The sequence below is a fragment of the Pinus tabuliformis genome, chromosome 4_1, assembly GCF_031772625.1.
Source record: "Pinus tabuliformis cultivar Carrire ecotype Pingquan chromosome 4_1, CPIR1, whole genome shotgun sequence".
NCBI classification, from domain to species: Eukaryota; Viridiplantae; Streptophyta; class Pinopsida; order Pinales; family Pinaceae; genus Pinus; species Pinus tabuliformis.
Window position 1 is genome coordinate 810,882,168 of NC_142303.1, and position 72,089 is coordinate 810,954,256.

Below are 72,089 nucleotides of genomic sequence, written 5' to 3' on the forward strand. Positions count from 1 at the left end.
GGCCGTAGATGACTCTACAGCGTGAATGTCGGCGGTAAGTTCAGGAGGAGAAGACTCTCCTGTCGGAGAATCAGGCAAAGTGATAATTGGAGTATTGGAGGTCTTGGAAGACTTCTTCTTACTCTTCGTAGTCACGATACCGATCATACCATCAGCGGCATGAGATCCCGAAGGAGCAGCAGCGATTTGGTTTGACTTTGGAAGATCCGGAATTTTCTCGTGTAACGTACCCGACTGAGTGTAAACTAAGTCAAGGTATTGTGCCTGAGCAATGACTTGCTCCTCAGTAACTACGCCGGCCTTAGCTACATCTTCAGTAATTCTTGGTAATAATGATTTTACAAACCATTCAGCTAAAATTTGGTCCGGGATAAAAACTTTCACTAATCTTCTTCGACGTCTCCACTCATGGATGTGATCAGAAATGTACGTGGATGTCGATTGTTTTAGCGAAGTTAATAATTCTGTACCATTATCGTATCTGACTGGTAACTGAAAATGAGTTAAGAATGAAGTAGCTAACTGGCTAAAGTTGTAAAAAGAAGCCCGTGGCAACTCAATGTACCACTTGGCTGCGAGACCAATGAGTGTACGCTGGAAAAGACGTAAGCGGATAGAATCATCTGAGATGGAATTTGATGCACACCAGAGGTGGTAAGTCATCACGTGATTAGACGGATCCTCTCCAGACTTACCTTCGAACTTGGGTATATCGCTGGGCAACTTATTTGGCATTGGCGGCCAGAACGGAAGATATTGAATTGGATCGTTCGTTAGGCGCGTCAAGTCGGGTAAATCTAAAGTCGCAATAAACGGTAACTGCCGGTTAGGATCTCTGAAACTCTGAGTCACAATACCAGCCCCAGGAGGAGGATATCCAGGATAACTAGGAACAGGATTCGCATTGGGATATTATATCCTCCTGGAAAACCAGGATTAACCGGACCGTACTGGGGTTGCTGAGGTGGTTGATAAGTGTACCCAGGATACGGTTGATACTGGTAAACCGGTTGTTGGGCAGCTTGCCCAGGTTGATACTGTCCCTGGTACGGAGGTTGAACAAATTGAGGTTGAGTAGTAACAACCGTACTTGTACCAGGTTGACCTGCAGGCATCTGGACTGTGGTTTGAACCGTGGGTCCAGACAACGGTACAGATGTCTGAGGAGCGGTTACAGGGACAGTAGAAACCGGAGCTGCCGATACTCCAGATGTAAGCATGGTAGATGAAGCGGTAGTTGCTGCAGCCGTGTGAGGTGGAGTACTAGGTGCAATTGGCGGCTGAGTAACTACAGAAGTTACAGGGGTCTGAACACTTGACTGGACAGGTTGCGGTTGCTGGGGTGGACCAGGAACTGCAGGTTGTCCTGCTTGAGGTACCGACTGTATACTTGGTTGCGACATCTGTTGACCCTGTGACGGATCCCATGTTAACATTCCAGGGTATTGACTCGTAACAGGTTGAGGATACTGAGATCCATAGCCGTATTGAGGATAGGGTTGATAACTGTAAGGTGTAGTCCCATATGATTGCCCTTGAGGTGGTTGATAACCTTGACCAGGGTATTGACCCGTAGGTTGATAACCTTGAGGTAAATACGAATACTGGGGTTGACCTTGACCTTGAGGTTGGTATCCTTGAGGTTGATACCCTTGGGGTTGATACCCTTGGGGTTGCCATCCTTGAGGTTGCCATCCTTGAGGTTGATACTGATACTGAGGTTGACTTTGGGGTACATATTGAGGCTGGGGTTGATACCCTTGAGGTTGCCCCCCAGTCACAAATGAAGTACCTTGAGGTTGCCCCCCAGGCATTAACGAAGGTTGCCCCCCAGGCGGTAATTGGCCACCTTGAGGTTGGTTAATGGGAGTTGAACCTGACATCATATAAACTTCACCTATACTCAATGGTACATTACCACTGTTTCCAACTAATAACCCATGATCAACAGGTTGAGGAGATGCTCCCGCAAAGGTACCAGAAAGTGATTGATACCCAGTAGGAACAGAAGGACCGCCATGTAAAAATGATTCAGGACTTTGTGAAAACACAGATGACTGACCAGACATATTTACAGGAGAATGAATTCCTCTAGGTGGAACCGGAGTACGAGGTGTAGAAAAACCTACTGAGTTGTCTAAAAAATTGGTTAATGCAAGGTACCAAGATTCACTTCTAGGAGGACTGTAAAAGATGGATTCACGCTCCCTTAGATCAAGGGTAATTAGATCTTCAGAATCAGAAACGCCTATTTCTTCCTCTGGAACAAGTTCTTCTATAGCAATTAATCCAACAGGAAGATTTTCGGTGATAATTCTTTCTATTCTTGGTGAATCAGGAACACTAGGAGTTGGAGTAACAGGTTCTGAAATTTCAGGTTCTTCGCCTGTTTCACTGGCAGATGAAAAACTACCAGCAAGCTCGGAAACTGTAACAGCTTCGGGATTGTAACCTGTTTCTAATCTTTGGTAATCTGGATGGACTACCAAAGAAGATTCTCCTTCTTCAGGTGAACCTACTCTACTGCCACTAGGAGGAGTTACAAGGACCTTTAAACCCTCTAAATAACTGGGGTCGTCTCGAGGAGGTGAACCCCTAAGTTCACGGGATCTTCTCAACAATTCGGCCACAGAAACAACTTCAGGAGACTGGCCCGCAATGCGACGGGACCTTCTCGGTAATTCCGCCACAATTAAAGATTTTAACTACAACACACGAAATCAAAGTAAAAAATTTCAAATCAAACCACCTAAAGTCTTCTAAAGAACCAATCAAATTTGAAGCACACGCCTAAATAATCTAGAGCGTCAAACCACACACAAACAGTAGTCTTCCGGACCAAAAGCGCTAGTTGGTGATTAGGCCCAACCTCGCAGGATTCAGTACAGAAATAGTGGGTGGAACAGTTACCCCGGCAACCTGCTTAATGAATAGACTGGACCAAGTTCCTCCACTTTAACCGTCTCGAAGTGAAGCGAACCCCCCAGAAAATCCAAGTGAGTATAACCGACGTCTGCTCCAGGTACAGTGGGACCTTCCCTCCACCGTCACCTTGGGTAGAATCCTAGATATTATGGCCACTAAGGTTACCAATCACAACAATTACACCTGGGGGAACAGTCTAAACTCCGACAGCACGCAAGGGCAGAGTAGCAAGCTCCAATCCCCTTACCGGCTCCTTGACAACAATCCAAGGTTTACCGATAAGTGACCCCTGGCTCCTCGACAATGGTTAATCCGAGGTTTACCGTTTGTAATACGTACTGCCTGGCGTCGTTCCCAACGAGGGAGGAATGATCCCCTCACTGGTTCGGACACGAGCTCGTGTTTCTCCTTTAAGAGGAGCTTTCCCAGAATGTAACTGAAACAATTGGATTTGTTCTACTCAAGATAGACTATCTGTTTGGTTTTGTAGTCTTGGAGAGTTAAGTACTCACCTACTCCAAGACCCTAGCCTAAGCTATGTTGGTGCTTCAGAGCCCTAGAAAAATAAAGATTACTAGATTGATTTTAATTTAAGCGTTACTTTTAAGGTTGTTTCTTAAGTCAAAAGGTGATGGAAGTGAAACTAGTGGTGTGTTGACTCGACTCGAAACCACTACAAAATGCACCTAAAATGATTTATCCACTACTTTACTTTTTCGATGAATTGCTTAACTAAAAAGTTGAGAGAATGCAATCTTTATAAAAGCAACTTCTTAATTGAAGACAATCAAAGAAACAATTCGTTTTTCTTTTCCAAGCATAAAAACATAACTTCTCTTTACATGCACGAAAAAAACTCTTTTCTTCTTTTGAAAACAAAAAGCTACTTGAAACAAGACTTTTTAAGAAGATGTTTTTGTATTTTTCTTTTAATAAAGCAAATAAATCTAATATAACCAAAAATCAATCTTAACAACTCTTAAAATCTATGAAAATGCACTCATAAGCAAACTAAAGGCAAATTTACTCTAAGCAATCTTAACGAGGCCAAAACTAACAATGATTATTTCTAAGGTGTTTTACTTGATCACAATCAAATCAAGGACTAGCTTATTGCAGAATCAAAAACTAGCCAAAACAAAACTCTAATCTTTTTGTTCTTTTTGTAAAATGGAAATCAATACTTTAAAAACAAGCAATTCGAAATTTGACCCAAAACAACTCAAATGACAAGTTGCTCAAACAAGGAGACTTTACGACAGGCTCAACTTCTAAGAAGGTTGACTAACCAGAGATATCTAAGGCTGGACAACTTTCTACTATCAAAGTCACTACAAAGCCTTTCCAAAAATCAAACCCTAGGTCTAAACTTCGTTGAAAACCACTAAAACACTCAAAGCTCACAAAACTAGTTCAGGTGAGAATTCTTGACAGGGTACTAAAGGATCTGGGCAGAAAACACTAAGAAAAAACAAAATCTAAAAGTAATTTAAGGCAAAAATGGAATTTTCTTAACTTTTACAGGAAGACGCAGGCCACCCGTTGTCACAGGTGCGGCCCCGCACTGTGCAGTCGACAACAGCGCGTCCAAGGACGCACTGTGCAGCACACAGAGACTGCGTCCTTCTGGAAAAAGGAAGAAAAACTAAAGCCAACTAAATCTAAAGCTAAGCCACCCAAATACTAATTCTCACAGTCAAAAACCAGAAAATAAAAATGATTTTCTCAAAGCAAAGTTCATATAAAGGAAAAGACTCTCTCATTAATGGATTCCCCAGTGGAGTCGCCAATTTGTCACACGGAATCTGTCAAGGGTGCGGACACGACTGACCTTCCTAGAAGTCTAAGACATTCTAATGACAAACAAGACAAAATGGAGTGATCTTTCTCTAAATACACCTTTTACAACATGAAAACTACAAGTGTTTAGGCTTACCTTATTCCAAAACGCTGTTGTTGAAGTCCGTTCTTGACGATCCGGATGAGCTCCTCCTTCAAGTCAATTCCTGCAACCACAAACAATCAAACAATTACCAAGCACTTGCATTTCATATAATAAAACATATATTCAACATGCAGACCAAGGAACACATGAAATAACTCATTAACACAAGCTATTGAGAAAAATAAACCAGTTTGTATTAATAACGAAACAAAGAAACTCTTACAACCTGGCCTTGGTGTTGTGCAAGTTCCTCCCAGGGTCCATCAAGGGTTTTCCTCTACTTTGACAAAGCTCACCCTCTCCCAAGTAGAATCAAGTGAAGACAATCTCTCCTCACAAAGGCTCTAATGGAAGACCTAAATCCTGCAGCATTTACCCAAAGAAAATGTATAGCTCCAACCTCTTCTCCTTCTGGCTCAATGCCTTTATTTATAGTGCTGTAAAGAGGTTATTCAGGTCCACTATCAATGGGATCATCCCCCTCTATGGGTGGGATAGCTCCCTTATTGATGGGATAAGTTCCCCCTTAATAGAGATACATGAACCAACTGGAGGCGCATCCATTTCATCAAACCGACCTCTAGAATGTTCTAGAAGTAACCACAAGTAACTTTTTCAAGATAAAACTCGCGCATTTTGCCTTTTACAGAGGGACGCACCTGTCCCTTAACATACAGAGCGTCCATGGACGCAGATTTTGTGAACATGGTCAGCGTCCCCGCAGGTAAGGCTAGAGAGAACCTGCGACCCCAGAGATAAACATGATTTTTACAAGACTTTCTCTCTTCTTTGAGTTTGAGATGGATAACAGAGGCATGAGACTTGCCTAAGAGGGTAGCATGACTGTTGATTTGAGCCATACTAACTGTAAGTAGTCAAGGTGACATTTTTTAGTGTAACAGTCTGCCATGTGAAATCTACTCAACGCATCCACAACATACTACCCCTGCCCCAGAAAGATATGCCCCTCCTCCTACCATGCCTTAAGCCCCAAAAAGTAATGCACCAGCCCAATTTCCTTCATCTCGAACTCCATATCAAGATCCTCCTTGCAACCACTAATCAGTCTCTTTGCCCCAGTAATGAACAAGTCATCAGCATACAACACAAGAATGAGTGGATCATCCCCTACAACAATGTAGTATAGGTTCAGATCTGCATCACTCTTCATGAAGCCCATCTGCTGCAAGTAAGTATCAATTCTCGAATTCCAAGCTCTCGGAGATTGCTTAAGTTTGTAGAGTGCTCGCCTCAACCGGCATACATGGGTCTCCTGCCCAAGTGCCTTAAATCCCTATGGTTGCTCAACATACACGACCTCCTCTATAACTTCTTTCAAAAAAGTGGTCTTCACATCCATTTGATGGATCTGCCAACCCATTTCTGCAGCAATAGAAATAAGGGACCGAATAGAAGTGTACCAAGCTACGGGATCAAAGGTCTCATCATAGTCAACTCCCTCTATATGTGAGAACCCTCTAGCCACAAACCTCGCCTTGAACTTCTCAATTTTTCCATCCGCAACATGCTTGATCTTGTAGAGCCACCTGGAAGTCACAACTAACTTTCCCTCAGGCCTAGGCACCACTTCCCAGACATTGTTCTTCATGATAGAAACATACTCTTCCACCATAGCCTCTCTCCATACCTCTTGGTTGCCAACATCCTCATAGCTAGTAGGCTCAGAGTCCACAATGTTGGTAGCCTTGGCTACATAACTGCAAAACCGCTCAGGTGGCACACTCTCCCTGTTCACCCTCTTCAGAGGACCAACCGACTCTGCTTCCTTCAAGGTGTCTTGAAGCCAATTGGGCGTCCTCTTCCCTGAAGAATATTCCCCATAGGGAACCTCATCCTCTGCCCCCCAGTATAGTGAACTTGAAGGTCTGCCAACTGACCTTGGTGTGCCTGTACTAGCACCTGTTCTCGAAGAACATGTACTGACACTTGTGCCTATGTCAGCTAAAGTGCCATGTGAACTCTGTGTCAGTGGACTCCCTAAAGGAATTCTCGGTGAACTCGCCATTAGTGCCCCAAATGTCACTAATACTGAAGTACCTCCTATACCAGTCGATCCAGAACCTTGAGGTCCTTCTCCCTATACCTGACCTCCCTGTTGAGGAGAAGTTTGTGACTCTCTCTCATCATACTCCCATGATCTATGATAGGCCCTCTCCTCCTCAAACTTCACATCCCGCCTAATCACCACTCTCCATTTAGAATCAATGAAGATTTGATAGGCCTTCGAAGTCTCGTTGTATCCCATAAATATACCCTTCTCTGTCGTGGGTTCCAGCTTCGTCTTCTACTCCTTGGGGATATAAGAATATGTGAGACATCCAAAGATACGAAGATGTCACACATGAGGCTTCTCTCCACTGAAAGCCTCCTCTGAAGTCATATTCCCCAATACTCTATGAGGACTCATGTTTTGAAGATAAATAACAGTATTGCAGGCTCAACCCACAAAAACAAAGAAAACCCTTGATCATGAATCATCGCTCTAATAGCCCCAACAATAGCTCTGTTCTTCCTTTTAGACACCCCATTCTTCTGGGGGTTGTAAGGAACCATGAACTCTCTCCTAATGTCGTCATGTGCACAGAAGTCAAAAAACCCACCATCGGTGTACTCACCACCATTGTCTGACCTCAAGACCTGAATATTCCTACCTGTCTACTTTTCCACAAGAGCTTTGAACTCTTTAAAGTGACTGAATACCTCACCCTTGGTCTTCATGAAATATATTCAAGTCCTCCTAGAGTAGTCATCAATGAATATAACATAATACTCATAACCACTCAAAGACACATGAGACATATGACCACTAACATCAATATGAATCAAGTCTAGTATACCTGTAGATTTGTTGTCGCTCGTTGGGAATGGTAATTTGGTGTACTTTCCCAAAGCACACCCTCCACAGACCTCATAATGCTCGACACTAAAATCAGGAACTCTAGTAGTGATCTCCCTCAGTGCTCTCAAATCTCCATGATGCATATGTGCCATCCTCCGATGCCATAACTCGCACAAGTCTCTACTGCTGGTGGTACTAGTGTGAGTGCTACTAGATGTGCTACTCACCAATGCTCCTGCCGACTGAAAATTGAACCTGTATAGTTTCCCAAAGTAGAGTCCAATCACTTTGGCCGAAATGATGGAAGTTCCCCTGGGATGCATCAATACCTGCCCTCCTGAGAAAGTAACTCCAAACCCCTTCTCCTCCATAGCAGAGACTAAAATCAAGTTATTCTTCATCCCCGAAACATACAAAACATCCATGACCTTTAAAGGAGGCAAAGACTCCCTCTAAAAAGTCACAGTCCCCACACCAACAACTCTCACAGTGCGGTGATCTCCTAGTACAATCTCAATATCAAGTGCCCTCTCTACAAGCTCTAAAAATAACTCCCATGCACCTGTCATATGGCAGGAAGCCCCGTTGTCTATGTAACACACATCGGATGATGTACTCCTACTAGATGTAGAAGTAATAAATGCAAAGTCTTGGTCAAACTGTGAAGCAAACTTCTCCACCTCTACTAAAGGTGTAATACCCTTCTTCCCCTTATTCTTCCTCTTAGGACACGTAGCAGCATAGTGTCCCATCTTCTAACATGCCCAACATTTGACTTTGAACATATCCGTATATTTCTTCTTCTTCTTCTCCTTTCCCTTAGCCCCATTTGATGAGGCCCATTTCTTGGCCTTCCCTTTGTTCTTCCCCCTGGATGTAAAGGCTACATCCTTCTCATCTACTATCTTCACCCCACCACTGCCAGTCTTTTGTACCTCATGCTGCACACAATCATCCCAGAATCTGTCCCAATTGGGAAGATTCTCCCTAGAGGTAATAGCATCTCCAAAGACCTCCCAAGACTTAGGAAGTCCCGCTACATCTATACTGACTAACTCTGTGGGTGCAACTGCCTCACCAATAGAAGTCAAATCATCACTTAGTTGTTTGACCCTGCCAAGATAATGAACTACACTTTCAGCCTTTGTCATCCTGATGTTCTCAATTGTTCTTTGAGTACCATCTTCCTGCTCTCAATGGTACTATGATAGAGAGTGGTTAGAGTTATCCGCATTTGATATGCATATGTGTTTCCTCTCACCTAAGGAACCACATGATCCTTCAGACTATCCATCAAAATCCTTTTTGTCTTTGCATTATTTTTTGTGAATTCAGCAAGTTCATTTGCAACAGTAGGAGGTACAACCACTTTCCGCACTATGTCCCAAATTGCTGCCTCCTCAAACACAGTGTGAATTTTGTCCTTCCAAATGGCATAGTTGGATATCACATCTAGTTTGTCATCTATCCTTAAGAACATGGCCATGACTGCTGTCCAAAATTTACAAAACCAAGAAAATGGAGAAATGAACTTTCCAGCACACCTTGTTGTCCCAAAAGTTAAGTCTGTGTGAAATTTCATTTTGTTGTCCCAAAATATCAATTTGTTGTCCAAACTGAGTTTTCTGTCCAAAAATTTAGTTTGTTGTCCAAACCACTGTTTGTTGTTTGAACTGCAATTTTTAGCCTGTAGCTCCAATACCATGTTGAAATTTGACGACTAACAAAAAAAATTCCTACAATCCCAACCTAGGTTTAGTTTCACCTTACCATTCCCATTTAACTAAATGCCCTTTCCCATAAACATACATTCAACATATACAATTCTGGAAATGAAATTTTCAAATTAAAACACATAGGATTGTTAACACATGCTGAAAATAAATATGGACATAAACAGACCAGCAACACACATAAAAACACACACAGATTTTTGGTCAACTTAGACCCAGGAAAAAACCCTTCAATCTTCTTTGGGGAAAACCTGTTAGAGAGCTCTTCAAATTCATTTATCTTTCAAGTTCAGGAAAAATACATTTGCAAATAAACAAAACAACCAAATACAACTTATCTCTTCAGCCCAAAACTCCTTGAAAACCGTGCCCACTTTGCCTCGATTTCCATGCCCACTTGAAGCTAAAAATATGTATTGTATGGATATGACTATACAGACTGCATTGTACAGATTCCGTATGGACTATATGGAATTTAAAAAAATAAATAAATCTCTCGAATAATGTGTAGCTCACAACATTAAATGTTGTTCATATTGTACCTTATTTTGTCTTCTATGCCTTGATTTTCGTGCCCAACTTTGCCCAAAAATCACTCCTTCAGATTGCTGCAACAAATTTCTCCTTTAAAACTTTTCTCCAACTCTCAGCGTCCTCTCTCCAATCTGCTCATGAAGAATGAATGCAGTCTCTCTTTTCTTTTCCCCCTTTTGTTTCGCTAAATGACTTTTAGGCAACCCAAAGATCTAATGGCTCAGATTCATTTAGATCAAGAGATGAGAATAAATGTGCATTTAGTTCTCAATTTCTATTTTTTAACTCACCATTAAATAAAGTACCCACATTGTACTTTATGTCTAAAGTCATTTTTCACTTTATAATTTAACATTGACTTTACCACTTATAAAGTCACTTTCACTTTATAAAGTCACACTTAGGAAAATAATTATTTTGGACACTTTTCCCTAGGTAGAGACTAACCCATGGGAAAGCACTTGTCCAACGTACATTAAAAATCAACAGACAGAGACACAAAGAGTCGAAGAAAATATCTACACTTTTGTCAGAATTTGTGTGGAATTAAATCTTAGCAAAGGATTGTCGGATCGCATCCTCTTGAATCATAACAACCAGTGTTCGACACAGTTTCTTGATTTTGAGAACATGACATTCAGATGTCGAATATGTTAATAGACAGGTCATCTTCAATCTACATGCCCTAATGCCAAGAAAGAGCCACGAAGGAAGAAGAAATCGGGAAAGAAACCCAAAGGATGGCAATTTCCTCAACATTTTCCTGATGATGAAGAGGATGAAGAAGAAATGGAACCCTTTACCAATGAATAATTCCAACATCCACATGAAAGTACAGGAAAGGAGGAATCAAATCATGAAGTATTAGAACTCCCAAAACCATCAGTGCAGACGAAGAGGATTCCAGAAGTAAAGGAGCTAGGGGGTAACACATGCCATCATGCATCTGAAAGCTCGGACTCAGATAAGGAAAATCCAAGAAAATATGTTGAGAATCAGCTAGCACTTGTAGCAACCACTCCATCTCAAGGAGAATGGAAGAAAGTAGAAAAGAAGAAATGGAGAAAAGGGTAACCTGTTTCTCTTCATGTTAAAGTATTTTATTTATTGGCTATGTGATCACCAGTCTTGACTGGCTTGATGGAATGTTTTGTAAGCATCTATAACATGTAATTTTGTTTTCATTAATAAAATTACGATTTTTCCAAAGGAAAAAAAATTGCATACACAAGATATCGGTTTAAATTTTAGAAATCGAAATCAAAAAGAAATTCTAAAAGGTAACTTTTTGAAGAGCAATTTTGTTTTCTAGAAGGGAGGTCAATTCATGATGCAAAGGTTTAGTGCAAGAGGATTTGCACACTATTAAGTACAAAAAACTCTCAATGATGGTTAGGATATTAGGATTTATCAAAGGCTTATATCAAGAAAGTTGATTTTGCATCAAACTATTGCTTTAATATTAATTTAGTGTTCCTATTGTAAGATAGTTAATGGATTTTTGACATTAGTATCTTTTGCAATTCTTATCAATGGATCAATTTTCAAGTTCTTCACCCACTCAAGGGGTTGGACACAAAAGTGCCCCTTCCCTCCTTTATTGTTTCCTTATAATAGCAGAATATTCAATGAGTTGTGAAATTTTGGAAGCAAAGAGAGTAGGGGCAATATTTGGAGTGCAAGTGAGAAAATATAAGTCTAACCCATATTTTGTTTGTTAATGATGTTTAATTGTTTCTTACTAGACTACGAGGAAAGCTAAAATGCTAAAAGAGACCTTAGATATCCACTACTAAACTACATGTACGGAGCTAATTGTTTCTAAATCTATAATATCCTTTAATGGTATAGAAATTAGTTAACAAAGGCAGATGTTACAATGTTTCCTTTCAAACATTGAGTTTCACTCAAGATTTATATTTGGCCTTTCGCCTTAAGCCAAAACGTTATGGTAAAAGGGATTGGGAGTCATAAGGATTAATACTAGTGTAATAGATGGTTATCCATGGGAGATACGGTGACACTGGTAAAACTATCTCTAGAGAACATTCTTGTGTTTTGGCATATCTTAGCATAATAATATTCCAAAAGAGATTTTGGAGAATATTAGGAAGTTGTTTAAATTCTTATGGGAAGGTTTTTAAATTATTATGGATGGGGAAGGAGGAAAGAAATGGGATTCATTTAGTGAAGTGGAAAGAATTAGCTAAATTGGGGGAGGAGGGAGGATGGGGAATTGGGGACATTCAATTTTTTGGAAAATCTTTAGAAACAAACAACATATAAAGGATGATTTCCTTGACAACTTCTGGGAAAAAGATATTGTACGGAATTTATCTAAAACCAAATATTATTATAGGATAGAAGAAAGAAACTAACAATGTGTTTACCCATAAATTTTTAGTACAATCCTTTCCATCAATAAAATTGGTTTGAAAAGTTGGGAGGGGGGGCACAAGTAAAGATGCAGTAATCAACACAAGTTACTAGAAACAATGTTGGAAGACATACAAGAAAGAGGCATTTTTACTCTTAAAACAAATGGTGGATGAGGGGACTGCATTCATATGGAAATCTAAAAGGAGAAGGATGGACATATGTTGGTACCATCCCATGACCTCCTTTTTCCTCCTAAAACATATCATTTGCCTTTCCATCATACATCTCTTAGATCCCTTGAAATTGATTAGTTAATAGTACTATAGTTATTAAAATGCATTAAAATTGATTTAGGAGTTTTATGTTAAAGAATTAGGAATTTTTGGTAAAATGACTACAGGAAGTTCCAACATCCTGTAATTGGTTTATTGTTTGACATGTGGCATGACAGCTAGGCTAGAGCGAAGGGTAGGGATGAAAAGTAGAATTTCCAAGCATGGACGAATACCTATCCTACAGCAGAACCGACCCTCCTACATGCGCAGTCAACAATGGTCAAATTATAGCATGTTGACGACAAAGGCAGCAACAGCATAGCATTCTAAATTGATTTAGTTTTGTTCCTTTTTGAAATCAGTTCAGGATAGAAACATTTTAAAAATCACGACATGATAAAAGCGGCAACAGCCGCATCATGAATGTACATTCGTTTTCGAAATGTAAGGGTTGTAAAAACATATGTAAACACAGTTCTGTGTAGTTAGTGTTGGTTATCATTGTATCGTTTTGAAAACAGAGTTTTAAACTTAATACCAAGAACACGGTTGCAGTCACGATTTTCCTTGTTGCGTTGATTCTATAATCGGTTGATCACAGTCCAGTATACCTCTGAAACGCGGACGGGCCCTGCGTTAAACTGGTATACTGTCATTTCTTTTTATTCGCAACTTAGGGTATTAAATGATATGCACAGCAATTAGAATTGGTTTTCGATTTCAATAGAATGCGTATGGGTAATGTTTATGATAGTGCTTGAATAGTTCATCACTGAGATCGTGAATCGTATCCTGTAAGGGATTCGATCCTTTGTTGTCTTTTAAAGCAATGTCATGAACTCTGTTATCATTTCAAAGTATGCTTATAATTTCCGTATGTCTTTATCTTTCATGAATATTAGTGAATGCTGAGTATTTGCTGAACAGGGGTTTTATGCATAGTGTCTCCGTAAGGAGATTGAAATCTTGGTTTGAAGTGATACACAGTGTTTTAATTTGGTAAATGAATTGAATGACAGTGTTGTAATTAGGTAGATTAACTGAGTGACCTAAGTGTTTGGGTGATAGGTAACACACCTCAATCTTCCGTAAAGAAGTCCTGTAACCTACCGTCATAACCACTTAGCTAATAATCCTTTATGTCTATATACTGTAGACGCATGCCTCTAAGTCTACGCATCCTGGTCGATAATAAATATAGCCTAGTCTAGCACCCTAGATAGGACACTACAACATACTAGTGATTATAGGAGAGGACACAAATTTGGAATGCATGTGGATTTTATACTAAAAACACATTAAAATACAAGGGTGGCAAGGGTGAAAGAAATGCAGAAATCAATATTCCTTGGGGTTTAGGTGTTGCCGTAGACAATGAAAAGGAAACATTCATAGTGTATCAAGGGCTACAAAGTTTGAAGGCATGAAAAATCAATCAAGAAAAAACCATCAAATATTCCTCAAACATTATTAAAATTCCTCCTCAATCTTTCCATTCCCTAATCTATTGGGTTAAAGCAATCGGTTTGGAGAACTATGGATTTAGCTCACTAGTTTGAGTCCATTTCCTTCTTCTAGGTGTTTTGGGCTCACAATGGAGATGTAAATCATCTTTTCAATCTTGACGTACAATTAGATGAAGGATTACTTAAAATAAAAGGTCGGGGGGAAAAACACCAATTCTCGCGCCCTTCTCATGATTTTACTTATCATTAAATTGTTAATGGTAGCAGGGTACATGTGGTTTCATTTGCAAAGTTGAAAGGATAGGGTATTAAGGCCACCTCATTTGCCCTCTGTTGACCACTACATGTCAACGACCCATAGTAGTACACCCCCTTTGTTTTGCAAAAGGGATAGCGCATGATCGATGTGTTCATGCCATACAACGATCATCATCAGCTTCACTTCCAAGATGTTATGTAAACCCTTTTTGCATGTGTATAATGTAAATTATCTCAGCAGATCTGTGTCATGTATGTAATGGCATAGGTAAACCTACTTTTCTGGTGATGATTTACATTCTGGGAAGTTTTTTGTCCCACCGATCCATTCTCGAATGGTCAGCAGAATTTTCCTTCAGTTTTACCCCAAAGCCAGAATGGATTTTGTCACTGAAATCTTGGTGAGTCCTATTGTTCTAGATCGAGTCTATGTAAAAGTGATTTGGGAATAATCCTAACTATTTGGTTAGGTTATTTTATTACAAATTGCTTGGTCTGCTAGATTATATTTGTGTCGCAAAAATTGGTAGTCTGTGAGGGTCTATTACAAATGGGCTTTAACCCTTGTGATGTAAAATATCTTGAGGGTTGGAAAAATAATTTATCCCCTCATAGGTTAATTAATTAAATTTTCTAGCTAAAAATTAATTAAAATCTTAAGCCATAAATTTAATTAATTCTAGGTCTTAGTTAAATTTAAATTCTCCAAAGGAAAAATTCGTCGGTCCTTAAAAAATAAATTTTAAGAGGTCCAGGGACTAAGGTAAATTAATTATTTTGATAAATTTTAAACCTTTGATCCTTGTTTTTAAGTCAAAGTCAAAATTTTGGGGAAATTAACCCAAAATTAAATTTTTGAGTTAATTAAAATGCATTTAATTGAAAATTTTGAATTTCCACAAATATTTAAATATTTCGATGAATGAGATTAAAAGGAATTTTAATCCTCATCAATGGTCGAAATTGCTTTGCCGAGAATCACTCGAACTAGACGTTGGAGGATTTATCTTTAAATAGGAACTCATTTGCCAATTGAATGATCGGACCTTTGAGTCGTTTGCGTAACAAGAAGCTCTTATGTAATATTTTTTCGAATAATAAAGAAAGACTTTGGGCTTAAGTTTTGTTGGTGTTACTCTTCCATGGGAATACTGTAAGATGTGTTGTTTTCATGCATATTTTTTTCTAAATCCATTGATAATAGCTTCTAAATAGTGATTTGAGTACAGGTATCTTGCTCAATCGTTGGGGTTTGAATAATAATCTAAATTATGAACGTAATAGCTGGTATCTCTATTTGTATGAGTTTTATTATTGTTTTCTCTCTCTATTTTTAATGTTTGGATAGAGTTTTGCAGGGAAATCTTGATGTTAAATCCTCGGGCATTAAGGAGAGTTTTCAGTTGGACCAGTCAACTCTCGATCTGTGTTTTTTGAAGAGTCCAGTAAAATTAATCCCGGGCTTATCATAAGATTTTTTGTTGGTGACGCACGAAGGGTTTCAAGTTAGCACCTCCATAAAATTTAAAAATTTAATTTTTGTGTACGGTATAATCACAGATCAGCTCATTAGAACCTGCAGTTTGTAAATTTTGTAATTATTTTTCTGACTTGGGTTATTTTGTGTTTTAGTTTTATCATTGTATATATCGTTTAGGTGTATTATGTTTGTTGTGCAACTACAGATCTGAGGAGAAAATTTGTGCAGAATCAAAATTTAGGTCCTGGAAGGTAAGATCTGGATCTCTGGGATTTATCAATATAATTTTCCAAGGATATTATTCAGATTTTTTGTGCAGTCCAAGGGTTTAAAAAATTTTAGATCTGGAAACTTTCATGAGGGTTTCAAGGCTAAATCTTAAGCATAAAAAATATATTGACGTGGAATTCAATTTGTTGGGTTTATTTTGGGTTTCTTGAGGCTACCATTGGTTGCCTGAAAATGCCCCCTAGGTTCTTCTTTTTACTGCAAAAATTTCAAATATTTTTTTTACAAGGCTCACAGCCTTTTGTTTCTGCCTACATTCTCCACGAATCTGCAAACCCCTTCTGCTACCTGCTTTTCTCTGTTGCATCCTCCTCTTTTCTATTGTTCCATTCCCTGTGTTGTCCCTCATACTGTTGTTGTTGCCTTCAAAACTTGGATCTCTCTCCCTCATCTGCCATCAAGCCTCACAGCTTGTCTCTCTCCACACATACCTTTCGTCTAGCCCGCAGCCCTCAAATCTGAGTCCAGTCCCTCGCTACTGCCATCCTATAAACTCGTGCTTCCTCATCGCTCCTCCCGCAGCCATCCTTTCCCTCTCACCCTACCATTCGTGGCTCTCGTCATCGCTTTCCTCTGCTCCTTCGTTCCACCTGCACAACAAACAAACAAGAGTCTCTCCTTCTGCCGTCATCGAGCTTCTTCGACCTGCACACAATAGCAAACTAAACGCATTCGACTTTTATTTCGTTGTTATGTATGCTTTATGTTAGGTCTTATTTTTATTTAGTTTAGTTAGTTCATTTTTCATTTTACTTTTAGGTTTGTATATGCATCAAAGGTTAGAGGTTAGGATTAGAATGTATTTTAGTCTTTCATTTTTGAAATTCGATTTTGCCTTGATTTTTTTTTATTTGGATTTGTTTTAATTTGATTTCTTGATTTTTATTTTTATTTTTGATTTCCTTTTTCCTTTTATTTTTGATTTGATTTTTGTTTTATCTTTTTTTTTACTTATGATTTTTATTTTTATTTTTTTTTTAAGAAACACATAAAAATATTACAAAATTTAAAAAAATATAAAATATTTAAATTATCTAAAAAATAAATAAATTTTGGTAACTAAGGAATTTAATTCCTTAAATTAAAAGAGGATTTGCGCTTTCACATTAAAAAAAAAAAAAAAAAATAGTGTAACCTAGGGCCCATTAAAATTTCAATTTATTAACCCTTTTGATTTACTTTTTCATATTAAAGATTTAATTTCTTCATTTACCACATTAAAGTAATTTCCTAAGAAAAAATTGAATTGTTAACATAAATTTCTTTGGTGTCATTTTGTGGTAATATTTCTCTATTGTCAAATGCGATTATTTTAAAAATTATATTGGCGATAGGAGAAAGTTAATTAATTCTAGATCTAGGTAATCATTTAAATCTCGACTCTCTTGCATGATAGAGTTTTGGGCGTTTACATTTAATTGTTCATGATTGTCACTATTCTTTACATTTGTAAATTGTTTTGGATAACTTGTTTTACTTAATCTATGATTAATCGATACGAAGGCACTAGTTTATAATCATTTCTATCATGTGGATGTGTCTTGTGTTTAATCTATTAATCTCAATTAACCAATATTTGTCCTAAATTCATCAAGTTTTCCATCTTCAAGTCTCCTAGAGATTGTGCTCCATAAGCTATTCTCATTCATTCACCTTAGGGACTACCCCCTTTGACTTGTCTAGGGGAGAGTCTAAATGGAGTGAATAAGGATTAGAGTGACAACCCTTACTCTGAATGTTGTCGCGATGCCTAGACACTTTGTGCGACAACATTTTTTGGCGTCGTTGTAGGAGATAGAGTTTTTTATGTCCTTGGTTTCCTCGACATCATTTAATCATCTAATATTTTCCGCCATTCATTAGCCCGTCAAGCAGCACAATGTTTCTTGGCGTCATTTAATCTTTTCATCGCTTTATCTCTCGTCATCTCTTATCTGATCCTTTCATCTTCGCTTTCTGCACCTAGACATTTCGGTTGGTTTCCTGTTTGGGTAGTGAGTCCACTTATTCATTCATTTAATCCTAGACAAGGAGCACTCCCTAGATATCCATCTACCTCCATCCACTAAACTTTTTCGGTTTCACCTTTGGAAACTTTGTGAGATATTCATGCTCAAGCGGCGACTCCACTTCTATCATTTCTTACAAGAATTTTTGTTGGAAGCTCGCTTCTTGTAGATGTTCTTCTTGAGCAGGGATCTCTCTCTCTGATATCCATTTGGCCCATCTTTTTCCCATCACCATGGAATATGACTTGTTTTCTCCTTGTGATTTTACTAATATTCAGGGAGCTCCGCATGGGTGTCCTTCCATTTTTGGTGAAGTCATCGATGAATTTCCTTCTTTTCAAGGTAACAATGTTTTTATTGTTGAAGCTCACCTTCAGAAAGTCAACCTCTATATAAACAAGTGTCTCTCATACTCTAAATATGAAGATGTGAAGATGAAGATTTTAATTCTTACCTTATCTGGAGATTCTTTTGATTGGTACGTTAATTTCCCTAATAAAACTTTTGATTCTCTACAATCAATCATTGATGCCTTTGAAGATAAACATGGAGATAAAGACAAAGTCAAAGAGAAAGCTAAAGTAAAGAAAACTATAGAAGTTGAAAATGATTTCAAGGAGTTAATTCAAATGGTTAAAAACATACAGTTAAATCAGAGTCAAGTAAGCAAGAATGTAGAAGTTAATCAGGCTCAACTTATTAAAGATATGGAACTTAATCAAGCAAAATTAACAGTTGATCACGCCAGAGAAATTAATTCTATGCAAAGCAAGTTATTAGCCCTAGACGAAACGATGACGATCATGGAATTCAATCATTCAAATCAAGTAATTGCCATGAAAGAAGGTTATCAAGAAGAAATAAGTTCAATTCAAAGCAAATTGAAAAATATGGATGAAGAAACGAGCATCATGAGATTCGATTGTAATAATCAGTTAGTTACCATGCAACAAATCATAAGAAAGAGATAAACTATATGCAAAACTACTTCATGGGCATGAAAGCAAAGAATGATAAAATTATAAAGGACTTGAAAGCTGGTCAAATATGTCTTCAGAATAGGTTATTGACCATGGAGAGAAAACATGCCAAGAAAATCAGTGCTATGAAGGTTGAATATTATAACCAAATGGATGCCATAAAAATACAGGTACAGATGTTTCAGCATCAGTGAGAGGATGAAAGAAACAAGGAAACGTCAAGAGATCATAAGCCTCCCTGTCTGCTGCATCAAGCTCCATCTTATTATGAGGAGGTCATTTGTCCCATTGAAAAGTGGCTAATTGAAGGTGACCTGGATAAAATGGAAATTGATAAGAATCAGGTTGACGCTTATATTTTTTATCCACTAGTCATAACAGATCAGGTTCATAAAGAAGTGCAGGTCACGGAAATCTTGAACATTCCAAATTTTCCGTACGAGCATTTTTTGGATCAAGAAGGAAGTTGTACGCTAACTGCATCATCATCAACATCAGAACCTACCACAAAGAAAAAACGCAAGAGAAAGAAAATGAGAAAGCGGTTTGATCCATCTGATGATCGCGAGCAGCTTGGATAGGAAAAATTCCTATCGTATGCAAGATTGGACATGGCACATCTGATAAACAACCAACAAATTTGCGTGAAAGCAGGTAAATTATCAGCGTGCACTACATTGAACGCATCTGATGCCATGGAACATCCTTTGTATTGTATTCCTAACTCTACACCCTTTTATTTCATTGTTTTATTTTGTAGGTAGATGTTTTTCATGTTATTAGAATAGTTAATAAATGAAGAGTTTATATATTTCCTATGCTTAACGTTATATGATGATTTTTGGATGGACGCTACTTATGTTATGTTGTGTGTTGCGTGGATGGAGTTTTGGATTCTCACATTCCTCTGGTGTAGCAACGTGTCCCCAAGTAGAGTCAGATGTTGACCACTACGTGTCAATGACCCATAGCAATACACCCCTTTTTTTCCGCAGAAGGGATAGCGCATGATCGATGTGTTTGTGCCATACAACTAGCATCATCAGCGTCACTTCCAAGATGTGATGTAAACCCTTTCTGCATGTGTATAATGTAAATAATCTCAACAGATCTGTGTCATGTATGTAACGACCTAGGTAAACTTACTTCTCTGGTGACGATCTACATTCTTGGAGGTTTTTTGTCTCACTGGTCCATTTTCGAATGGTCGGCAGATTTTTCCTTCAGTCTTATCCCAAAGCCAGAATGGAATTTGTCACTGGGATCTTAGACGAGTCCTAGTGTTCTAGATCGAATCTATGTAAAAGTGATTTGGGAATAATCCTAACTATTTGGTTAGGTTATTTTATTATAAATTGTTTGGTCTACTGAATTATATTTGTGTCGCAAAAATGGGTAGTCTGTGAAGATCTATTACAAATGGGTTTTCCCCCTTATGATGTAAAAAATATGAAAATCATGATATAAAGTGTCCTGAGGGTTGGAAAAATAATTTATCCCCTCAAGTTAATTAATTAAGTTTTCAAGCCAAAAATTAATTAAAATCCTAAACCAGAAATTTAATTAATTCTAGGTCCTAGGTAAATTTAAACTCTCCAAAGGCAAAATTCATCGGTCCTTAAAAATTAAATTTTAAGAGATCCAGAGACTAAAGTAAATTAATTATTTTGATAAATTTTAAACCTTAGATCTCTGAGGTTAAGTCAAAGTCAAAATTTTGAGGAAATTAACTCAAAAATTTAATTTTTGAGTTAATTAAAATGCATTTAATTGAAAATTTCAAATTTCCCCAAATATTTAAATATTTCGACGGATGAGATTAAAAATAATTTTAATCTTTATCAACAGTCGAAATTGCTTTGACGAGGATCACTCAAACTAGCCGTTGGAGGATTTATATTTAAATAGAAAATCATGTGTCAGTCGAATGATCGGACTTTTGAGTCATGTACTTAGCAAGAAGCTCATGTAATCTTTCTTTGGATAATAAAAAAAGACTTTGGAGTTAAGTTTTGTTGGTGTTACTCTTCACAGGAACACTGTAAGATGTGTTGTTTTCATACATAATTTTTTCTAAAGCCATTGATAATAGCTTCTAAAAAGTGATTTGAATACAGATATCTCGCTCAGTGGTTGGGGTTAGAATAATAATCTATATTCTGAACCTAATAGCATCTCTATTTCTCTGAGCTTTATTATTGTTTTCTCGCTTTATTTTAATGGTTGGATCGAATTTTGCAGGGAAATCTTGATGTTAAATCCTCGGGCATTAGGAGAAGTTTTCAGTTGGACCAGCCAACTCCCGATCTATGTTTTCTGAACAGCCCAGTAAAATTAATCTGGGTTTATCATAATATTTTTTGTTGGTGATGCACAAAGGGTTTCGAGTTAGCAACTCTATAAAATGTAAAAATTTAATTTTTTTGTATGATATAATGACAGATCTCGCTGAATAGAGCCTACAGTTTGTAGCTTTGGAATTATTTTTCTGAGTTGGGTTTTTCTGGGTTTTAGTTTTATCATTGTATATATCGTTTGGTGTTTTCTTGTTGTTGTGCAGCGACAGATCTGAAGAGAAAATTTGTGCAAAATCCAAATCTAGGCCCTTAAGGGTAAGATCTGGATCTCTAGGGTTTATCAATATAATTTTCCAGAGATATTATTTAGATTTTTTGTGCAATCCAAGGGTTTAAAAAATTTTATATTTGAAAACTTTCATGAGTTTCAAGGCTAAACCTTAAGCATAAAAAATATATTAACGTGGAATTCGATTTTCTGGGTTTATTTTGGGTTTCTTGAGGCTACTATTTGCTCCCTGGAAAGACCCCCTGGGTTCTTCTTTTTACTGCGAAAATTCAAAAAAAAAAAAATTACAAGGCTCACAACCTTTTGTTGTTGCTTGCATTCTCCACGAATCTGCAAACCCCTTCTGCTCCCTGCTTTTCTTTGTTGCGTCCTCTTTTCTGTTGTTCCATTCCCTACGTTGTCCCTCATACTCTCGTTGATGCCTTCAAAACCTCGGATCCCTCTCCCTCACCTGCCATCAAGCCTCATAGCCTATCTCCCTCCATGCATACCCTTCGTCCAGCCCGCAGACCTCAAATCTGCATCCATTCCCTTGCTACCGCCATCCTGCAAACTCGTGTTTCCTCATCGCTCCTCCTGCAGCCATCCTTTCCCTCTCGACCAGCGATCTGTGGCTCCCTTCATCGTTTTCCTCTGCTCCTTCGCTCCACCTGAATAGCAAACAAACAAGAGTCTATCCTTCTACCGTCAACGAGCCTCTTCGACCTACACACAACAACGAACTCAACGCATTCGACTTTTATTTCATTGTTATGTATGCTTTAAGTTAGGTCTTATTTTTATTTAGTTTAGTTAGTTCATTTTTCATTTTACTTTTATGTTTGTATATGCATCAAAGGTTAGAGGTTAGGATTAGAATGTATTTTAGTCTTTCATTTTTGAAATTCGATTTTGTCTTGATTTTTTTATTTGGATTTGTTTAATTTGATTTCTTGATTTTTTTTTATTTTTTATTTCCTTTTTCTTTTTATTTTTGATTTGATTTTTGTTTTACTTTTCTTTTTTTTTAACTTATGATTTTGATTTTTTTTCATTAAAAAAAAAAATTAAAATCTAAAACATTTAAAAGATTTGCACTTTCACATTAAAAATTTTAATGTAGCTTATGGCCCATTAAAATTTCAATTTATTAACCTTTTTGATTTACGTTGTCATATTAAAAATTTAATTTCTTCATTTACCACATTAAATTAATTTCCTGAGGAACAATTGAATTGTTAACGTAAATTTCCTTGGTGTCATTTTGTAGTACTATTTATTTATTGTAAAGTGCGATTGATGTTTTAAAAATTATATTGGCAATAGGAAAAAGTTAATTAATTCTAGATCTAAATCAAAAATATGAAAATCATTTTAAATCTAGACTCTCTTGAATGATAGAGTTTTGGACGTTTACATTTAATCGTTCATGATTATCACTATTTGTCACATTTGTAAAATGCTTTGGATAACTTGTTTTTACTTAATCTATGGTTAATCGATACGAAAGCACTTGTCTATAATCATTTTATCTTGTGGATGTGTATTGTGTTTAATCTATTCATCTCAGTTAACCAAAATTTGTCCTAAATTCATCAAGTTTTTCATCTTCAAGTCTCCTAAACCCTGTGTTCCATAGGGTATTCTCATTCATTCATCTTAGAAACTACCCCCTTGACTTGTCTAGGAGAGAGTCTAAACGGAGTAAGAATTAGAGTGATGTCCCTTACTCTAAGCGTTGTCGCGGTGCCTAAACACTTTGTGTGACAACACCCCATTCCCATGCGCCAAGGCACCAATGAAGAGAAATATGTACAAGATGGTAAGAGGGTTTGCAACTTCTTGCTTTTGTTTGGGCTTAATTGACCTTTATGATTTCTCTTCTTTGTGCTTCATGGTTCAATTCTCTTTCGTCTCTAGAGGTTCTCTTATTTTTGTTTGACATTGCAATTCTCTATCCATTAGGTGTGTGAAAGGCTGGGGTTGGGCAGGATGCATCTAATTAGTGGAGTGGATCATCGATTAAAGGGCATTTTGTATGTGACCTTGGGCATCATCCAAGTTGAGCACTCCAATGTCACAATGTAGAAATTGCATGTGCGGTGTGAATTGGTAGAACTTAGAAGATAAATGAGACAACGTGAGTAGGGAATTACAAAGCCTCAGAAAGAGGTGACAAAATCGATATTGGCGAAACATGTGGAAGAAAAATATGCTCATGAAGGCATAGAAGTGAGAGGTGACAAAATCGATATTGGCAAAACATGTGGAAGAAAAATATGCTAATGGAGGCATAGAAGTGAGACAGACGTGGTTGAGATTGCCATCCAAATTTGTGTTCAAAGGGTATTGGAGAAAAGCATGAGAGATTACATGCAAGCATATGAGACTCATATCTGACACTAGAAATGCATATGGGTTTGATAACTTATATAGCATGTTTTCTGCATATCTCTTGTAAGGGCCTTCACTGCACTCCCCGCCTAGGACTTTCGTTGTCAATGAGGAGAGGACCTTGGAGGCCCTAGAATCACATCTTGCAGACCACCCCGGCATGGAGAGGATCAAGATCAATCCGGCTGAAGAAATCCAAGTGCAAGAGGGGTTCCTCCATGCACCAGCTTATTGACATTTTCTTTCAATTTAGCATGTACTGTTTTTTTTGGTTTAAACTTGGAATTTTGGTTGGTTGCATGCTATGGCATTCTTTTTATATGTTTGTATTATAACGACAACCAGTGAAGCCAAGTCCCCTTCTAATGCAAAATTCCTGTTGTTATTAAAAGAAATGAAACCCTATTAAGATAAGTGAAGAGGACTCACTTGTTTGGTCAAAGAAGGATGTTTTTACTCGGCAAAATTAGGACATAAAGCAAGCTCCTACTAGGAGCCAAAACAACCTGCTTGGTGGTCGAACACTCTGGAAATTATATGCACCACTTAAAACACGTAGCTTCCCGAGGATGGCAATTGAGAATAAGGTTCTAGCTTAAGAAGTAATGCAAAAGAAGGCAAGACAAAGGTTGGGAATGTGCATACTTTGCGTAAAGGATAAAGAAAGTATTGTTGGAAAGGGGACTCTATGGAGGAATGTTTAAGAACTTGGATGGGCAACATAGAATTAAAAAAGTGGAGAGCAGTTCCATGCTTGACTATGTGGGGACTGTGGTTTGCAAGGAACTCTGAAGATATCCGTTCTTTCATTCCAGTGCTAGTACCAAACTAGATCCCTGTCTAGTGCATATAGGTTGTCAGTCATTCCATAGAACGAGAGGCAACAGAAAGATTTGGTAATCAATAAAATACAAGTTAAGGAGTTCTTTGATGGAACCTCAGAAAAAGGCACTATTGTGAGTAATTGGCATCTGTCTGGAAATCAAATTGTTGAGACGATTGCAGGATTGGGAACTAGACCAACTATGAAGAATTCATGACATTAAGGTTTCTGCTCAAATGTGCTCTGAACAACAATGTTTCTCAGCTGCAGGTGTTTAGGGATTCTAGATTGTTAATCAGTTGGATGAATGGCAGAGGACAGCTGCACAAGATTTCTTTAAGACTTTGGGTGATCATTTAAAATAAGTTGCAAATTCATTTCAGCGTGTTACTGACACTCATGTCTTTAGAGACCAAAATATGACAGCAGCCGCATCATCAAAGAGGGACTACAAGTAGTTGCAGGGAAAATTATAATCAAAGAGAACAGGAATGGAGTTATATGTCTCTGAATCTAATTTTTAATAACGTTCTACAGGAAAAGATCTTGATATGGTTCAATCATATTGTTCTGGAGTGCGTTAGATTTCTCTTTGTGCTAATTAAATGGTTTTGTATGTACAAACCTGCGTGGCTTAATAATCTTTTTAGATCTTTAAAGATTTACAAGGCAGGAGTAGTTTACTCTTTTTTAATCTTTTATGGGCTACTCAGATGTCTGAAAGTGCAGTCACCTATGAAATATGTAATTTCCTTCTTGGAATGAAATGGCAATTTTTTCTTGAAAAAGATTGAGGTTTGGAAGAAAAAACTTAATCATAAGAGAGTAACCTTCAAATGCAAGAGGGTGCATTGAATAAGAATCCTCGTGAAAGGAAGATCAAAATGCAATCTACATGGTGGAAGGATGTTAAAGGGCAGCATCGCTTGATAGAAGTGGCAGACTAAACAGTGGCTGATGTACAAAAAGAAAATGAACCATCTAACAATAATACTTGCTCTGGGAAAGCAGGGGTGAAAAGGGGAAAAGGGCACCACACTCAAACGGGAGCCTGGGAAGAGAGACTTTTTTCCAGATAAATCAGATGCAATGTTCAGGGACAGAGGTCATCCAGATGCATATAGACATGAGCGATAACACAAACAAAAAGGAACCCTTTCAGCAGAGAGGTGATTTATAAACCCCAGGGACTTGAGATCTAGTAAGAGATACTAAGATTTAGTTTCATCTCATTGTATATTGTCCAGGAAATATGTTGGGGCATTAGGTATGTTACCTTTATTCTATTTTAAGAGAAAAGTGGATTAGTAATTTTGTTCATGTTAGAAGAAAACATATACAAAATCTTTAAAACAATGGGGTAATATAACGGCCTCTTATACATAAAATACAAGATATGTATGCCGACCCTATTTCATTTTAATATTTGATTTATTGCAAAGGGCACTCATCAATTATTAGTCCATCCAAAAAGGTAACAAAATTCTGCGAGGCATTCCATATATGGCTTCTTTCAATAACATACAGTTGTAAATAAACAATAACATACAGAACAGAAACTAGCCAGGAGTTTCTTTGAAACAAATATATACAAAGCGAAAGCTTGGCATTTTCATCTTACATGTTGATGAAGGCCTTCTGATTAAATACATACAAGGCCATTTGACATTATAGGGACAAGGAAGGCCCTCCAATGACAGTCCTCTTCTTAGACAGGTCAAATTGTATGCCCAGATGTCGAATGCTGAGGATCGTGCAATTTCAAACCTGAACCTTGATCAGCATCTTTTGCATGTTATAATACTCCAGGTTATAACTTAAGAATTTATTGGCTGCAATCAACTGATCAATATTTATTGCAATTCTTATTTTTACATTTTTTGATACTCCAAGCCATCTCCATTTCGTACTTCTTGAGAAATGCCATCTCACAAACTGTTCGAAATTGTGTGGAGGATGGCAGAGGATATGAATACCTCTGTCAAAGTAACTGAAGACTGGTACATCCAACTCTTATTGCACATTGATTACGTGTTCACGATTTGCTACATCAGCCTGTCCTTGCAGACGAAGAGCCATTTCAGCTGCTGCCATTGCTGCCTGCAACATAAAAAGGAAATAATTAAAGACCACATTGATCATAGAAAGGAGATGCTGACAAACGTGATGACTTTTAAAAGCTTCAAAGAATATTCTTCATCCTAGCTATTAATTATAGTTTATACCAAACTCCCAATCAAATTTACCCAACTTATCCTAATAAAGTTTGACATTTAACAGATTCCCTCCAAATCTCATAAAGCTTTTATCATGATATACATCCATATAGTAGTTTACCTGTCTCTGTCTTCTTCGCTGTATAATACTCAATGCACGAGCCATGATGTAACATGGCAAGAGAAATCCAGCAGCCCGAAGAATGAAAAGCTGTTTGAGTTTAAACAGGAGAATCCCATGGTTAATTCGAGTGCAGAGGTATATAAGAAGGAAATAATAATAACTGTGAAGAGGAAATTGAAGAGAATCATACACATACACCACATGCAAGGAAAACTAGTATAAAACAGGCATTTTCAAATGAAAATATCATCAGGAAAATCAACCAGTCCTTAAAATGAGTCCTTACAGTGAAAAAAGTTGCTGTATCCTCATCTCCTCCAGAACTAGTTATGGCAAGTGCATGTCGTAAAAGCAGAAGAGCCATGAGCTGCCACAGAAAATTAGACAGAGTTATTCACAAATACCAAGGATAAATTTAGTTCGCCCCCTCTACTCTACACACATTCAAGATCTGAAGGATGTAAATGAAGTAAAAAATTCATTAACACTACAAAGCTTTCCAATGAGCTACAAGGCTACTCTGCACGCCTTCAAGATCTTAAGGATGTAAATGAAGTAAAAAAATCATTAACACTACAAGGCTTTCCAGTGAGCTACAAATTATGATTTATTTTTTCATCTAAGGATTTCAGTTTATTAACAAATAAGAACGTTAATGGTTTTTTAAAAACTGAATGAATTGCAACCTAACATGTATTTATAACAGACTTGCTAACACATGTCACTTAACAATAGCGCTGTCAACCAAAGAATCAAAGATATATCCTAAAATTCAAAGGAGATGCAAATATTGGGGCATACAATCAATGCAGCAGAACGGCAGCATGATGCACCACTTGCATTGGCTGATGCATATTCATCATATTCAGTTTCCAAAAAGTGTCTCTCTGCTGCAACCATTGCAAACAGACGAGGTTCCCGCAGGTCCAGTTGTGCTTCAGATATCTCCCAACTTGCCCTGCTTGAAGGTATCATCATATTTTAGATAAAAGTGAATTGCAACCAATATAGCATGGTTAAAATCAGCAGATAAGCATAAATACGAACATTCTCAGCTTTAGTTGTGTAAACTGGAAACAACATCATCATCCCCATTTATTTTTTACAGTGACTGCTAAATTTGTGACTGTAACTTGAAACGATAAAGAAGATAAATTTTCCATATCCTTCTGGAAGCCAAATGATAAATTACCTGATATCAAATGGGATGTCTTCCAAACGTGCAGGGCGAGGAGCAGTATAGCCAGGCTTGTATTGCTGAAATTTAAAAACCAAAACACTCTGCCTTTATTAATGATGTAACAATAGCAGGCATATTGAAATGAATGTTTATAAATCAAAGTAAATCTCTTCAACCTTGAAAAGCTTCATAATTGGTATTTAAGTGAATGGCTAAGTCATGAATGGAAAGATATGGAAAACCCAATTAAACCCTCCAAAATCAGTGAAACAATATTTAACAAACGGGGACAATTGCAGGCTTAATTTCCATGTTGAGAACATGATTTAAAATCGGTTTGGCCACAAGGAGAAACCAGCAAGATAAAGACAAGCACTGAAACCATCACGAGCAGATGCAGACCTCCCAAGTCTATGTAAATGCCTAAAATATATGGAGTTTATAGTTGAGCCCTGAGCTTCAACAGGGCGAAATCCAAAAATAAGGACAGTACCATCAGAAAACAAGGAGAGACGGCACTATTTAGAATACACATCGATATTTCCATCTGAAGTCGACAGTGAGAACATAAAAAGATCTCTAGTGAATCACCTGATGGCATATCTCACACACGGTGTCTCCTTTTTCATTGCACCAACGCTGTACACATTTCCGATGAGCATACTGCAAGCCAAAAGCCAGAGAACCCAGTCTGAATCAATAAACTAATTAATTTGCCTATATATGCAACAATAGCCTGCATCAATAAACCAACAAATTTGTCCATACGCAATAATAGCCTGTCTCTGTAAACTAATAAATCTGCTTATATGCAATACTAGCCCTATAACTTTCATCCTTCAAAGGCAACCGCTTGTATGCAATACTGGTCCTAAAACTTTCATCCTCCAGAGGCAACTGCCTGACTCTGATAATATACCGAAGATGTGTGCATGCTAAATCCATTGAGAAAGATGCAGCTCTCCTGGCAAACAACAACATAAAAACAAGCTGCATGAACAAAGTACCTTCAAACTGCCAGAACAGGCACAGGGGGACTCCATATTCCTATCCACGTCCTCATCTTGGCAAATGCGGCATTCGACCATTGTAAAAGAAGCATCCCCATCCCCCCCATCCCCATCCTCACTCTTCAAGGTACCAGAGATAGGAACCTTCTCTAGGTCCCCATCATCAAGCGATGTAATTCCCAAGGAAGCCTGAGATGGAGAATCTGTAGATACTACACCGTTTTGGGGCGGATGAATATATTGAAATGGGCTTCTAGCTTCGATATCTGATTCCAAGGTAGAAGCAGTTATGAGACGATCAACACACAAAACAAAATGATCTCCCATTATTCAGTCCTCTGTCAATCGAACACAATCCAGATATCTGCAGGCAGATTCAAGAATTTCATTATCTTCTCTACCCTGATTGATCATACAAATTTATAATATTCAAACTATACTTATCAATATAGAAAAATCCGCCAGTGTTGGATATCACTGAAATAGAAATTCTCGGAATACTCCCCAAAATAGATTTTTTTTTTCTCAGAACACAAAAAAAATGTCCAGCTCTACCCAAACAATGGGTTTTATCAAAATCAAACATAAAATAATCCCAATTCTGCAAAAATCGACCCCCCAACATCAAAATCAGAAATAGAACATATCAAAACTTGAAACCAAATTATACTCATGAATCTTCAAACTTACATCTCTGATAGTTTCCAAGGCTAAAAAAAAAATCCAATCTTATGTCTGAGAATCCAATTTTTTTTTTCCAAGAAACGCTCTGGCAAATCGCTCGCTCTATAGAACCAACTGGCTTGCAAAAAAACACACTTCTGAGGAAACCTTAAAAGGCTCAATGAGCACAACGCATTTCTGAAGAAGCCTTAAAAGGCCCAACGGACATAACCCACTTGTGAAGAAGCCTAAAAAGGTTCAATAGACCAATACCAGCACACCCAGGGAGAAGTTTTCAAAGGTTTCAAAACCCAATGAACTCGCTTGCAAGTTCGGAATCTGATGCTCCAAGTCTTCAAATTACTTCACCCAGAAAAGGGGGGTCTCCCAATTCACTCAACAAAAGGCAATACCGCTTTCAAATCCCACGAGAGCTCAAAGGGAATTATAAGTAAACGAAATCCCAACCGGACCGTGTCGGGAACGCCTTGCAGTCGACGAAAAGTCGCTGCGGAACGTCCAAGGAAAACACACTCGCGGAGGTTTTGGCCCTGCCCCGCCGCCCTCGACTGACCGTTTCAGAGAGCGTGTGATTCGTGTGGGGCTTCGGTCACGAGCCTCGCGGCCACTCTCGGGACGCGGGCTCCGAGGCTGAGACCCAGTCGGAAAAGGTGGATAATTTCCGGGAAGTCATAAATAAAAAATTCTAGAAACATGGGCGGGGAATAAGTCGAGGCGAGGAAATGGGGCACGTTGGAGGAGAAGTGGTCAGACAGATCCCTCCCACTATGTGGATATGTTGGCTCCGAGATCATGACGTTTGTTTTCTTCATTTCAAATTGGTAGGGGGCTGGAAGTGGGTGTATATTCACAGCAAAGTAGGTATTGACGTGTAACCAAAATACCATACCCGGGATATGGCGTATGCCAGTGTCATAACCGTTTTGTAGATAAAGCAGCCACGAGGAGCAGGTCACTGCGGTCGTAAACTCCCTTTTTTTGGATTTTAATTTTTATAAGCATGAGAAATTTTGAACTTAGGACTCATCCATTAGGAGTGAAAGGTGGTTTCCTACCAATCATTCTTAGGGTATTTTAGGTGGCGTGATTTTCCTTGAATAAAGGTGATGAGTCAGTGTACATTCACGGTTAGCAGTTAGAAATAGTTGTTTTCTCTGTTGATTTGACCACTAAATTATGGTTTTCTCACCATGTGAAACAAATGTGTTTTTCAGTGTGATGGTCAACTCAAAAAGACAAATATGATGATAAAAGATCATATCGAAATTGTTCATCTCATAAAAGACTATATTCAAAAATTTTAATGCTTATAAAATTTTAAGATTGAGTATTTTCATTATCAAGTTTATTGGGTTGGGTCAAACGGTGATTTATATTCACAAATTTAATTTTTTTTAAGATTAAATATCTTTGAATTTAAGCTTTTGTGATCCATACTTAATATGTTAGTTTTTTTATTAATATAAATATTAAAGAAGGTTTATTTATTAAATAAATAAATAATAATAAAATTTGTTTATTTTACCACTATGTTAGTTTTAGATTAGTTAAAATCTATCTAATGGATAATATATCTATTAGCAATTATTATTTTACCTTTTGACTATTAGTTTAAATTTCATTAGAATAATATCTATTATTTGACTCTTAATTTACTTATATTAAATATATATATATATATAATAATAAAAATAAAAATAGTAATAAAAAAAATTCCAATCTAACTAATTAAAAATGGCTTCTCATTTTTCTAGGTTTTCCTCGCCTAGTCAAACATAACAGTTTTTATAGCCTTTTCTTTTTAGCTGTTAGAAGACCCATCTCCCTAGTTAACCTACAGCGATGACTGATTCTTCATCTTGTCCTGATGATGAACCACATAGGTTGGTTCGAAAAGCGTAGACCTAATTCTTCTAATGTGATTTCTTCCGAAAATGTTTTTATTCATTAAGTGTCTTCCTCATCAAGCTTATTGGGTTGGGTCAAACCGTGGATGTTTAATGAGTACAAAGTGTTTGCCTAGGATCAAGTTGATGTTTCATGAGTACAAAGTGTTTGCCTACCATCAAGTTGATGTTTCATGAGTACAAAGTGTTTGCCTACCATCAAGTTGATGGTAGGTGTTTACCTACCATCAAGTTGATGTTTCATGAGTACAAAGTGTTTGCCTACCATCAAGTTTGTTTGGTTGGGTCAAAGAGTGAATGTTTGGTGGATGTTTTGTGCAATATAAGGTATTTGTCAATCAATATAAGAGTCATTTCAAGATTTGAAACTTGATCAATATAAGAGTTATTTCAAGATTTGAAACTCAGTGTACTTGTCTAACAAGGTTTATGGGTGGTTGTCCTAGGCTAGGGAATATAATAAAGTGGTTGTCCTAGGCTAGGGAATATAATAAAGTGTTAAAAGTGGTTGCGCTAGGCTCGAGAGTATAATTACAATGCCACTAACTCAATCTCGCATCTCCTTGGTGACAAACACTAGATTTACCAATTCTTCCAATAAAAAGGAAAAAAATTATTAAAATGAAAAGTTGTATTCTCATTAAAAATATATATTCCATTTCAATTTAAATCAAATGAGGATTTTAACTTTGTAATATTATTATACCTCCGCTGATAGGATATAAAATCTAAAAAAAAAAAAAATCAATTTTTTATTGACTTGCTATTAGTTTTTCTTTGACTAAAAAAATTTAAAATCTATCCAAAGTTTAACATTGTGAAATTAAATTTATTATTTTTATATAAAATTCATTTCTATTTATCTCAAATTTGATTGGTTGAAATGTCCCCCTCTTATTGTGTAATGATGGCAAGAATTGACTTTTGTGTACTCTATTATTAATTACTATGTACTATATCACTAATTACTATGTACAATAAATATAAATAATTTGAAAAATAACATTATATATTAATTATTATGTACCATAAACACAAATGGTTTGTAATTAAATTCAAAAATTCCATGTTGTTGTTGTTGTTGTTGTTGTTGTTTTTTTTTTTTTTTTTTTTTTCAAAAGGTGGAAAAACCTATCAAACTCAGTTTGTCAAACCAACAGTGAGGACAGTCATCTCTGGCTGCTATCCGCGAATGTCGGTTGACACATCACTGTTATCAAGGAAAACCACGCCACCTGAAATAACCCGCTGGTGGTCCGTAAGGGAGCAGGCTATCACTCCTGCCAGATGCCTCTGGGTCTTGGGCCGTTAACCTGTTTCCTTACGTCCGAGGAAGACGAGCTCTTAGTCAAGCAAAAGCAGTTTTAGGGCATACTCCAGGCCCGAAAATTCCATGTTGTTGTTCGTGTAAAGTATTGAATAGACAATTTTTATGGGTTTTATTTTTTAATTTAAAAACATATAAATTTGAAAAGAATATGTAAAAATAACATGTGTACAATTTATACAACTCTAATTATATTAATCTATACTCTAATAACATGACATGTGTACTATAATATGAGCATTATATAAAAAAATTGTTATCATTCAATATTAAATAAATAATTATTAACTTGTTATCATTCTCTTCAATGTCAATTTTATATATATATACACCAAAAAAATGTTTAATTATATTTAAAAAAATTAATAAAAAAAGGTTAAACAAATATTCATATAACTCATTTTACAATTTTATTATTGTTTGGAGTACATACAACACATCATGACAATAAAATATTTTATTAAACTAAGCAGCATAGAACGCTAGCTATGTGGCCTTGTTAATTGGAAAAGTTTAATACACAATTAAATATATTATATTAAATTAATATAATGATAATAATGATGGATTTTCAATGATTTTAAATTAATTTATAGCATCTTTAGAAGGTAAAGATTACTAATTCTTTAAAATTTTATTTTTGTATTTAAAAATTATTTTAAAAAATCCAAAATTATTATAGTTTTTCTCACTTCAAAGATTAGGACGGTTTGGTTATGTGACATATATTTTAAAGTTGAGACATGATTTCATCTTAGTGTATGCAAAGTATTCTAGTGAAAGTGTTTTTTATCTTCAACCTTTTTAGTGTCACAAAGGTGGTAGACTCTTTCATCTCAATTCATTTTGGGAACTAACCAACATCGAGTTTCACCATGGAACTAATGAGAATTAGTTCTTATTTTAGCATTGTTTATTACTTCTATACACTTGTTAGAATAAAAATTGATCTTTTAACTGAGAAGGTGTAGACCAATTGGTTTGTGGGGGGTTTAGTCTTCGTCAAATCTCAGGTTCAAACCTCATGGAGAGAGGTTGAGGATGGTAGCCACTTTGGGGGAATTAAAACTATCCTAATGAGCATCCACATTTAATCGAGTTTCACATAATTTTAGGGATAGACATCCAATTATGGGTTGATCATTCTTCTTCTATCCAATAAGCAGGTTGTCCCCATCCTAGTCTCAACCTAGTCACAAGAAAAAAAAATGATCTTTTATCTGAGGGTTGATTACCTCCGTATAATATCTTAATTTATTTTATTTCCCTCTAGCTATATTTTTAATTTTATCCTTATTTTGCAAAATGAGTTCTTCCTTTCTTCCCCAATGATTTAGTCAATATTGTCCATCCTTGTGCCATCCCCACTTGAGTCGAATGTGGTTTTGGCTAGAGTTTGAAGCAATTTTAGGTAGTGTCTTGTCTTCCATGTTGTTAACTTGTTAGGCCGATAGGCCTTCCTTTGGAACAGACTTTCGTCGTTCCTTTCACTCTCGTGCTGACACGTGGCATCTTTTTCTGAATAGCCCCTTCGCTCCTCATACCGACACGTGGCATCGGATTCTGCAGGAGTTTTCCAGTCTCGTGCAGGTAGAAAACCAGAAGTTTTTCAGCGGGACGGTTCTGCGAGGGAGTGGCGGAACAGTTCTGAGGGAGTGGCGTGGTGGATATTTATGTTCTGCGAGAAAATGGCGCCGGCGTTTAACTGTTCTGGGGTTCCTATGGAGGTTAGAACACAACCTCATTCACGGTTTATTTTCCAGTTTCTTCGACAGCCTGACGCCCTGAAGACAGAAGACAGTCCTCACATTTTGCAAGCGCAAGGAAAAGATCATCAGCGCATTTTTACCTGTGACAGAGGTGATTGCTATTTCTGTGTTTATTTTCTTTTCATTCATTCTATCCATCGGTCTGTTGAATGCAACTATTGTTGCTGCGTCTTTTTTGGTTATGAAGAGAGGCGCCTTTCTCCACTACAGCTACGGTTTTGACCCCTGCTGCCAACTCGCTGCAGGTAGCTTTCATCACGTGGTCAATTTTTACCCTAATCCCTGACGCCCTGAAGACAGTCCTCCTATTTTTACCTGCAAGTTTAGCCGTGACAGAGGTGATCGCTCCAGGCAAGTTTGTTCATGGTTTCTTTCTTAGTCTTTGGATGTTTATTTATATATGAAATTTTTTTGTTCCACAATAATGCCTTAACCACCTATCTTCTCTGTGGTTATGGACTGTTATCTTATTCCTTCTTTATAATCTCTTATTTATTTATTTATCTTCATTATAGTTAGACCAGTCATCAGCAGAGGTTCTGCTGTAAAAACTTAATTTGACAGTCTGTTCAAATCTCGTTTACAGCAAAATCTCTAACTCGTGTATACGCACATGACGTCAATTCCCTTAGTTTGTGCATTGGACAGAGATAGAAATCCCTAGACTCAAGCAGATGATTCCTTAAAATTCTGGCCTATACTGCCCTCCTTTTTATGATGAACTGTGCACATGCATCTCATATGGCTTCCGTGTTTTGTTGGTAAATGGCTCTTTCTTAGGGAAATGGACTCAACCTTTGGCTTAGATTGCCCAACAACAGAGGCTGTTCTGTTAAATATGTCGAGTATTCCTATCCTTATGTCAATACCTGTTCTCAATGTCTAATCGATTCTTAATGTATACCTCCTGGTCAGCGTATTACTGAAGTTGTGGTTGCTGAAGTGCAGTAACGTGGGGCCTGTATAGGTTTTATTCATGGACTGGTAAATGAAACCAGGTTCCTCTTATCCTTGTTCTGTGTAATCTTTCAATGGTTCAGTCAATGAATGATCACGCCTCTTATGTTATTTGTCAAATTACTGATTCGATGCTAGCGCCAATCTGTTGTTAAAAGTGTGTTTAGAAAGCCCTTTTCTTTATTTGTCAGTTGTTGGGGTATTATTTGGGTACTTGTTGTTCACTGTTCATATACATTTAAACCCAAACATCAAATGACATCTATAGCAGTATACTACTAATCTGTTTGACGAAAATCTTCACTGATAAACTCATCAAAACTCAGAAAACACAGTGATATTTGGGGTGATTTCCAAGCGAGAGTATTACATTAATGGTGCCTCCCCATGCAATGAGGGCGGCCAAGAAAAAATATAGGAAACCCTAAGTGCAAAACAAAAAGCCTAATCGCCAGAGCCAAATTTTGTAAACATATCGAAAGAAAGCTTTTCAAACAGATGATCCTTTCGATTGCAAGTCGCATCTTGCATCGCAAAAGCCACTTTTACTACTGGTATTGCAATGTTCATACGGCCGGGTCAGCTTAGGAAGGTGAATGTTTCTTTGGTTTTAACAACAAAATTTCCCTTTTCTTGATAATTTTGTTTTTGTGCGGCAAGTTTGAATGAATGGGTTCTGTTCATGAATTTTAAGTCGGTAGCTACAATTTTGTTTTTCATGCTGCATATTTGAATGAATGGGTTGTGTCCATGAATTTTAGGCAGTAGCTACGATTTTTTTTTAGCTTTTTCATTCAATTGTGTTTAGTTCAAAAATTTATTTATTTGTTGTTTAAATATTTGTTTTTTCTGCAGTCATCTAAGATATGTTCCTTTTGCTTGCGAATTGCATCTTGCATTGCACAATCCACTTTTACTACTGATTCGGAAAGGTTTAGACTTCATATGGTTGGTCTGCAAGGACTTGGAGTTACGAAGGTGAATGTCTGTTTGCTTTTTAACAACACAAGTTTTCTTTTCTTGAGCATTTTGTTTTTATGTTGCATGTTTGAATGAATGGCTCCTGTTGATGAATGTTAGGTAGTAGCTACAAATTTGGATTTAGCTGTGCTTACTTTGGTGATTGGTTTGTTATTCAGCTTAATGGTAAACTCAAAACAACAAATTTTGTCAAAAGAGTCCAAAAAGTTGTGTCGAGTCTGCACTTGCTCATTGAGACAAGTGGACAATGTCGAACACATTCACCCTAGCCAAATTACCAGCCAACACATAAGTAATTCATGTGCAGGGACTGGTTATGATGCAAGTAGTTTTCTGGTATAAGAATGTTCTGCATAAGGACTTCGAAAAGCTATATGTGATGGGATTCTGCTCTGTTTCAACCTCATTTATAGCTCCAACTTCATCATATTGCATGCCTGAACCCAGAACCGAGATGGAGGTAAGTGTTGTGATAATTGCAATTGGAGATTCGTTTCTGTAGGTAAGTTTTGTGATAATTGCTATTGGACATTCATAAACCAGAAAAGGGGCTTCTGCATGATATTGCATGTGACATTTTTGGGTTTTTCTGAATTGGGCTTGCCTAGATTTCTCTGATTTGCTTCTTGGTGTTTGGATTTTATCATGTACAGTACAGTTGATTCACATTTTGGCCTAACCGGGGGGAATTCTATCCTTAGATAGGAGCATGCATAGAATTTTGTTTAAGGATAAAGAAATTGAGGAGGATCTCAGTTGTTGAATTTATTGGCAGGGAAAATCCTGACAGGAAGCATAGTGAATGCCCTGTTTTTGCATTTGGGTATTTTTCATATGCATTGAGCCCTCTTGGTGTGGTCGATTTTATTGGAAGGCTGCCGAGATAAGCGCCTTTTCTTTCTCTTTATTTTAGTTTTCTGGGAGGCATAGTATATTTTATAGAATATGGCTGTTGGGAACCGAAAAGTTTCGGCTGCAGCTGCCCGAGCCCATACCAGAACGGGCAAGTCGGACAAAAGATCTGATGCATTGAGTGGAGGTAAGTTAGTTTAACCTAAAATTGTTTTCTGCTCTTTCTGATCATTAATGGAAATTTTGTTGTAGTTTTGAATGCCTTCCCTATTTTATGAGCTAACATACTCAAATACTCAAAGTGTTAAGCAAAGGTAACAACATAGCATTTCAGGTATATTGAGAAAATTAGCCATTGTTTTAATGGTGGGGTTCCTTGCATGGGCATCCAAGTCCATCCAGCCGCCCCCTTCTGCTATCTGTGGATCTCTGAATGGCCCTCCAGTTATTGCCCCTCGAATTCGGCTTCAAGATGGAAGACATTTGGCCTACAGGGAAAGTGGAGTTCCCAGAGAGAGAGCAAAGTATAAGATCATTATGGCACATGGTTTTACAGGATCCAGAAATGATACCTTTCCAGCTTCTGAGGTAATTGCACAATGGCATTCAGGTTTTGCAGGAAATTGTGAAAGAGCTGGGAGTGTACATTGTAACCTTCGACAGGCCTGGGTACGGAGAAAGCGATCCTCATCCTAAGCGATCTGTAAGAAGTGCGGCTTTAGATATTGAACAGCTTGCAGACCAACTTGATCTTGGTCCCAAATTTTATGTGATGAGCTTCTCCCTTGGGGGATACGCGATATGGGGATCCCTCAAATATATACCACACAGGTTCTCATCTTTTTTTTTCCCAACTTTGCATCTATTGTCTATGATATTAGTTGATATAATACTAAATAGGGTGCACACAGAGAATGAGGTTGATTGACTTTTCTCTTTCTCAATAAACCAATGCTAAGATTAGACAAAGAATTCCAAATTAACAAGATACTGGTACTGTGCCTGATTCTGGATCCAAGATTTGTTTTCTCCTTATTTATTGATTCATTTGCCTCTGCAGCGTTTGAAGGCAGCATTGATGGTCATGTTTGGCAAGTGGGATTTTGATCCTTTGGAACTCAATAACCCATTTCATAACAATGATGTTTCAGTTCATATATGGCAAGGGGATGAGGATGCATTAGTGCCGGTGACTTTGCAGCGTTACATTGGTGAAAAGCTTTCTTGCATCCACTATCATGACCTTCCTGGGGTTGGTCACTTATTCAACCAAATGGAAGGCATTCCTGATCGTATTTTGAAGTGTTTTTTGTTGGGAGAGCAATGTTAAAACAGGGTTAATTAGACCTGTATCTCAGTTACTCCATTTAGGACCAAGTGGTTTTCTTTTTTGCAATATATGGATATTAAACTTAGTGCTTTGCATCTCTGGAATTTTCTCCAATACCCCTTTTCACGGGCAGTTGTTGCAGAGCATGTACAAATGATTTGTTGCAGCTTTATGTACTTTCCATTGCAGCCATATCTGCTTCACTTTCCATTACTCTTTTCATGAAATTAAATGACATGGTCAAATGCTTAATCTTATATGATAGCGAAAATCACATGGTCAAATGCTTTTGCTCTTGAAGTATGATTATACTGTGGGTTATTGTTTTCTAAGGTTTTGTGAATGTGGGGTTAAATTAAGTTTAAGTTTAATATGTTTCTTCGATTATTTGACATTAGTACTGATGAAATTGCTTGACAAATGAGATATGATTAGACTGTGGGTTGTTGTTTTCTAAGGTTTTGTGAATGTGCGGTTAAATTAAGTTTAATTTTAATATCTTTCTTAAATTATTTGACATTAGTATTGATGAAATTGGTTGACAGAGTGCCTTTTGAAGTTCTGGAATTTTTTTAAAGATACGATTAAATTAATTTTAATTTGGATAGACTTATAAAATTATTTGCCATGGTACTATAATATTGGCTGCAACCAACAAGCAGTAAATCAACTGCAACTCTGTCCCTTGTGGTGAAATATCCAGCAGTTGAATCAAGAAAAATACCTGCAAGCTGACAGTTGTAATTTCCTCAAAGACTCAACAATGAAAATAAGAAAAATGCAGATGTGTCCGAGACTCAAAAGCTCACAAAGATTAGAACGTTGCGCACAAAATAGTGAAGACTCTTTGCCTTGCAAATGTTTCCATAGACATTAAGAACAAAAGATAAAATACATAATGGAGAATAAAGATGAACTGTGTACCAAAATTTTCCTTATATAAGGAAGTCGCAAGAGTTCATATGCATGTTCTTTGTATTCTTCAACGAGGATAGTGCATAGTGAAGCAACCTGATCCAACAATAAAAATTAAAAATTTTAATAAGAAAGCAGTATCCCCTAAAAAATACAGTTATAACGACTTTCTTCCAGTTAAGGAAAGATTAATTATAAACAATTTACCCTTCTTGGATTGAATCAAGAGGCTACATATTTACAAGTAAAAAGGAATTCACCTCATCTTCAAGCCATCTTGTCCAATAACCATAATGCTAAGTTGTCGAGCATGAACAATACTCTTAATCCAGCAGTACTTCATTCTCCATTGCACTCTATCCCTTCAGTATGAAACTTTTGCAGAGAGCATCAAAAAGTACAGCATTGTCTTTCAACAGGGACAGCTCTAGAACCAAAATGTTTGTCCAGTACTTTAATACAAATAAATTAAAAATAGCATGCATGTAAAGAGAAACAGGGTAGCAATAACTAATTTAAAACACATTAATAGAGGTCAGTAATACAGAACCTGCCATGACAAAGGCTCTGTGACTGATTCTGTTTAGCACAGTTATTGTTAGGAGGAACAATAACCCCCTGAACTTTCATACTCTACCCCTATTGCTATACTAAGAACCAGAGAAAACACCAAATTTCATCTCGGTAGCCATACATTAGAAAGTAACTTTAAATTGCAATGTTGCACAAAAAAGAAACATAGACTTAATTAAAATTTATGTCCACCTGTATGGACAATGGGTGTGGATTTACAACATCATCCTGGTAAAATATATATCCTGTCTCTGCCATTATTCTATTTATTTGAATATTATATGTCACTTGTCTTGTATAGTTAAATGCTTCATGCTATTATTCTATTCCTTTGAATATCATTTCTTCTTGTTGTGTATGGTATATGATTCATTGCCTGCTAAGAAATGTCCATAAATATGAGAAATACATAGTGTTTTGAATGGTGGGTTTGCCAAAATGGAATCTAAAACCACTATATTTGAGGACTTAAGTATGTAAAACAAAATACTTTGAAAAATACAATACATGAATTTAAAATCGGTTTCAAAATTTTAATAATGTTAATGTTTTACTTCTACTGTCAACCAGTAATGTAAGTGATTTGTTTTAACATTTGCAAATAACAAATTTCTTCACTTTTCATTTACCATGTACAACAAACCATGCTGCCAATAATCTATTGAACTTTAAAAGTATGAACGCGTTCTACACTTACTATATTAATATGAATGGTTTGGTTTTGGTTTTGTTCTTCTAATATCAAATGTACTGGTACTGGATGGTCAATGTGGTTATTAACTTCGTCACTACATACCTTTATATATGCTTCACTATCTATAAAACTTTCTTCCTTTCACTAATCCTATCGGCCTCTCTTTGTACCTTTTGGGACAATTGCTAGTTCTTATACACTATGGACCTAGCCATACTTATGATTGAAATGGGGGAAAGACTTTTTTTTGCATGAAGATTTTCATAGTCGATAACTTGATGATGGCCAATGTTTCGGGTGAACACGTCACCCATCATTAAGGATAAGGTGTATTTCCTTCAATTTTGAGATTATAAGTTATAAAATTATTTTGGAATTGCTCTATCTTTCTCCACAACTCACTAGAGATATTGTGCCATGAAACTTTGCATCCATATAAAATAATAGCAGTAACAAGAATGTCAAAATGGATTTTTTCCTTATCACATGTCCAAAGGTCCATTGATTTACAACTGTTTTCAAGCCCGTGATAAGCATTCCATCCTTCATTTATTATTTTTTCAATGTTGTAATTCATGTTGAGCTTATGATGAATATTGATTTTAGATATTTATATGAAGGCATTTCCTCCAAGTTGTTGTTGGCATATATGAAAGTATCATAGGTGATCTTATTGGATTTAATTATCATGACTTTCTTTTTGTTGGTATTAATAGTCATACTCATATTAGAGTAGAAATGCTTGAGGATTCTTAGTTTCTTACAAAGCTCATACAAACTCTTCACCATAAGAGCGGTATCATTAGCATAAAGAAAATGAATGAAGATTATAATAGCAAGAGTTGGGGTGATACAACCTACTTCTTCCAAACAATCTTCTAACTTGTCAATATATATGCCAAAAAGGGTAGGAGACAATGGAGAAACTTGCTTCACTATGATATTGCATTTAATTCCTTTTGGATATCCCTAAGTGTTCCTAAACTTGGAACTAGTATTTTCATACAATCTTGTCACTATGGCCCTCAACTCAAGAGGCACTTTAATCTCTTCCCATCTATTCTAAAGGCTTGTCTTGAGTATAATGTCAAAAGCTTTTCCAAAATCAATGAAACAACATACAATATTAGTTTTATTATTGTGGCACTCCTACACAATGATCCTAAGTATAGCAAGGCGGTTCACAATTGAATGATATCTCCTCAAATTAGTTTGGCCTATAGGCTTATTTTCAATGGATTTATAGCCATATGTTGATCTCCCTTTCCAAAATAATTTCATATAGCTTGGATAAAGTGGGACTAATCCAAATAGTCTAATAATTAGAAGAAAAGTTTTTATCCCCACTTTTAAAAATAACTACAATGACACTTTGTGTACAAGGTTTAGGGAAGCCCATCTTGAATGCTAAATTGAAGAATTTATGTACATGAAGGGTGAGAATAGAACTTCTAATTTTAAAACCTTCATCTTGATAATCTTTGATGTCCGTAACTTTCCCATTTATGAGCTCCCTAACCTTAAATTCTACATCAACCAAAAGGGAAAAAAATATCATTTTTTTCTTGTCAGTCAACAAGCTTTCATTATGTTATCAGAAAAAGACTTAAGTACAAAAATTATCTCCAGAGGCCCATCTTTCTCATGTAGAGTAGACTTTGGGAACATAAGGCCTAGAGGAAGACAGTGACAACCTGTGCCAACATTTATTTTTGGGTGGCCTATTAGCTATAACATACATCGCCAAAAAAGAGAAAAACTCCAAATAGTAGACATCCTCATTAGGGGGGGTGAATTAGGTGGGAAGACAGGAGGGGCAACGATGAGGCCAGCATGCTCATGCATGTGGAAGTCGATATGCTCCACCCTCGCTTCTAAGATGTGAAGGTGGTCGTTTATGCATCGGTGTTGTCGCCAGAGACTTTCCACCATGTCCAATATCTCGTTCTGGATGTGCTGGATGTCGTTGATGTAAGCGACTAATTCGTTATGGTCCTCATAACGTTGGTCCCTCAGGGTGTCAATGTTTGGTTGGATATTTTGCAATTGTCCTGCACTTGAGTCCAAAGTGACGGGAGCTTTGACTTGGCTCGATGAATAGGTAGGAGATAATGTCACTCCCTCTTGCATGTCTCAATTGTATGAATGGTCAAAGGATGAATGATTACCCTCACCTTGCTACTATTTCCCTTTGTGGCGAGGAGTGACTCCCCCCCGCCTCAAATGACCCCGCTAGCGCGGCATAGAGACCAGCTGAAACCAAGTGGGGGTGACCAAGGTCACGAAGCAGGCGGAACTCAGGTGAGAGGCGAGGCGATGCTTCTGTGGAAGGACTCCAGAATTGTCCCACTAAAATCCCTCTCTGATATTACCACTGTCTTCGTAGATAATAGAGATCACTAAGTAGATGGAGGAGCACGAAAACGTCGGCACCACACTGACCTTGCCACTCCCCCCCCCCCCCCCTCGAGTGCCTGATGGAGCCAATTCACCATGCTCTCCCACTACAAAGTCCAACCGCAGACAAAGAGGACAACTATGCAACCAGCAGAGACCATCCCAGGTAGATGAGGCCTTATAAAGGAAGCTACCCTTGGCCTTTGAGATCAATTGCAGAAGCTCAACAGACTAGACCAGAAAACCTAACATGGATTGCAACATCGATACCTCCGTCGTGGTACCTGGATCCCACAAGCACTTTCAAGCTAGAGACTCTCCACGTCGCAGACTAAGATAGAACCTACATTCCCCCTATGCCGAGAACCATAGCCATTGCTAGGCAGTTCTCCGCTCAGACCCACAATTCTCAAGAGTCTACCTCCTCATTGCCCAACACAATAAAATGAAGCTTTTCACTTGTTGTAACATGCATATAACCTTGTCGCGAGTGGGCAGTCCGCTAACCTGCATAGCCTTAATTATGGTCATAGCCATGTCAAAAACATTAAGGGGCGTGTGGAGGTCAGACGGGCTCCATACGCCGCCCTTCTGCCACACGTAGCACTGGATCCTCACCGCTATCAGGGTATATATCATTAAAATGATATTCATTAAAAAAAAAAAAAATCATAAAAAAAAAGTATTTTAAATTATCAACATAAAATATAAATTATTAATATACATTTGAGCCTCATGGGTTAGCTCAATTGGCCAAGTCCGATAGTATAAGCACCTCACTAATGGGAGGTCACAGTGTCGATTCTCCTCGACGCTCTTCGGGTTAGGCTAGTCAAATAAGCCAATAAGATTTAAAGTGATCCCTCCAGGTGGATCTACCCAAGATTATTTATGTAGACACAGTATCTAATTCTCCTCGACGCTCTTCGAGTTAAGCTAATCAAATAAACCAATAAGATTTAAAGCAATCCCTTCAAATAAATCTACCCAAAATTATTTCCATATATGCAATGACTACTAATCTCTAATGTCCAATAACCACATTTACAAAAAAAAAATCAATATAATTTTTTTTAAATTTATTATACCATACTTATCATTTATTAAATCATAATTTAACACGGATAGTTACCATAAAAATCCAAACTAAAACCTACTTTTGCATAAGATTGGTTGATAGTTGGAAAAAGTTGATTTCTCATTGAAATGAATTTAAACATTCATAGTACCATCCAAGGAATGCTCCACTCGACTTATTTCCAATGCATAATTGTCCATCGTATTCATAGGGAACTAAATAAAACACTAACAAAGTACTAGAGACGTTGTGTCATTAGTGGTGGTATGACATTTTTTTTTAATTTACTATTTTGTTAAATTTCTAATTTTTATGTAATTTTTAAGTTTTAATATTCGTTAAAAATAATTGAAGGGGATATTAATTTTTTTTAGAGAAATATTAAAATAATATGTGTCTTTATTTTTTTGAAATTTTATATAAATGGTATTTTATTTAATAAAAAATATTTTATATCGAAAAAAATATTTTAAAATTGAGATAAGGAATAATTCTCATACTAATTAAGATTTTAAATATAAAAGAAAAAGCTTAATTTAATGAAGATTTTCTTATAAGTGAGCTGTTGAGTGCATATCAAAGTGTATTCTTAAAAAAAAAGAATAAATGAAGATAATTTATTATAAGTGTATTCCCTTTTACAAGGTCTTTTTCTTGTCGAATTTTCAAATATACAAACATTGATTGTTTTTCTGTAGAAAAAAATAAAAATAAATAAATAAAATCATAATTTCTCATTAACTAATGAAAAATTACATTTTGTTGATGCATGTTATTGCATTTGATATATCTGCCTATGGATTATAAAGACTAGGCAAAACAACATGCTTGTGAAAAGCCCTTTGTGACATCCACTAGTTAATATTTCTCTCTTGTAAATAATTGTAATTATTTTAAATGGATGTGAGAGGGACACAAATTCCATTGCTTGAGGAAGGAGATTGCTTGAGGGAATAAATGTTTTAAATATCAGTCTTGGTTGGCTGAGAAGATTACATGAGTTAATTGTGCATTAAATTTGACTAAAGAGACATGGACAGGCCCAGGTGTCCTTTAAGCTCCAAGAATAAGCAAGAAAAGGACAAAATTTAAAGAAAAGCATGGGTTGCATTGTCCAAGGAGGTTAACTGTTGTGCAATCATGGAGAAGGATGGGTAGTTAGTTTGTTGGAAAAAGGAAGCAAGACCAAGGATACAATCATCCATTCAAACACACGTTTTCTCACACACACACGCAAAGGCATAAGCAGAGAGAACGAGCTTCTTGGGACACACAAAAACAGTGGAAGGAAAGTGCGCAAAGAATAATGTAGTAAGAGCAAGAGAATTTCCTCCAAGGGTGGAGTTGAGAGTATAAGAAAGGAAACGATTAGAATCGTAGTGGAAAAACCCCGAAAAGATTAAAAAAAAAACAAGTAAGGAAGCCTCACAGAGGCTTGTTAGGTAAAAATATCATAAAGAGCAGTGGCTTACCTGTAAGGCTAAAGAACCCACTGGAAGCTTGTGGATTGATGAACCTGTTGGATTAGGAGGAATCACCCAGGTGCTTGTGGGGCTGAAGAACCACAAGGAGTTTCCATGGGGTTGAAGCTCTAGTGTTTGACTCACTTATGAACCACCTCAGACCTAGGCACCATTTCTTAGACATTGTTCTTCATGATAGAAACATACTCTTCCACCATAGCCTCTCTCCATACCTCTTGGTTGCCAACCTCCTCATAGCTAGTAGGCTCAAAGTCCATAATGTTGGTAGCCTTGGCTACATAACTGCAAAACCGCTTAGGTGGCACACTCTCCCTATTCACCCTCTTCGGAGGACCAATCGACTCTACTTCCTTCAAGGTGTCTTGAAGCCACTTGGGCCTCCTCTTCTCTTAAGAATATTCCCCATAGGGAACCTCATTCTCTGCCCCCTCAGTCTGGTGAACCTGAAGGTCTGCCAACTGACCCTGGTGTGCCTGTACTAGCACCTGTTCTCGAAGAACCTGTATTGACACTTGTGCCTGTGTCAGCTGAAGTGCCATGTGAACTCAGTGCCAGTGGACTCCCTAAATAACTACTCGGTGAACTAGCCACTAGTGCCCCAAATGTCACTAATACTGAAGTACCTCATGTACCAGTCGATCCAGAACCCTGAGGTCCTTCTCCCTATACCTAACCTCCCTGTTGAGGAGAAGTTTGGGACTCTCGCTCATCATACTCCCATGATCTCTGATAGGCCCTCTGCTCCTCTAACTTCACATCCCTCCTAATCACCACTCTCCATTTAGAAGAAATGAAGATCTGATAGGCCTTCGAAGTCTCGTTGTAACCCATAAATATACCCTTCTCTGCCATGGGTTCCAGCTTCGTCCTCTACTCCTTGGGGATATAAGAATATGTGCGACATCCAAAGATACGAAGATGTCACACATGAGGTTTCTCTCCACTGAAAGCCTCCTCTGGAGTCATATTCCCCAATACTCTATGAGGACTCCTGTTTTGAAGATAAATAACAGTATTGCAGGCTCAGCCCACAAAAACAAAGGCAACCCCTGATCATGAATCATCGCTCTTGCAGTCCCAACAATAGCTCTATTCTTCCTTTTAGACACCCCATTATTTTGGGGGTTGTAAGGAACCATGAATTCTCTCCTAATGCCCTCCTATGCACAGAAGTCAGAAAACCCACCATCAGTGTACTCACCACCATTGTCTGACCTCAAGACCTGAATATTCCTACCTATCTACTTTTCCACAAGAGCTTTGAACTCTTTAAAGCGACTGAATAGCTCACCCTTGGTCTTCATGAAATATATCCAAGTCCTCCTAGAGTAGTCATCAATGAATATAACATAATACTCATAACCATTCAAAGACACATGAGACATATGACCACTAACATCAATATGAATCAAGTCTAGTATACCTGTAGATTTGTTGTCGCTCGTTGGGAATGGTAACTTGGTGTACTTTCCCAAAGCACACCCTTTGCAGACCTCATAATGCTCGACACTGAAATCAGGAACTCTAGTAGTGATCTCACTCAGTGCTCTCAAATCTCCATGATGCATATGTGCCATCCTCTGATGCCATAACTCACACAAGTCTCTACTGCTGGTGGTACTAGTGTGAGTGCTACTAGATGTGCTACTCACCAATGCTCTTGCCTACTGAAAATTGAACCTGTATAGTTTCCCAAAGCAGAGTCCAATCACTTTGGCCGAAGTGATGGAAGTTCCCCTGGGATGCATCAATACCTACCCTCCTGAGAAAGTAACGCCAAACCCCTTCTCCTCCCTAACAGAGACTGAGTTCAAGTTATTCTTCATCCCCGAAACATACAAAACATCCATGACCTTCAAAGGAGGCAAAGACTCCCTCTCAAAAGTCACAGTCCCCACACCAATAGCTCTCGCAGTGCAGTGATCTCCTAATACAATCTCAATATCAAGTGCCCTCTCTGCAAGCTCTGAAAATAACTCCCATGCACCTGTTATATGGCAGGAAGCCCTGTTGTCTATGTACCACACATCGGATGATGTACTCCTACTAAATGTAGAAGTAATAAATGCAAAGTCCTGGTCAAACTGTGAAGCAAACTTCTCCACCTCTATTGAAGTTGTAGTACCCTTCTTCCCCTTGTTCTTCCTCTTAGGACACGTAGTAGCATAGTGTCCCATCTTCTAACATGCCCAACATTTGACTTTGGACATATCCGTATATTTCTTCTTCTTCTTCTCCTTTCCCTTAGCCCCATTTGATGAGGCCCCTTTCTTGGCCTTCCCTTTGTTCTTCCCCCTGGCTGTAAAGGCTACATCCTCCACATCTACTATCTTCACCCCACCACTACCAGTATTTTGTATCTCATGTTGCACACAATCATCCCAGAATCTGTCCCAATTGGGAAGATTCTCCCTAGAGGTAACAACGTCTCCAAAGACCTCCCAAGACTTAGGAAGTCCCGCTACAACTATCCTGACTAACTCTGTGGGTGCAACTGCCTCACCAATAGAAGTCAAATCATCACTTACCTGTTTGACCCTGCCAAGATAATGAACTACACTTTCAGCCTTTTTCATCCTGATGTTCTCAATTGTTCTTTGAGTACCATCTTCCTGCGCTCATTGGTACTATGACAAAGAGTGGTTAGAGTTATCCACATTTGATATGCATATGTGTTTCCTCTCACCTGAGGAACCACGTAATCCTTCAGATTGTCCATCAAAATCCTTTTTGTCTTTGCATTATTTTTTGTGAATTCAGCAAGTTCATCTGCAACAGTAGGAGGTACAACCACTTTCCGCACTATGTCCCAAATTGCTGCCTCCTCAAACATAGTCCGAATTTTGTCCTTCCAAATGGCAAAGTTGGATATCACATCTAGTTTGTCATCTATCCTTAAGAACATGGCCATGACTGCTGTCCAAAATTTACAAAACCAAGAAAATGGAGAAATGAACTTTCCAGCACACCTTGTTGTCCCAAAAGTTAAGTCTATGTGAAATTTCATTTTGTTGTCCCAAAATATCAGTTTGTTGTCCAAACTGAGTTTACTGTCCAAAAATTTAGTTTGTTGTCCCAAACCACTGTTTGTTGTTTAAACTGCAATTTTCAGCCTGTAGCTCCAATACCATGTTGAAATTTGACAACTAAGAAAAAAAATTCCTGCAATCCCAACCTAGGTTTAATTTCACCTTTGACTATTAGTTTAACTTCCATTAGAATAATATCTATTATTTGACTCTTAGTTTACTTATAATAATAATAATAATAATTTCCAATCTAACTAACTAAAAATGGCTTCTCATTTTTCTAGGTTTCCCTCACCCAGTCAAACATAGCTGTTTTTATAGCCGTTTCTTTTCAGCTGTTAGAAGGCCCATCTCACCTACAGTTATGACTGATCCTTCATCTTGTCTTGAAGATGAACCACATAGGTTGGTTTGAAACGCGTCGACCTAATTCTTTTGATGTGATTTCTTCCAAAAATGTTTTTATTCATTAAGTATCTTCCTCATCAAGTTTATTGGGTTGGGTCAAACTGTGGATGTTTAATAAGTACAAGGTGTTTGCCTACCATCAAGTTGATGTTTCATGAGTACAAAGTGTTTGCCTAGCATCAAGATTATTTGGTTGGGTCAAAGAGTGGGTGTTTGGTGGATGTTTTGTGTAGTATAAGGTATTTGCCAATCAATATAAGAGTCATTTCAATATTTGAAACTTGATCAATATAAGAGTTATTTCAAGATTTGACACTGGGTTTACTTGTCTAACAAGGTTTATGGGTGGTTGTCCTAGGTTGGGGAATATAATAAAGTGGTTGCGCTAGGCTCCAGAGAATAATTACAATGCCACTAACTCAATCTGGGATCTCCTCAGTGACAAACACTAGATTTACTAATTCTTCCAATAAAAAAGAAAAAATTTCTTAAAATGAAAAGTTTTATTTTCATTAAAAATATATATTCCATTTCAAGTTAAATCAAATGAGGATTTTAACTTTGTAATATTATTATACCTGCCGCTGCCAAGATATAAAATCTTAAAAAAAAAAAAAATCAGTTTTTCATTGTCTTGCTATTAGTTTTTCTTTGACTAAGAAAATTTAAAATCTATCCAAAGTTTAGCATTATGAAATTAAATTTATTATTTTTAAATAGAATTTATTTCTATTTATCTCAAATATGAATGGTTGAAATGTCTCCCCTCTTATTGTGTAATGATGACAAAAATTGACTTTTGTGTACTCTATTATTAATTACTATGTACTATATCACTAATTACTATGTACAATAAATATAAATAATTTGAAAAATAACATTATATATTAATTATTATGTACCATAAACACAAATGGTTTGTAATTAAATTCAAAAATTCCATTTTGTCATTGGTGTAAAGTAATGAATAGACAATTTTTATGGGTTTTATTTTTTAATTTAAAAAAAATAAAAAATTAAAATGTAAATTGGAAAAAAAAATATGTAAAAATAACATGTGTACAATTTGTACAACTCTCATTGTATCAATCTATACTCTAATAACATAACATGTGTACTATAATATGAACATTATATAAAAAAATTGTCAATATTAAATAAATAATTATTAACTTGTTATCATTCTCTTTAATGTCAATTATATATATATATATATACCAAAAAATTGTTTAATTATATTAAAAAAATTAATTAAAAAAAAAAGTTAAACAAATATTCATATAACTCATTTTACAATTTTATTATTGTTTGGAGTACATACAACACATCATGACATTAAAATATTTTATTAAACTAAGCGGCATAGAACGCTAGTTATGTGACCTTGTTAATTGGAAAAGTTTAATACACAATTAAATATATTAGATTAATATAATGATAATAAGGGTGTATTTTCAATGAGTTTAAATTAATTTATAGCATCTTTAGAAGGTAAAGATTACTTGAAATTCTTTAAAATTTTATTTTTGTATTTAAAAATTATTAAAAAAATTCCAAAATTATTATAGTTTTTCTCACTTTAAAGATTAGGAAGGTTTGGTTATGTGACATATATTTTAAAGTTGAGACATGATTTCATCTTAGTGTATGCAAAGTATTCTAGTGAAAGTGTTTTTTATCTTCAACCTTTTTAGTGTCAGAAAGGTGATAGACTCTTTCATCTCAATTCATTTTGGGAACTAACCAACATCGAGTTTCACCATGGAATTGATGAGGATTAGTTCTTATTTTAGCATTCTTTATTACTTATATACACTTGTTAGAATAAAAATTGATCTTTTAACTGAGAAGGTGTAGACCAATTGGTTTGCAGGGGGTTTAGTCTTCGTCAAATCTCAGGTTCAAACCTCATGGAGAGAGGTTGAGGATGGTAGCGACTTTGGGGGAATTAAAACTATCCTAATGAGCATCCACATTTAATCAAGTTTCACATAATTTTAGGGATAGATATCCAATTATGGGTTGATCATTCTTCTTCTATCCAATAAGTAGGTTGGCCCCATCCTAGTCTAAACCTAGTCACAAGAAGAAAAAAAAAATGAACTTTTATCATAGGGTTGATTAGCTCCTTATAATATCTTAATTTATTTTATTTCCCTCTAGCTATATTTTTAATGTTATCCTTATTTTGCAGTATGAGTTCTTCCTTTCTTCCCTAATGATTTAGTCAATATTGTCCATCCTTGTGCCATCCCGACTTGAGTTGAATGTGGTTTTGGCTAGAGTTTGAAGCAATTTTAGGTAGTGTCTTGTCTTCCATGTTGTTAACTTGTTCTTATACATTAGGGACCTGGTCATACTTATGCTTGAAATGGGGGAAAAGCTTTTTCTTGTATGAAGATTTTCACAGTCGATAACTTGATGATGCCCAATGTTTCGGGTGAACACGTCACCCATCATCAAGGATAAGGTGTATTTCCTTTAATTTTGAGATTATAAGTTATAAAATAATTTTGGAATTGCTCTATCTTTCTCCACAACTGATTAGAGATATTGTGCCATGAAACTTTGCATCTATATAAAATAATAGCAGTAACAAGAATGTCAAAATGGATTTTTTCCTTATCACATGTCCAAAGGTCCATTGATTTATAGTTGTTTTCAAGCCCATGATAAGCATTCCATCCTTCATTTATTATTTTCTCAATGTTGTTATTCATTTTGAGCTTATGATGAATATTGATTTTAGATATTTATATGAAGGCATTTCCTCCACGTTGTTGTTGGCATATATGAAAGTATCATAAGTGATCTTATTGGATTTAATTATCATGACTTTCGTTTTGTTGGTATTAATAGTCATACTCGTATTATAGTAGAAATTCTTGAGGATTCTTAGTTTCTTACAAAGATAATACAAACTCTTCACCATAAGAACAATATCATTAGCATAAAAAAAATGAATGAAGACTATACAAGCAAGAGTTGGGGTGATACAACCTGCTTCTTCCAAACAATCTTCTAACTTGTCAATATATATGCCAAAAAGGGTAGGAGACAATGGAGAAACTTGCTTCACTATGATATTGCATTTAATTCCTTTTGGATATCCCTAAGTGTTCCTAAACTTGGCACTAGTGCTTTCATACAATCTTGTCACTAGGCCCTCAACTCAAGAGGCACTTTAATCTCTTCCAATCTACTCTAAAGGTTTGTCTTGAGTATAATGTCAAAAGCTTTTCCAAAATCAATGAAACAACATACAATATTAGTTTTATTATTGTGGCTCTCCTGCACAATGATCCTAAGTATAGTAAGGTGGTTCACAATTGAATGATATCTCCTAAAATTAGTTTTGCCTATAGGCTTATTTTCAATGGATTTATAGCCATATGTTTATCTCCCTTTCCAAAATAATTTCATATAGCTTGGATAAAGTGGGATTAATCCAAATAGTCTAATAATTAAAAGAAAAGTTTTTTATCCCCACTTTTAAAAATAACTACAATGATGCTTTGTGTACAAGGTTTAGGGAAGCCCATCTTGACTGCTAAATTGAAGAATTTATGTACATGAAGGGTGAGAATAGAACTTCTAATTTTAAAACTTCCATCTTGATAATCTTTGATGTCCGTAACTTTCCCATTTATGAGCTCCTTAACCTTAAATTCTACATCAACTAAAAGGAAAAAAAATATCACTTTTTTCTTGTCAGTCAACAAGCTTTCATTATATTATAAAAAAAAAAACTAAGTACAAAAATTATCTCCAGAGGCCCATCTTTCTCATGTAGAGTAGACTTGGGGAACATAAGGCCTGGAGGAAGATAGTGACAACCCGTGCCAACATTTATTTCCGGGTGGCCTATTAGCCATAACATACATCGCCAAAAAAGAGCAAAACTCCAAATAGTAGACATCCTCATTAGGGCGCCGAATTAGGCGAGAAGACAGGAGGGGCAACGATAAGGCTAGCATGCTCATGCATGTGGAAGTCGATATGCTCCACCCTCGCTTCTAAGGTGTGAAGGTGGTCGTTTGTGCGTTGATGTTGTCGCTAGAGACTTTCCACCGTGTCCAAGGTCTCGTTCTGGATGTGTTGGATGTCGTTGATGTAATCGACTAATTCGTTATGGTCCTCATAACGTTGGTCCCTCAGGGTGTCAATGTTTGGCTATATATTTTGCAGTTGGCCTACACTTGAGTTCAAAGTGGCGGGAGCCTCGACCTGGCCCCATGAACAGGTACGAGATAGCGTCACTCCCTCTTCCATGTCTCAATTTTCCAAATGGTCATAGGACAAATGATTACCCTCACCTTGCTACTGTTGCCCTTTGTGGCGAGGAGTGACTCCCCCCTGCCTCGAACAACCCCGTTGGCGCGGAATAGAGACCAAATGAAACCAAGTGGGGGTGACCAAGGTCGCAAAGCAGGCGGAACTAAGGTGAGAGGCGAGGCGATGCTTTTGTGGAAGGACTCCAGCACTGTCCCACTAAACTCCCTCTCTGATATTACCACTGTCTTCGTAGATAATAGAGATCGCTAAGTAACTGGAGGAGCACGAAAACATCGGCACCACACTGGCCTTGCCACCCCCGCCCCCACCCTCGAGTGCCTGATGGAGCCAATTCACCATGCCCTCCCACTATAAAGTCCAACCGCAGACAAAGAGGACAACTATGCAACCAGCGGAGACCATCCCAGGTAGATGAGGCCTTATAAAGGAAGCTAGCCTTGGCCTCTAAGATCGACTGCGGAAGCTCAACAGACTAGACCAAAAAACCCAACGTGGATTGCAACATCGATACCTCCGTCGTGGTACCTGGATCCCACAAGCACTTCCAGGCCAGACACTCTCCACGTCGCAGACTAAGACAAAACCTACATTCCCCCTCTGCCGAGAGCCATAGCCATTGCCGGGCAGGCCTCCGCTCAGACCCACAATTCTCAAGAGTCTCCCTCCTCATCACCCAACACACTAGAATGAAGCTCTTCACTCGTTGTAACATGCATATAACCTTGTCGCGAGTGGGCAGTCTACTAACCTGCATAGCCTTAATTATGGTCATAGCCATGTCAAAAACATTAAGGGGCGCGTGGAGGTCAGAGGGGCTCCATACGCCACCCTTCTGCCACACGTAGCACTGGATCCTCACCGCTATCAGGGTATATATCATTAAAATGATATTCATAAAATAAAATAAAAATCATTAAAAAAAATTAAAAAGTATTTTAAATTATCAACATAAAATATAAATTATTAACATACATTTTAGCCTCATGGGTTAGCTCAATTGGCCAAGTCCCATAGTATAAGCACCTCTCTAATGGGAGGTCACGATGTCAATTCTCCTCGACGCTCTTCAGGTTAGGCTAGTCAAATAAGCCAATAGGATTTAAATTGATCCCTTCAGGTAGATCTACCCAGATTATTTTCGTAGGCGCAGTATCTAATTCTCCTCGATGCTCTTCGAGTTAAACCAATAAAATTTAAAACAATCCCTTCAAATAAATTACCCAAAATTATTTCCATGTACACAATAACTTCTAACTAATTTCTAATTTATAATGTCCATTAACCACATTTAAAAAAAAATCAATATAATTTTTTTTTTTTAAATTTATTATATCATACTTATCATTTATTAAATCATAATTTAACACGGATAGTTATCATAAAAATCCAAACTAAAACCTACTTTTGCATAAGACAGGTTGATAGTTGTCATAAAGATCCATATTCCAAACCTACCTCAGCATAACATTTATTGTTGGTTGGAAAAAGTTGATTTCTCATTGAATTGAATTTAAACCTTCATAGTACCATCCAAGGAATGCTCCACTCGACTTATTTCCAATGCATAATTGTCCATCGTATTCAAAGGGAACTAAGTAAAACACTAACAAAGTACTAGAGACGTTGTGTCATTAGTGGTGGTATGACATTTTTTTTTAACTTTAATATTTTGTTAATTTCTAATTTTTATGTAATTTTTAAGTTTTAATATTTTCTTAAAAATAATTTAAGCGGATATTAATTTTTTTATAGAAATATTAAAATAATATGTGTTTTTATTTTTATTTTTTTTGAAATTTTATATAAATGGTATTTTATTTAGTAAAAAATATTTTATATCGAAAAATTATTTTAAAATTGAGATAAAGAATAATTCTCATACTAATTAAGATTTTAAATACAAAGAAAAAGTTTAATTTAATGAAGATTTTCTTATAAGTGAGATGTTGAGTGCATATCAAAGTGTATTCTTAAAGTTTGACATTAACATGTTATTCCAAATATTAAAAGATTAATAAGAAAAAAAAGAATAGATTAAGATAATTTTAGGTTTTGATGCACATGTTTAGAAGAATTATAGTTATATTTTTATAAGTTTTGACTTTAATAATTTTCTTTTTTTGAAAATAGATTATTAATAAAATTTGGAAAATAAGATTGAAGGGCAGCATGTGTTAAAGGGGTTATATTTAGCATTAAGAGACAACGGGTAGGTACTTTCTCATAGATTTTTAGTATATATTTCTAACAATTTATTATAAGTGTATTCCCTTTTACAAGGTCTTTTTCTTGTCGAATTTTCAAATATACAAACATTGATTGTTTTTCTGTAGAAAAAAATAAAAATAAATAAATAAAATCGTAATTTCTCATTAACTAATGAAAAATTACATTTTGTTGATGCATGTTATTGCATTTGATATATCTGCCTATGGACTATAAAGACTAGGCAAAACAACATGCTTGTGAAAAGCCCTTTGTGACATCCCCTAGTTAATATTTCTCTCTTGTAAATAATTGTAATTATTTTAAATGGATGTGAGAGGGACACAAATTCCATTGCTTGAGGAAGGAGATTGCTTGAGGGAATAAATGTTTTAAATATCAGTCTTGGTTGGCTGAGAAGATTACATGAGCTAACTATGCATTAAATTTGACTAAAGAGACATGGACAAGCCCAAGTGTCCTTTAAGTTCCAAGAATAAGAAAGAAAAGGACAAAATTTAAAGACAAGCATGGGTTGCATTGTCCAAGGAGGTTAACTGTTGTGCAATCATGGAGAAGGATGGGCAATTAGTTTGTTGGAAAAAGGAAGCAAGACCGAGGATACAATCATCCATTCAAACACATATGCGCAAAGGCATAAGCAGAGAGAACGAGCTTCTTGGGACACACAAAAACAGTGGAAGGAAAGTGCGCAAAGAATAATGTAGTAAGATCAAGAGAATTTCCTCCAAGGGTGGAGTTGAGAGTACAACAAAGGCAACGATTAGAATCGTAGTGGAAAAACCTCGAAAAGATTAAAAAAAAAACCAACTGAGGAAGCCTCACAGATGCTTGTTAGGTAAAAATATCATAGAGAGCAGTGGCTTGCCTGTAAGGCTAAAGAACCCACTGGAAGCTTGTGGATTGATGAACCTGTTGGATTGGGAGGAATCACCTAGGTGCTTGTGAGGCTGAAGAACCAAAAGGAGTTTCCATGGGGTTGAAGCTCTAGTGTTTGACTCACTGATGAACCACCTGGAGAGTGGTTTCTTTACCCATCAACAACTTACCCACTGATGAACCTTCCTTATTGTGGACTCCCTTTTCCTGAAAGTGATATAGATTTCTTTGCATTTTGTTATGTTGGCATGGATATGAATATGCCTGAAAAGTGTGAATGATAATGTGTGTACTTGGTGGATGAAGGTAGTGTGGCCATGTCACCTATCCTATTTCAGTTGTTTTATTCGTTAAAAAGCCTCCTCAAAAGCACTCTACCTCAAGATTTGGTATTTGGCTCGAGGGTGACAACGACATGTAAGAGTGGTTGTAGTGGTTGTAGCTTTTCTATGGTTGGGTGGAGAGTTGAAGTCCTACTCTCATTTGCCAACCCTCTTTGTCATATAAGATAAGTTATCTAACTATGCTTCTAATGTTTGAATGACATGTACATGTTCAACATGTTGGTTAAGAAATGTGATTTTTTGTGTGCTAATAGATACTAAGTTCCTTGTATATATTCTTGAAGGAGTGGTTGAAATTCTATGTGTGTTGTGTGACCATGAGTAACAATGATTTTTAGTTTAGATGACTAAATGAATCTCTATGTTTATTTGTGAGATTCGATGAAATCAGTGATTGGAAAGTATTAGGGATGTCTCTGGGTATATTTTGTGTGTATCACTAATAACAACACAAATATCTCTATGATGTGATTGAGGGAACTAGTGGAGTTCCTTATGGTTCAGTGAAGGGCACTAAGGTGCTTGTTCTATGTATTTTAATGGGAAAGTGGACATCACAAGATTTGCATTGCCCTTGTGAACTGTGGGAATAAATTACCCGAACACTTCAGTAGCTCATACAAATTTCATGGGTGCAACAAGCCATTGCTTCCATAGCCATAGAGTGTGGATAGTGTCTATAATATTTCAAAGGTCAGGTATCAGTAGGTTGTGAAATTTTGGCCTGGCCGAGATCAGTGGAATTCGCAAATAAATTACTAAGTGAAAAGGGATTACAAGCATGCATGAAGTCAATTGTAGGACCCACCGAGTTGAGGGTCGAGAGGTCAATTGTAAGGCTTGACCTTGCGTGAGGTTGTGTCTGATTCAATATGCAAAGGACAAGTAGTTAGGTGACCCACTAGTCAAGAGTCAGACCAAATACCCAGGTCAGGGTTGGGATAGACAAGGTGCAAGTATTAGTTGATCTCAAAAGGAGGTCAGGAGTTCGAGGCTTCTTTATGTACCACAACCATAGCAGAAGTCAAGCTCATAATAGATGGTTTAGATTTGTTTATGAGATCAACGGTCAGGACATTAGTGGGGCCTCTCCCCTATCATGTCAAAAAGGGAGGGGGGGGCCCTTGCTTTAATCCTAGTCGTAGAATGAATCTTGGGTGATCAACGAATGAGATCTTAGCAGGGCCTTTCCCCCTGTGATGTTAGTGGGGAAGGGTGAGGTCCCGCTAACCATTGATCTAGACCATTTCTTTGGGTCATTGGACGACATAGGACTGCAAGGTGTGGGTCTTTGTTAATACATGCGAGTGTCGGTGACTATAGGTGCAAGAGTTGTGCCTATATGTTTACATATATAGGGAATATATATTTAGATATGTGCACCACTATTGTACGTAAAGATGTGTGTCTACATACATACATACATACATACATACATACATACATACATATATATGTGTGTGTGTGATACAACCACACGTGAGGGTGGGGAAGGTAAGCTGAGGTGAAGGCATCGATACATGCCACGTGGGTGTCACGCAGCAAGAAAGGTAAAATGAGTGTCTCATGCTTTAGAAAACCTTAATTTCTTATCCGAGAGTCCAAATTGGACAAAAAATATATCACTGGAAAAGTATCTCTGAGATAAATATGATGATAACACTTAAATTAAGTTTTGGAAACTTGGATGAAAGGTTGAAAAATTTAGACTCCACTTTCCTTAATCGTACCATAGAGATTGGATCAGCATAGTAACCGCCTCCTTCTACCCTTGGGCGGGGCTACAGATAGTAGGGGGTATGTTACAGAGTGTTATCAGAGCATCTATGTTCAACAATTGGATTGGATGGGCTCTATCATGGGAAAAATAACGGCAAGGTCCCTTCTAAGCCCCTGGGAATAAGTTGGTACCCTATTACAAAGTTAATAGAGCAAAGCAGTTTCATATCGAATTTTAGAAAACAAATAAAACAAATGTTTATGTGTTAAAAGTTGGCCTAGGATTGATTGATTGCATGTATGGTTGATATGCTTACCTTGTGATTTACTTATGTAGCATGATACTAAGGCGTGACCTTATCTTATTGTGATATACAATATAATGGTCAGATGTGGTTTTATTGATATTCATGTTCTAACATGATATTGATGTACTAGCATGGATTATTATTTCAACTAGCCCTACCAAAGCAACTTCACAAAAGTAAGGTCATGGTCATGATTTTGTTATCTATTTATGTCATGATGTATCTAATAGATGTATGTGAATGACAACACATCACAAGTAGCAAAGGACAGTGAGAAATGAAGGAATGAGTAGCAAAATGATTCAATATAGTTCTGACAGGTCACAACATGGGCATGAGGAAGCTTAAGTGGAGAAAAACGGAGTAGCAAACTCTCCTGAATGGACGGATAGCTTGAGGAGCCTAAGGGCCAAGATTTGGAGTTTTAAGGAAGATAATGAAAGGTTGGTAAGGCCTCAGGAAAGGCAAGTTGAGGTAAATGTAGTCATATTGCAAAGCCTTTCTAACTTATAGTGGTAGAGGCAGTATGAGGTGGGGGCTAGCCATAAAGATAGGCAGAGCCCTTTGGAACCATAAGAGATAACAATGGGACATATGGTAGCAGGTCCAGGAAGAGGCAAAAAAGGGAAAGTGAAGACACCAAGAGAGGGAATGCACCATTGTGTACCTTGAGAGAGAAGAACTAGCACTTATGGGCATCACTCTAATAGACATTCTAGTTCTACTACCAGGAGGCAACAACATCATCATCATCATCAGAGAAATAGAAAGAGAGAAAGGGACTATATGCCATAGGAATTTAAGAAGGCAAAACCACCCACATTTGATGGAGAAATGAAGAAATCTAAAGATGCTGAAGGTTGGTTTCTTGGAATGAAGAAATTCTTCATAATTCACAATTATTATGAGAACATGAAAGCAAGGGTAGCCACCTATAGTTTGAATGGAAAGGATGACATTTGGTGGGAATACCTGAAGAATGTAAAGGGCCTAAGAGAAGAGGAGTTGTCTTGGAGGGAGTTCGAGGATTATTTCAAGAACAAGTATCTATTTGAGAGATACTTCGACAACAAGGCGAATGAATCTTATGAACTCAAATTGGGCCATATGACAAATGATGAATATACCACCAAATTTTGGAGTTGTGGAGGTACGTCCCTTACCTTAAAGAGGAAAGAGAAAATATTTAAAGATATGTCAGTGGATTGCCACCATCCTTCAAGGATAAGCTTGAATTTGCCCACAACATTGGAGGATGCAATCTAAAAGTTGAAACATTGTCATGAGCAGTCTAAGTACTAGCCTAAGTTTATATCTGATTGGAAGTCTAAAAACAGTGCCAAGTTCAAAGTGAAAAGGAAGAAAGCGATTAATGAATCACATGTAACCCTTGCTACTCAAGAAATTCAACACAAGCCTAACACTATTGGAAAATGTTATCTTCCTCAAGAAGGAGCCAAGAGTTATAGGAAGGGCCCATATAGGCATTGGATGTGTGGAGAAAATTATCTGAGAAAATATTGCCCATAGCACAAGCACATTGGTAAACTGTATAATGCATAGGAAGCACAGATTGTGGGAGATGTGGCACTTAGTATACCCAAGATCTACGTGGCATTGGACCATCGACAGGTAGACCATCAAGCTTCCATAATCTAAATGGAAGGGTAAGGTTTGTGATCAAGCTCTTTCTATTTTGATTGGCCCCAATTTTAATTATAGCTACGTTAGCCCAATGCTTGTGGAACGATGCTAATTGAACCAAGAACCACATGAGGAATCTTAGCTAGTGCAAGTAGCCATGAAAATAGAGAATATGGTCGAGTATTTGGTGAAGGCTTTCCCAATTGAATTAAATGGAATGCCCATTATGACATACCTCAATGTGTTGCCACTATGAGCATATAACATACTGTTGGGCATGGATTGGATGTGAAAGCACCACACCAAGGTAGGTCATTTTGAAAAGGTAATCGAGTGCTTATATGAGCATGGAGAAAGAATGATATTGCAGGGAAAACGAAAGACCATATATATGAGGCTAATCTCAACCATGCAAGCTAAGTGTAGTCACAGAAAAGGATGTCTCCTATTCATTGTGCATGTTTCCAACAATGTTGAAACTGATGACAACATAGGGAAAGAAGATAGTGAAGTCTTGAATAGATACCCCCTTTTACAACAGTTCTCTGATGTATTCCATAAATAAATTCCTAGTTTACCTCCTCATTGAGAAGTATACTTTTCTATCGAATTAATGCCAGGAGTATCTCTAGCCTCCAAATATCCATACAGAGTGAGCAATCCAGAATTAGTTGAGTTGAAGCTACAACTCAAGGATATTTTGGATAAGGGCTACATAAGGCCAAGTGTGTCTCCATGGGGAGCACTAGACTTATTCGTAAAGAAGAAATATGGTACACTTAGGTTGTGCATTGATTACTGACAACTGAATAAAGTGACCATCAAGAACATGTATCCATTACCACAAATTGATGATTTATTTGACCAGTTGAGAGAAGCATCAGACTTCTCTAAGATTGATTTGAGGTCAGGTTATCACCAGGTAGGTATAAAGGAGGAGCGCATTCATAAATCAACCTTCAGAATGAGGTATGGGCATTATGAATTCGTGGTAGTGCCCTTTGGACTTACCAATGCACCTGTGACCTTTATGTGTCTTATGAATAATGTGTTGCGCCCATATCTAGATAATTTTTTCATAGTCTTCATGTATGACATTTTGGGCTATTCAAAGACCAAGGAGGAGCGCAAAGAGAATTTGGAAGCGGTATTATAATTACTAAGAGAGCATATAATTTATGCAAAGTTTAGTAAATGCAATTTCTTTCAGTCACATATTCATTTCTTGGGATACATTGTCTCAAGGGAGGGAGTAGCAGTTGACCTAGAGAAGGTTAAGGCTATCATGGAATGACGAACACCTAAAAATCTAGATCAAGTTAGGTCCTTTATCAGATTGGCAGACTATTATATGAGATTTATTAAGAATTTCTCCAACATTGGTTGTCTAATTACTTCTCTACAAAAGAAAGGGAAGAGATTCAAATGGACAATTGATTGCATAGAAAGCTTTGATCGGTTGAAGCAACTATTAAACAATGCACCAATATTAAGGATAACATGTCCTTAAAAGGATTTCAATGTGTGCACGAATGCGTGCAAGGAGGGACTCGGTGGAGTCTTGATGCAAAAAGGTCAAGTGGTGTGTTGTGAGTCTCAAAAGTTAAATGAGCATGAATATAATTATGTAACTCATGATTTGGATTGGCTTCCATCATCCAAGCATTAAATATGTGGAGACACTACATTCTTGGTAGAAAAGTTACCTTAATGATTGATCATGGAAGGTTGAAGTATTTATTTGAACAACCTAAGTTAAATGCAAGACAAGCCGAATGGTTGGTCAAGCTCAGCTAAGAGATTTTTATCACACTTAACCCCCAAAAAATTATTTATTTTCATATAGTATTTTCTTCTTATTGTGCATCAATTGGCAAACTGACATGATCAAATACTTTTGAGTATCTGAAAAATGTAATTTTGTTCCTTGTTTTCAAGTTGAATAAAATTACGATTTTTTCTTCGGGAATTTTTTTTTTAAATAAAGTTATGTTTTGCTTTTTTTAAGTATAATTTGTGTTAATATTTAATTTTTCTAACTTTTTGAGTTGATAATTTATTCCTAATTAAGAATCTAACAACAATAATTATAAAAGGAAGGGTCGTGTGAAAGAATAAATTTAAAAGATAAAGATTTGGCCCTATATAACTTAGAGATGATAAATTATAAATACATAATATAACAATGTAATATGTTAGAACAAGGTAAAATTTGATTGATCCCTGGGGTGCCAAAGATGCATTCCCCTAGCAACATAATTAATGGGCTCTTACCAATTCTCAATAATATGTAAGTTGATCGGACAGATGGTTGTTTTATCATCTGTCCATAGCATGCAAAGTCTCATGAAAGGGAATGTTCACATTCAAGTTTTTATTGTTGTAATGGTCTTCAATGGGATGGCATATTCCTGTATTTGGAACAATTTCAATAAGCTTCACATCCCACCCACTAACATCATCTGTTGGGTCCCTATAATACTAGTGATTACCCCATTAATATTGTAGTTGCATCCCTTATTAATATTTTTGTGCCCCTGTTATCCCCATATTGTTATTAATATGCCCCATAGAATCCCTCTATTGTTATTTTTGTGGCTTTATATTATTATTGTTAGGTCGGCTGGGTTATATTGTGACTCCTTAGACTCCTATATATAGAAAGGAGGTTTTGTCATTTGTATCATCCAAGAATTGTTCATTTATGTAATGTAAAGGAGGTTGCCCCTTGAAGAGGTTGAATTCTAAGGCGTTGATCTATCTTTTCTATCTTTTCTTGAGCTGGTTTCATAACATTTGGTATCAGAGCTTTGGATTCTAGGGTTTCGCTGCTCCAAACAAGTCATCGTAGCATTTTCACTATAACTTTTTTTCTGCGAAGTTTCAGAAGCTAAAAAAAAAACCCATTTGATAAGAAGTCGTACTGAATCTTGGGTCTGAATTTTAGATCTTTTCGTGCTATATTTGCGGAGATATGATCTGAGGAAGTTGGTCTTTTAGCATACTCCTGAATTACATTCCAAACAGGTGACCTGGGGAAATTTGAAAAGGAGCAAGAAAGGTCAAAAGAAGAGGATATACTCCAGGAACAAAGCCTAAATAAAGAAGAAATGAATCCGACCATATCTTGTAATGCATTGGCTGGAATTACCACTCCTCAAACCATCAAGATAGAAGGACAAATCAAGAAGAAAAAGGTAATAGTGTTGATTGATTCAGGAAGTACCCACAATTTTATTGATTGTAAGGTAGTAAAAGAATTGAATTGCTTCTTATATCCAGCACCAGAGTGTCAAGTGATGGTTGCAAACGGAGGAACAATAAATTTCTCTGGAAAGTGCCATAATATCAAGCTATTGATGGGAGAATATGTATTGACTAGCCCAATGCTTTCCATTCCAATGGGAGCTGTTGATGTTGCACTAGGAGTCCAATGGCTACAATCCTTGGGTACAATAGCTACAATCCTTGGGTACAATAGCTTTTAATTTTCAAGAACTTTTCATGAAATTTTCTGTGGAAGGAAAGGAAGTTGAATTAAGGGGTATTGCAGGGAAACCAGGAAAGATAATCAGCTCTAACGGTATGACAAAGCTTCTAAAAAAGGAACAAAGGGGTGTAATTGCACAATTATATTCGCTAGATGTTTCCACATTGGAATCATCTATTCCTCCAGATCTCCAAAAAGTCTTGAACAATCATTCTAAGGTATTTGAGACTCCCAAAGGTCTCCCACCTATTCGTGATCATGATCATGCTATTCATCTAATTCCAGGAAGTGTTCCTCCAAACATCAGGCCGTACAGATATCCCTATGCCCAAAAGAGTGAAATTGAATGTATGGTTGCAGAAATGCTAGAGGTTGGTATAATTCAACCAAGTCAAAGTTCTTTCTCTGCTCCAGTAGTATTAGTGCACAAGAAGGATGGATCATGGATCATGTGCCCGGATTATAGGGAGCTCAACAAGCTCACTATTAAAGATAAGTTTCCCATTCCTGTCATTGATGAATTACTGGATGAATTGCATGAATCAATTTACTTCACCAAGTTGGATCTTCGTTAAGGATTTCATCAAATCAGAATGAAGACTGAAGACATTCCGAAAACAGCATTTAGAACTCATGAGGGTCATTATGAATTTTTGGTCATGCCTTTTGGCCTTACCAATGCACCTTCAACATTCAAGGTTTGATGAATTCCATTTTCAAACCATTCCTTAGAAAATTTGTGTTAGTATTTTTTGATGATATACTAATCTACAACAAGTCTTGGAAGGATCATGTTGAACATGTTGACAGGGTGCTACAACTATTGGAGGAGAAACAATTATATGCAAAAGGATCCAAATGTTTCTTTGGAGTACAAGAGGTGGAATATCTAGGTCATATTGTATGTCAAGAAGGAGTTAAGGTAGACCCTAGCAAAATTAAAGCCATTAAGGAATGGAAAATCCCCACATCCATAAAGCATCTGCGAGGATTTCTTGGGTTTACAGGGTATTATCGCAAGTTTGTTAAGAATTATGGGAGAATAACAGCACCTCTAACAACATTATTGAAGAAAGATGCATTTTCATGGACTCCAGAAGCAACAAAGGCCTTCGAACATCTTAAAGAGGCAATGTGCCAAGCACCGGTCTTATCTACACTAGACTTCACAAAAACCTTTATTGTGGAATGTGATGCTTCAGGAAATGGAATTGGTGTTGTTTTAATGCAAGATGAAAGACCCATTGCTTTTGAAAGTCGTCCAATCAAGGGAAAGTTTTTACACAAAGCTATTTATGAGAAGGAAATGTTGGCAATACTCCATGCACTTAAGAAATGGCAACCCTACCTAATGGGAAGACACTTCAAGGTAAAAACAGATCATGATAGCCTTAAATACTTTTTAGAACAAAGATTATCCTCTGAAGAGCAACAAAAGTGGGTCACAAAGATGTTGGGTTATGACTTTGAAATCATCTACAAAAAAGGGAAGAAAAATGTGGTGGCAGATGCACTCTCAAGAAAGGATGAGGACGTGGAAGAATTGTTGTGCGCCATTTCTATTATCCAACTAGATTGGATAAATGAAGCAAGGGAGGAATGGACGAATGACGAAGAAGTGTGGGCACTTATTCGAAAGTTACAACAAGATTCCAGTACGTCTGATACATTTAGCTGGAAAAATGATTCTTTATGGTACAAAGATCGCTTATACCTCTGTAAGAATTCCCAACTAAAACAAAAGATTCTTATGGAATTGCACACTTATCCCTTAGGAGGGCACTCAGGATTTTTAAAAACTTACCACAGGGTTAAGAAGGAATTTTTTTGGGATGGCCTTAAATCGGATATTCAAAAGTTTGTGGCGGAATGTTTGGTTTTCCAACAAAATAAAGTTGAAACAATTAGGACCCCGGGTCTATTACAACCTTTATCCATTCCAAGGCAACATTGGGAGGAGGTTTCAATGGATTTTATCACAGGTTTACCCAAGTCTGAGGGAAAGAGTGTCATCATGGTGGTAGTTGACAGACTTACCAAGTATGCACACTTTTGTGCATTATCACATCCATTTAAAGCCAGTACAATATATACTGCATTTATGGAAACAATTCAAAGCTACATGGAAACCCAAAGATTATTGTAAGTGACAGAGATCCCATTTTCACTGGAAATTTTTGGACAGAATTATTTTCTTGTCTTGGTACTCAATTAGCTCATAGCTCATCTTATCATCCTCAATCTGATGGGCAAACTGAGATAGTAAACAAATGTTTGGAAGGATATCTTCGTTGCTTTGTATTTGATAAACAGACACAATGGGTCAAATGGTTGCCTCTAGCTGAATGGTGGTATAACACTTCCTTCCATACAGCAACAAAAATGACCCCATTTATGGCACTTTATGGATATCACCCACCATCCATCACATCATATTTAAGAGAAAATTCTAAGGTTCAAGCAGTGGAACATCACATCGAACATCAACAACAAGTCCTCCAACTCTTAAAGGATAACCTCATGTTGGCACAGAATAGAATGAAACAACAGGCAGATCAACATCGTAGCGAAAGAAGTTTTGATGTAAGTGACTGGGTATTCCTACGACTACAACCATATAAGAAAATGTCCCTCAAGCAAGCGAAGAAGGATAATAAATTATCACCAAAGTATTATGGTCCATACAAGGTGTTGCAATAGATTGGTACTATGGCATACAAATTGGAGCTTCCTGCAGCTTCTCGATTGCACCCAGTTTTCCATGTTTCATGTTTAAAGAAGGTTATAGGCGAAAAGCTCCCAGTTTAAACAATATTGCCATAACTTGACGAGGAAGGAAAAATTATATTAGAATCAGAAGCAGTCACAGAAACAAGAACTCGACAACTACGAAATCGATCAATTTCGGAGTATCTTATCAAGTGGAAGAACTTATCTGCTGAAGATTCCACATGGGAGGATGAGAATTTTATACAAAAGCATCCAGAACTACTCAAGCGTTGTGGACAACACTTTTTTGAAGGAGAGGGGCATGTTGGGTCCCTATAATACTAGTGATTACCCCATTAATATTGTAGTTGCATCTGTTATTAATATTGTTGTGCCCCTGTTATCCCCATATTGTTATTACTGTGCCCCATAGAATCCCTCTATTGTTATTTTTGTGGCTTTATATTATTATTGTTAGGTCGGCTGGGTTATATTGTGACTCCTTAGACTCCTATATATAGAAATAAGGTTTTATCATTTGTATCATCCAAGAATTGTTCATTTATGTAATGTAAAGGAGGTTTCCCCCTCGAAGAGGCTGAATTCTAAGGCGTTGATCTATCTTTTCTTGAGTTGGTTTCATAACATCATCACCCAAGAAATTGATGGTAAGGAAATTTGTTCAGTTATAATTTTCTACCTTGACCATGGTCATTCTTCTCCTCTCGACTGAGTAAATCTAAGTTGTAGGTTTCTTCTTTTGAACTTTTTATTGTTTAGTCCATTGTTGATGATTCTATTAGTTCCTTAAAGGCATGAGTCCCCACTGTAGGGAAAGATCGATTCCATCTTCTATGTCTCCTAGTCTCATTTTTTTTTCTATCCCTCAATCCTATTTCTTCTATGTGACCCTTCCTCATCCTTCAGAATTTGTTGGGTGGTAGGACATTTCTTCACCTTTGCTTTCTCTAGCTTTCACCCCTTCCAGGACTTTAAGCATGTAAAGGACCATGTAGTCAATGCAACCAACCAATATGTAAATCTTAGCAAGGTGTTGAATCCTTTATAACAATGTACTAGGATCAAACCCCTCCACTTGTTTGAGAGAAAATCAACATGGTGGAGGCTAAAGAAAGGGTGGAACATAGTTGCATTCATGACGTGACATTGATGAGGAGTTTGGGCATTGGATTGCAGATGTTAGAAGTACCCGAAGCAGGGACACCAAGTATTTATGATTTTCCAAATTGTTGATTTGTATTAGCATATGAACACCATCATGGGAAAATTTTTGGTTGAACAAAATGAGGCACACAAGGAGAATTTGCTCCTCTTGGATGAATTGTAACTATAGATCAAGCAAGTTGATTATAAGGTCTCTGCACTGGCTCTTGTGGACAATGAATTGATGGGTTTAGTCATTAACGAGGAGTTGATGATTTTAGTCACTAAGTTAGTAGTCGTAGTAATAATAACAAAATCTAATTTTAAGGTCATGGCCAAGTCGAACACAAGTTTGTTGTATGAAACTCCCTTGTTTATGAGAACAAAAACCTATCTATGCACATCAATTTTACTACTAAAATATATAGAGGTGTACATACTCTAACTCTTTTTGGAGTTGAATCTATAACCTCTTACAAAAAAATACATATTCTTAACTATTAGACTTATTAAAATTGTAGTTTTAATTAGAAAGATTTATAAAAAAATAAGGAAAAAACAATTAAAAAAAAACTTAATTTAATAATTAAAAAGTATGGGTAACCATATAAACATCCCCTTTATTCAACTTTGAAGATATAAATGTTAGAATTAACATTTAAGTGTTTAAAGGTTTGAAATTTATCATTAAGTAAGTTAGGAGAAGGAAATTATCTAAATATATTTATTAAATGCAATCTTGTATGAGTTCGTCATCCTTGTAAATGGGAGAGAGCTTAGCTTTTCTTCCATTAGAATGCATCAAGCGACGATGACATTGGGAAACACTAATAATTCTCTGAAACATTAATAATTATGAAAGCAATAAAATGGAAAGGAGTAGAACCACTGAGAAAAGGAAAAGTAGATAACAAGTGGGATATTAGAATTAGGGTTTTTGTTCTCATTAATGAAGGAAGGGATTATAACTAAATGACTCGTGAATATATAAATTATGATCTAAAAGATTTAAAAATATAAGATGAAAGAGTAAGAAAATGAAATGAAGTGTCACTTAAAAAATAATTAGAAATTTTAAACAATAAACACACCGTTTACTTAAAGAAATTATATCTATGTCAAATTGTATGATTGAGATAGCTTAATACTTGGAATATAATACTTGAACAACATAAAAGTTACCTATGTATGTTTATATCAAAAGTCACCAACCTAAGCCTTCCTATTTTAATCCATCCTAAATATCATAATCTTCATGGTGGTTTTCTAAATTTACCTTTCTAAATGGAGAAATCCATCCTAAATATTAGAATATTAATGGAGGTGTTATAAATTTATGTGTCCAATAGATTAGCTCATTAATGAGAAATATATAATTGATGAGAAATAATAGTGTAAAGTTAAAGTTATAGCTCATTAATGAGAAATACATAATTGATGAGAAATAATAGTGTAAAGTTAAAGTTATGATGAAAAATAATAGGGTAAAGTTAAATATATTAAGTATTTGTGTAGTTTGTGAGATGTTTTAATTTTTAATTTTTTTGTATTTTTTTAGTGATTGGAGATTTTTATAATACCGTGATAAAGTTTTTTGTGGTTTTTGATGATAGATGGAGTCACAATTCGAAATGTTGGACAAATCACACATGTTACAATTATAATAATTTTATTTTTTTGTTTGTTTAAAATTCGATATATTCTTTTGAAATGATAAGTTGAATGATATGTATATATTATCTGTTTTAAAAGTTTTTGAGGCCGTTAAATTTCTTTTGAAATGATAAGTTGAGTGATTGGTGGGCTCCAGTATTGTAGCAATAATGCTACAACTCCTGGAGCTTCCTGTCTCTTAATTTTATCAACCCGGTAGTTCGTACAAACTTGGAAGCGATGGTGCTGTATGCACAAGTACTAGCTCTTGTCGCAGCTGTCACTTGGTCAGCTGGCACAAGTCCGCTAGGGCTCAAGCCAACTTCTATAGGCTCACAGAAGAAGCTTTATCAATGATGGACGAAAGCTAACTCAAAGGAGACTAGTCTAATTGCAGAAGGAAATTGAAAACCAATAAAGCATGGAAACCCTAATTTGACTAGCTAGACCCTAACTATGCAAAACTGTGAATGAAACAACTACCAATAATGCCACTACTTGCAGTGAACTGAAATACATGCATCTAAGCTACTTGCATCTGAAAAATCATGTTTTTGTACTTTTTCATTAAGTGGTTGGACTTATTGTGATGATGCTTTTAATTAGGGTTTGGTTGTGCAGGGGCGGTTGGAATGGAAGGAAAGCATGGGCAAGGTCAGAATGGCTATGGGAGGTCCCAGAGGGTCTCCAGCATCAATCCCCAGAAGTCTACCACGTTAGGATGCTCAGCAACCGAGTTTGCAGACTTCTACATGAAGTCTGCAGGGGATCCTACAGGAAACTCAGGGGTTTCTACAGGAAGGCTGTGCAATTCTACAGGATGATTGGCCGTGGAAGTTTTGGAAGATGGTGAAGGGTTGGAGTGGTATGGAAGGATAGGTGAGATGGAGATGGAGCTGGTAATGGCTCAGGAGCAGAGGAATCAGATGGAGGAAGAGTGTATGCAGTGGTTTGATGATTGGAAGGATGGGAACTATGAAAGTTGAAGGAGATGGAGCTATGTGGAAAATGAGAGAGTTGGAGGGTAAATGAGTAAGACAGAGGTTAAATAGGACTTGAGGATAGATCAAGAAGAAGAAGAAGGAAGTGGATTGAGAAGGAGCAGCGTAAATGAAACAAATGACTTATGCATCAAAACGAGAAATTTATTAACCTATGATAACTGTGCCATGAAACCTATGAACAAAAATGGAAAACAAGAAATGAAACCTATGCGTGGAAGTGAAATGTGAAAGTATGGTTCGATGTCAAAAATGCATGGATGGATCTTCAATGAAAACGTTTATGTTGCAGCTTGCATGGAAATGAGAAGAACTGCTTTTCTTTTTGGTGGTTGGTCATGGACTGCACCCCAATCCCTAACAGAGAGATGGCAGTGAGCCTTTACAACCTTTTTGCTGGAGCTCCAAGAGATTATATCTATCCTCCTATCAAACTTAAGCAACTTAAAGCAAATCACCATAAACTAGTCCTATCTATGCCCATGAAAACGACTAAATTAACAAACTGTAAATTCGAATTGCATGTGAAAGTAAACAAACTCAAAGTGCTGGAACGAAATGCAAACACATTACAACACTGAGGAGATCTATTGCTCTCAGGTTGGGCCCTAACCTGAGAGCTATAGCTCCTTGAGAAAACTCAGAACTAGATCAAAATCTGCCTTCTTTATTCATAATATGATGTCATGCCAAATTGGCTTACAAAAAGGAACAAAAACCGAGCTCTAGCTCGTACTTCCAAATTACAAGAGTAATGCCAAGGTTCAAAAAGCTCCTATCCAAGGCTACGACCTCAGTATTTATGCAAAAACGATCATCCAACAGGT

The 72,089-nt window shown here is 36.8% G+C and overlaps 3 protein-coding genes across 3 annotated transcripts; 2 read left to right on the forward strand and 1 right to left on the reverse strand.

Moving 5' to 3' along the window:
* Positions 1-26,389: 26,389 nt before the first annotated feature.
* On the reverse strand, positions 26,390-30,674 carry LOC149178698 (uncharacterized). The gene is made up of 8 exons (XM_089420403.1): positions 30,135-30,674; positions 29,442-29,808; positions 29,026-29,097; positions 28,447-28,511; positions 28,056-28,212; positions 27,541-27,621; positions 27,252-27,341; positions 26,390-27,014 (listed from the first exon to the last, which is right to left on the reverse strand). Exons 2-8 carry the CDS (start codon positions 29,769-29,771, stop codon positions 26,928-26,930), a joined length of 882 nt encoding a protein of 293 aa, XP_089276529.1. The 5' UTR covers positions 29,772-29,808; positions 30,135-30,674; the 3' UTR covers positions 26,390-26,927.
* A 176-nt stretch (positions 30,675-30,850) lies between these two features.
* On the forward strand, positions 30,851-35,509 carry LOC149178699 (uncharacterized). The gene is made up of 3 exons (XM_089422202.1): positions 30,851-30,874; positions 34,889-35,222; positions 35,377-35,509. The coding sequence occupies exons 1-3, from the start codon at positions 30,851-30,853 to the stop codon at positions 35,415-35,417; spliced, it is 399 nt and encodes a 132-aa protein (XP_089278328.1). The 3' UTR covers positions 35,418-35,509.
* A 2,458-nt stretch (positions 35,510-37,967) lies between these two features.
* LOC149178700 (uncharacterized) lies at positions 37,968-39,251 on the forward strand. Its single transcript, XM_089422203.1, has 4 exons — positions 37,968-38,108; positions 38,256-38,509; positions 38,541-38,840; positions 38,982-39,251. Exons 1-4 carry the CDS (start codon positions 38,015-38,017, stop codon positions 39,249-39,251), a joined length of 918 nt encoding a protein of 305 aa, XP_089278329.1. The 5' UTR covers positions 37,968-38,014.
* The last annotated feature ends 32,838 nt before the right edge of the window (positions 39,252-72,089 follow it).

Coding starts and splice junctions, on each gene's coding strand:
- LOC149178698 (XM_089420403.1), bottom strand. CDS start 29,771: ATGGGAGATCATTTTGTTTTGTGTGTTGATCGTCTCATAACTGCTTCT. Junction 27,342..27,540: donor ATACAGCAACTTTTTTCACT/GTAAGGACTCAT, acceptor AAACTCAAACAG/CTTTTCATTCTTCGGGCTGC. Junction 27,015..27,251: donor AGCGAAGAAGACAGAGACAG/GTAAACTACTAT, acceptor TTTATGTTGCAG/GCAGCAATGGCAGCAGCTGA.
- LOC149178700 (XM_089422203.1), top strand. CDS start 38,015: ATGGCTGTTGGGAACCGAAAAGTTTCGGCTGCAGCTGCCCGAGCCCAT. Junction 38,109..38,255: donor ATCTGATGCATTGAGTGGAG/GTAAGTTAGTTT, acceptor ATAGCATTTCAG/GTATATTGAGAAAATTAGCC. Junction 38,510..38,540: donor ATACCTTTCCAGCTTCTGAG/GTAATTGCACAA, acceptor CAGGTTTTGCAG/GAAATTGTGAAAGAGCTGGG.
- LOC149178699 (XM_089422202.1), top strand. CDS start 30,851: ATGGGGCACGTTGGAGGAGAAGTG. Junction 30,875..34,888: donor GGCACGTTGGAGGAGAAGTG/GTCAGACAGATC, acceptor TTTTCTGAATAG/CCCCTTCGCTCCTCATACCG. Junction 35,223..35,376: donor CATTTTTACCTGTGACAGAG/GTGATTGCTATT, acceptor AACTCGCTGCAG/GTAGCTTTCATCACGTGGTC.